The sequence below is a fragment of the Cornus florida genome, unplaced genomic scaffold, assembly GCF_030987335.1.
Source record: "Cornus florida cultivar Cherokee Brave unplaced genomic scaffold, ASM3098733v1 CherokeeBrave_3.0.0_Hap2_Chr09, whole genome shotgun sequence".
NCBI classification, from domain to species: domain Eukaryota; kingdom Viridiplantae; phylum Streptophyta; class Magnoliopsida; order Cornales; family Cornaceae; genus Cornus; species Cornus florida.
The window spans coordinates 34,961,735-35,033,823 of NW_026775579.1; the positions used below are offsets into that span (position 1 = coordinate 34,961,735).

General features: G+C 39.2%; 1 long non-coding RNA gene and 2 pseudogenes across 2 annotated transcripts; 1 reads left to right on the top strand and 2 right to left on the bottom strand.

Annotated features, from left to right (window-relative positions):
* Positions 1-5,959: 5,959 nt before the first annotated feature.
* Positions 5,960-33,707, bottom strand: LOC132272477 (L-type lectin-domain containing receptor kinase VIII.2-like; annotated as a pseudogene).
* Positions 33,708-34,931: 1,224 nt separating this feature from the next.
* On the bottom strand, positions 34,932-37,354 carry LOC132273663 (uncharacterized). 2 transcript variants are annotated; one of them, XR_009470213.1, is made up of 3 exons: positions 37,057-37,354; positions 35,443-35,540; positions 34,932-35,312 (listed from the first exon to the last, which is right to left on the bottom strand). It is a non-coding gene; the product is annotated as an uncharacterized LOC132273663 (long non-coding RNA). The 2 variants fall into 2 exon arrangements; XR_009470212.1 differs by having other exon boundaries at positions 35,443-35,524; positions 37,057-37,348.
* Positions 37,355-42,682: 5,328 nt separating this feature from the next.
* On the top strand, positions 42,683-51,052 carry LOC132272478 (uncharacterized; annotated as a pseudogene).
* Positions 51,053-72,089: the final 21,037 nt, after the last annotated feature.

Here is a 72,089-nt window from a genome sequence, read left to right on the forward strand (position 1 = left end):
AAGCGGTCCAAGGTCCTGCCCTTCGGACACCTCATCAAGCAGATCTTTCTTGACCAGCGCTACAGAGTGCCCCCAGATGAGGAGCCCCTTGCACAGTCCAACTTCTATAGGAGGAGCGACTGGAATAAGAGCTACAATGCTCTTATTCGAAGTCTTCAGGAGCCAGCTGTAGAGGCAGCAGCTGAACTAGAGGAGGAGGAGGCAGCCCAGGCACAGCCGGCACCTCCAGCAGCAACAGATATCGCAGCGGACGACGCACCAGTCGGTCCAGCTACCGATCGCATGGACATTGACCGGAGCGACCTACGGAGGAGTATGCCGATGCTGCAGATGATGCTGATGCCGATGATACCAGTGATTGAGCCGCTGCTCAGGAGCGAGTTCGGGAGTCTTCTTCAGAGGCATCTCTGCCTGAGTCTCCAGTTCCCACTCCCGGATTCGGAGCACGCTTGCAGACACTGGAGGAGGACGTAGCAGCCATGCGAGCCGACATCACTGCCCACCGAGCTTAGTTCACCTCTTTCAGGGCGGATGTCATGGCTTGCTTTGCCGATCTCTCCAGCCGACTCCCTGCACCCGCACCTGCACCTCCAGCCACTGCAGATCTTCACGATCAGGCCTCCTGAGACTCCACTTCTAGTTGTTCTATGCTTTCATTTCTTTTATTCTGGATCTGTATTATACTGTCACTGTTATTGTATTATACTTTGCGGCCGGTCTGTCGGCTTTATTATTTTATTGATGTACCTGCACTTTATATTCTCTCTATATTGCTTTTTGATTATGGATGTCTCTTAGTATCCCATATTTGTATGTTTGACTCCATCAGGTACACCACAGTGACTTCAGTGAGAGAGTGCTGCCCAATTTTTCAGGACCACTCTTACACCTCTCTCTCTATTCTCTATTTATCCCATTTTACACTTGCATGTCCACTGTGCACTGATTATCCTATCTTGTTATCTAATGAGTTTATTCGAGTGCAAACTTTTCAGGACCACAGTTTATCCCAAGTTTGGGGGGGCTATGCCACCCACTTTGGATACTTCTATCTCGATCATTCATGTCTAAAGCACTGGTATACTCGTTCCTTTGTTCTCTTCACACATTGAGGACAATGTACAGTTTAAGTTTGGGGGTATTGGTGTATATTTCAGTGTTACTTTAAAATTCAAATTTTGAGCATGTCTTGTGTATTTGAGGGATATTTCTATACTTGGTCCATTTCTAGCTATGATTTTGATCTTCTGAGGACTATATTGCTTAAAATTTAAAAATTGCTTGACTTGAGAGTCCAATACTCCTTGTATGCCTTGAGGATGCCATTTAGGAGTAAATTTTTCAAAAGATTGATATCTTGCTTGCATTTGTGGTCCACATCATCCTGAATATGTGATTGTTTTGAGATTCATTCTAGGATTCTACACTAGCACCGGTGCACACTAGCATTCATTTGTGGGGTACATGCTTTGTTGATTATTGAATTGGTTATATCCCAATTGGGCTAGTAATGCATTGAAAGCTTTCATTCTTGATAAAGGTGGATAACAACCCCTTTTCATTGAGTAGCCGGGATTCTTGCCTCATTAAGCAGTGAACTTCTCGCGCCGAAAGGTGGAGAGCCCAAACTCTAGGTTAATAATTGATTATTAAAAAAAAAAAAGAAGTTGCAAAGGCAATAAAAGTGAGGACTTCTCCCAAAAGGTGAGAAGTAGGAAATGATTAGATGGTTGTTGTCTTGTTTTGTAGCCTAGTTGATTTGAGTTTGTAAGTCCGTTGGGGTGTCTTAACACCTAATGCCCTAAAGCCATCTGGTTTGTGAGTCATTGACCTAAAGCTCGCTACATGAATCTTCTAGAAAGCTTAAGAGATCAACACATTGCACAATACTTCCATCTTTGATCCTCAATAAAAAAATAAAAAAAAGAAGAAAAAAATAGAGTGAAAAGAATAAGCGCACCTAGAAGAATAAAGCTTTAATAAAAGGTCCACTCTCTTATCTTGATGATCGGTACTAGATTTGTGTGCTAGTTTGAGGGTAAGGATGTGATTACTTCTCTAGTTGGCTAAGATAGCAACACACTTGATGCCGGACCTCTCACATGGATTCTAGACTTGTTTTGATTTTCATGATCATTTTCTTGATGTGTGGAGGACCATACTTGCTTGCTTGATATTGAAATTTTGGGAGATTGCTTAGAAACGGTTGAAAAATTGCATACTTGAGGTAGTTTTCTCCCAATGCTTGTTTGCAATATTGGTGCCTCTTTTGAAAGAATGAGCTTAATGTTTGTGGGTACCATTTCTGGAAACCCTCACGAGACTTTACTCGTCCACTAGGGGTAACCTAGGGGTTTAAAAGGCTTGTTGCATATGCTAAATGCAATCGTGTTCCCTGCGAAAATGGTGTTATCATTTTACTTGCTTTCCAGATTATACTTGTTTAGTTGTTCATTTCATTCCTTTACTTCTTAGTTCATTGCTAGGGACTAGCAATATTTAAGTTTGTGGGTGTGATGAGCACCGAAAAGTGCGCATTTAAACCCGTTAAGCTTAAGCATTCTAGTACCTTTATCTATCTTACTTTGCCATTTTAGACTTATTACGTGTTATTTATATTTTCAGGCACTAATCCCAAAATTGAGCTAACTCAGCCAAATAAGAGCTTAATTGAAGCAATCCTGAGATAAACCAAAGGAGAGAGCAAAGTGGAGAAAGAAAGGAGCAAAAAGGAATCAAGTTGTGCAGCTGAAAAGTTCGATCGATCCAACTTAGAGTTCGATCGATCGAACATCTATGATCGATCACAGTATTTCTCGATAGATCCAACCTTGGCCTTTGCTGAAATTCAAAGTTCGATCGATCCAACATCACCTTCGATCGATCGAACCCTATTTTGTCCTATTCAAATGATTGATCTTATCCACAGCTGTACGCCTACCAACCACTTTTGTCCTTTTCCCCATAAATATCTTCGAAATATCTCAGCCTTGTCCTTATCCGGAGGAGTCAGACCACTTCGATCGATCCAAGATGCAGTTCGATCGATCGAACCCATCTTCGATCGATCCAAGTTAAGGTTCGATCGATCGAACTTCCTCCAGCGAGAAAAAGTTAAAGTCCAGCTCATTTATTCCGTCCTTCACCCAATCATTGGAGAATATGCCTTGCACGACCACAGCTCATCATAGGGTGTATTTGACCTACCTATATAAGGAATATAATACACTTTTTGGAGAGGAGTCTAGAGTCTCTTGTCACACATTGAAAATCATTTTTGGAGGCTATTCTTGGAGAGGAAGAAGGGAGGAAGCTAGAGCAACCATTGGAGGAGATCTTCACCAACAAGGAGCAGCCATGGAGTTAGCCCTTGAGGGTTGGATCATCACTACCATGAGTGGCTAGACATCTTCTTGGGGCTAGAGTTAGCCCCAAGCATGCTTTCTACACTCTAATCTTGTGTATTATTGAGGGATTAGTGTTGTATGATGCATCTTGATATTCATGTATATATAAATCTTGATTATTTCATGGTTTGTATGGTTTAATGCTTCCAATTGACTATTCTATTCTACCCATATGTCTATGTATGCTAGAGTAGGATATTCATGTGCTTATCTCTAGATTTAGTATTTTTAATGCATGTCTATGTGTATTGATGCTATAGATCTAGAGATTATCAAGATGATATGCTTAATGAATGCTATTTTGGTTCATTTGATGGTTTATGCCTATTCTTGATGGTTTGTGCCTCTCCCCTAGTCTAGATAGCTTTATTTTCATGCTAGTAGTGTAGATTTAGTGTAGTGGTAGTATAATGTTAGATGGGAGGACAATCTACTCTTGATGTTTGATGTTCCATGCTTGTGAGTCCAAATGGCATATTCGTCTAATATTGTGTTGCATGTGGATTGTGAGCTTAATGACGGATTAATGACTTGTTTTGATCTATTGTGCTAACCCCATGTTGTCTAAACAATATATGCTCTATTGTTTAGATATATTGTGCTCTTCACATGATGTTTAGACAATACTTGCTTGATTTGTCATCCTTGCCAATTGAATCAACCTAATGCACACACACCTTTATCATATTGCAACACATCCATTACCCTCAATTGATCACTTGTTAGTAGTATAGAAAAGTATTGCTTGGTGGTGATCTCTACACCCCAAGACCTCTCTCTCTCTTGTTTACCTCATATTATTTTATTTAGTAGAATTCAATTTAGTATAATCAACCAATCAATCAACAATTGTGTGATCATTCGACCTACTAACCCTAATTACCATAGTTTCACAATTCGATACACCATCAAATCCCTTGGGACGATCCCTACTCGCCCTATCTATATTTTATATAGAGAAAGGTAGTAGTGGCTTTCTATAAATGTAAAACTTGGCCACCTCCTAAATTCACACACAACTCTTCAAGCTTGACTTGGTATCGCGACCCTTGTAAAAGAAGACCCGGTCAATTTGCCCCTATTTTGTTCGGATTTGTCTCCGCATCTCGCGGATCTGACCTTAATACCTTCAAATTGGTCCATAAACGGTTTAATCCAACCAAAATAAGCACAAAATCGACCAAATAAGAGCTCGATTGAAAAGTTCTAAATTTCATAAGAATTAACAAATTAGGCTGATATGTGAAATCTATACACAATATCTAAACAAAAGATCATATCTATATATATATAGATATATATATGTATTGCTCAAAAAATCTAAATTTCATAAGAAGAGGAGTTTACCTATCAGTGGTGGTGGTCTCAGTCGACATGCACTCCTGTATGTCATTTTTGAAAAAAATCTAGGGTTTGTTGTTTTTTTGTTTGTGTGTGTGTGTGTGTGTTTTTTAAAAAATAATTTAAAAATTTTAAAAATAAAAAAATAGTTAAAAAATAATAATTAATGGGTCTACGGGTCATAACGGGTTGACTATGTCCATTTTTAACCCGTCCATTTTTAATCCGTTCAACCCAACTCAAACCCAGTCCAACCAGTCCATTTGCTACCCTTAGTCAGCTATAATATCATGATTCAATTAGGATGTAATAAAAGTTTGAGTACTTCTGTAGCAATAAAGAATAGAAAATAAGTGCAATTTGGCGTGCTTTGAAGAATTATTGTGGTATCTTTCTTTTCAAATAATTGCAAGTGCAAGAATACAAAAATGTAGCCGCCATATTCATCTTTCTATAAAAGTTCTTTCTAATATAATTTCCTTTTCCTTTTTGCATTCAAAAGTAGTAGGCAATTCGTAAGCCAATAAAAAAAAAAGCATATTCGTATAGGATAGATAATGCATGTGGCTAACAGTATATTTCTATTTGAGGCACACCCAAAATTATTACATAATATATGAGAAGAATTTTAGAAAACAAGGTCCAATAGAGAGGGGGGCATCATGACTTGAAGTGAAGAAGAAAAGAGTTAAAATTGGGGATCACAAGCAGTAGGAGTCAACTAAGCTTGAAGAAAATCAAAGCAAAAGAAACCATCGATGATCACAGTTGCCGATTCAACTAAGAGATGCATGCTGCAATATAGTCCATTGTTTGTCAGACTGACCCAACAAACTAGCTAACTTTTTACAGGTTGAGCTTTCACTATATATATTTGTTGATATTCATCTGATAAAATGAAGATAAGAATGCATATGGTGTACGAATATGTTTGACAAATATTATTAGCTGGTGGTAACACTTCAATCAACTGGTTTATCACCACCACCAGTAACTACCAACTGGATCATGTAAGAAAAAAATAGAGTTACGTGATTAAATTAAAATCCAGTTAAATTAAATTAACTGGATCATGTCAATATACCAATAAATTAACATGTTCAACATACCTTAAATATACTCGGACTATCTAATAATTTCTGGAGACACCCTAGAACTGAGCACTCACTTTCAATAGGACCATGTCATGAATAGCATGGTACGTTTAAGTTTCACTTGAAGGGAACACAGGAATAGCCAATACAGAGACCACCGGTGCTGCTGTAGGGGAACAAAGAAATAGGTCAACTCGGGGGCAACTCAGGAACCGGACTTTCCAAATTTAGAAACCTCACCACTTCCTCCATACAAGGCTTCCCTTTGTTCTCATTCAGAATACAAAGCAACCCGATATCCACAACCCGAACCGCTTGCTCCGGGTTCACCACCGAGCCCATCCTCCGATCCACCACCTCCACTTTCTCGCCTCCCTCGTGCATAGTCCAAGCCCACTCCAATAAGTCTGGCTCACCCGGGTCGGATCTCTTCCTACCCGCCACGACCTCCAACACAAATACTCCGAAATCAAACACGTCCACTTTTTGATTCACTGCCGACTCAAACTGAGTTGACTTAGTTGAAGATAGCACGAACCCGTAATCACCTAGAGCCGCTCTGAAGCTAACATCAAGAAAAACTCTGCTGGTTTTCAAGTTCTTGTGAGCGAGTTGCTTTGAGTGGACATAACTCAGTGACTCGGCAACGTCTCTAACAACCTTGAATCGCCAAGTCCAAGGCAAAACACTCACTCTAAACAACCATTTGTCTAGACTCCCATTGGAAAAATAATTATACACAACAATTGTCTCTCTATTGTTGTAACACTATCCTCTAATCGAAACCAAATTCGGGTTACTTCAATCTCCTTGGCCACCCACCTCTTATCCGAACCCACCGAGTTTACAAACTGAGTTAAGAACCATTTCATCATAAATTGACACCCATTCAAGCTCATTCCTCTGTACGTAACACTTTGTGGGTGTCACTTATGGGAGGCTGACATAGCATATTGACAAGTCAAAGTGACCCTAACTAAATCCTCCGTAGTAATTTGAAAAGTCAAAAGTCTTGAAGGATCAACCTTCAAGCACTCTAAGTCCTGGTATCGCCCTAGGCCCATCAAGTCTCGAAAGATCAAACTTCGAGCACTCTAAGCCTTGACTTCGCTCTAGGCCCACCAAGTCTCAAAAGATCAAACTTTGAGCACCTTAAGCCTTGGCAACGCTCCAGGCCCATCAAGCCTCGAAAGATTAAACTTTGAGCACTTTAAGCCCTAGCATCGCCCCAGGCCCATCAAGCCTCGAATGATCAAGCTTTGAGCACTTTAAGTCCTGGCATCGTTCCAGGCCCACCAAGCCCCGAAAGATCAAACTTTGAGCACCTTAAGCCCTGGCATCGCCCCAGGCCTATTAAGCCTCGAAAGATCAAACTTCGAGCACTTTAAGCCCTAGCATCACTCCAGGCCCACCAAACCTTGAAAGATCAAACTTCGAGCACCTTAAGCCCGTGCTCTAGGCCTATCAAGCCTTGAGGAACCAATCCTCGAGTACCCTAAGCCCTGGCATGGCTCCAGGCCCACCAAACTTTAGGAACCAATCCTTGAGCATCCCAAGCCCTGGCGTTGCTCTAGGCCTATCGAGCTTCAAAGGATCAACTTTCGAACACCTTAAGCCCTAACATTATGCCAGGCAATATTACTTTGAAAGACTCGGGCCCTAGGGGGCTCGCCATTAAGGGATTGCATATAGCGCGAAATAAAGGTAGGCTCTTCGCGGCTATAGGGAATCTGTGTTTGGGAAACTTAGGGGGACCTTGGATTGGTGGATGAGTGATCGGTTGATCAACTATACATCAACCTTCGCAATAGCACGAATCATTGTAAAATAGGGCTATTGGTCGGGTAAGTCGAACCACTGGGACTGTGCTAATCTATGGCAACCTAAGTGTCTAGAGTCATTTTAGAGTGATAAGGTGTAATAAAGAGTTGTTGATTGGTTTGTCACTAAGCTAGAAATGTAAAGATGCATAAAATAATAAATGGAAGGAGATTAAAAGGAGTGAAACTTAGGTGGAGAGGACTAGGGAAATGAATCCACCACACACCTCATAAACATACTAGCTTGCAATTAACTTGGGGAGCTACTTATGTAAATGACCATGATATGTAGAGATGTATGATAACTACACTATCTTCAAGAAGTTCATACAATCAGGAGCTAAGTATAAACCATCTAAGTATAATCCCCTAGGAATGGCCTATCAAATCCCTTACTTTGTATGGTAAATGCACATGTAATCAAAGACTAAGTATAATCCATCCACGGTTGGTATGAACCATCTACTTAATTACATTAAACTAGGGGTGTAGTATGGTTCATCGTTCCTAGGAATGGACTATCAAAACCTTCACAAGACATGCCAAGAAAACCATTTCATAATCTCATCTCCATTCCCACTATGAAGATGCAAGCTATAAAATCATGAGAGAATATAACCTAAAACAAGATGATAAAACTCAACATAATCATTAATAGAAATTAAGATCCATTACAACATGTGTAGAGCTCTATATTATGAAAAATACCACATACATACTTCATTCCCCAAATTAAGAACAAAACTAGAGTATGCTTACAAGGGAGGTTTCATCACCTCCCTAGAAGAAGAGTTAGTTACCCATTGGAGCCTTAGAATGAAGAAGAAGCTTGAACTACATCTCCAATTTTCGAGCTCCCCTTTGTTAGCTTGAAGAACTCCTTTCTTTTCTCTCCTCTCTCTCCTCTTATCTTCTAAAAATGAATGATATGAAATGTGTGGCCTTTGGTTGCCTTTTGTACTCCAACAAAACCCTCTCTCTCCTCAAAAAAACATCCCCAACCACCTCATTAATAGGGAAATCCAAAGTTGGAAATTTTAGAGCACAAGTGGGCTGTCTCGTGGAGCAAACTGCCCAAATTTCGAGTGCTCGAAATAGGGCCTTGAGCACTCGAATTTAGTGTAAAAAGCTCCATGCTTCATTTGCTTCGCCCAGACCTACTTTGATGAAATGGCCATAACTTTGCGCTCCGAACTCCGAATGACAAACTGTTTAAAGATTTGGAGAGCTAATTCAGAGCTTTAAAAACTTCATGTTTTGATGAAGACCCAAATCTCAAGTATGGTTGGTCGAAAATGGGGAGAAAGGCAGTACTTCAGTGCTGCCAGGCAGTTCTGCGTACCTCTGGTAACAAGGCCATAACTCTCTGCTCCGAGCTCCGAATGATGAACCGTTTGAAGATTTAGAAAGCTAATTCAGAGCTCTAAATCTTTCATGTTATGATGGAAGTCCAGTTCTCGAGCTTTCTAGGTCAAAATGGCGAGCAAAGTCCTGACTCCACTGCTGATCTCGTGAAGCAATCTGCCCTAATTTCGAGCACTCGAAATAAGGCCTCAAGCACTCCAAAATTGGCCAGAATGCCTTATGCTTGGTTTGCTTCGCCCGGACCTACTTTGGTAAAACGGCCATAACTTTACGCTCTGAACTCCAAATGATGAACCGTTTGAAGATTTGGAAAACTAATTCAGAGTTCTAAAAACTTCATGTTTTGGTGGAGATCCAATTCTCAAGGATGGTTGGTCGAAATTGAAGATCAAGGAAGAAATTCATTGCTGCCAAGCAGTTCTGAGCACCTATGATAAGAAGATCATAACTCTCTGCTCCAAACTCCGAATGACAAACCGCTTGAAGATTTGGAAAGCTGATTCAGAGCTCTAAATATGTCGTGTTATGAGGGAAGTCCAGTTCTTTAGTTTTCAAGGTCAAAATGGTGAGCAAAGTCCAGATTCCACTGCTGCCAGAAATTCAGCATTGTGACCTTTGATGTTCAAAACTCCACAAAGCATCCTTCTTGTTTCTTTTTGGCCAATGAACCTGAAAATATGTAAAAACGTGCATATGAAGGTAATCTACATAATTAAACAAATAATGGACTTAAATAATGCAATTAAGGGCACTTGAATATGAAATATTCGGCGCTTATCAATGAGAAGTCAAGAAGTGCCTTCGCTTTTAGCAAGGCCCAATTAACAAGATAATGTGATTATGCACATTATGACAGCAAACCTTAAAATCACATTTAATGCTGTGTTAGGCTTGACTAACTGGCGGCCAAGCAACATTTAATGCCTTTGATTAAGGGAGAAATGACATGGCAACAAAGTGCAAGGCTCGATGAGGGGATTAGACCTTTCAGGCTCCTAAATCCTCAAGATTACCCGCGTAATCCTGACTAAGAGCAATGTATGCGAGAAACCATGCATAAAGGGGGATAATTGGATAATAGCCAATGTGATTCGAGCCTATAAATAGCACTATTCAATGAATATATAATCAACCAAGAAGAGGAAGTTGTCATAAAAATATTGCGTACTTGCCCTACCACCATCTCAATCTTGATAGTTGGTCTTCTTCTTCTCCTCATACACTAAGCATCTCCTCAGTTTCTTTCATATTTGTATCTTTGATATCACTATTGTATACTTATTTTATTGTTTGATTAAAAAGAACCCCTACATTGTGGCAACTCCGCTGGGGATATCAGTACAAGCAGATGGAATCACAGGAGCTTCTAACTCATCATTCAGAGCCCTCTATTGGGGGAGGTGGTGACGCTTCCCTCTAGTCCCAGGCGCCATCCCATGCCTCCAATGTTCGTGCACCACACATCACAATGCCAAAAACCTCAGCAGCCCCTTCTGTTTATGAAGAATTTTTACAGTCCAACCGTGACCTTAACGACCGACTTGATAGACTGGAGGCCCTGATTATGAAAAGTACAAGAGCTAGAACCGCTTCTCCTGTCAGGATAACCCTGCCTGAGCACGACCAACCAGGCAATTCGTCCACTCATGTGACGCCACTGTGGTATCCACCGACGCAGGCATAGGCAGCCCCAAAGCCCACCCCGGTTCAGGTTGTCCCTCAAGCAAATCCTTCCCCAGAGTATGTCACTAAATCTATGCTACGTGATTTCTTTATAAAGCATACCCCGTCCACCGCACACGCATTAGTACTACGTACGGAGCCTCCGTATCCAAAAAGTGTCACTCAGACTCCGTACCCAGAGGGGTACGTCATACCAAAGTTTCCCAAGTATGATGGCGTCAAAGGTGATGCTGATGAGCACTTGCAGAGATTCGTAGAGTCTCTAGGCCAACATAGCCACGATGAGGTCCTGCGCCTTCGGGAATTCTCCAAGTCCCTCACAGGGCTCGCATACAGATGGTTTCGAAGCCTCGAACTAGACTCAATCACCACTTGTCAACAACTCTCCCAAAAGTTTAATGACAAGTTTGGCCAAGCCATCGAGAGGGTCACTATCCTCTTACTCACCAAAGAAACACAGGAGCCTTATGAGAAACCCCTTAAGTTCATCTCTCGCTTCCAGGCCAGTGCGCGAGAATGCTTTGAGGTAGCAACGAGAGGGATCTAGTTGACATTTTCATACAGGGCATGAACAAGACTTATAGGATACACTTGGTCAACTTAGGGCTCAACAGCTTCATCGATCTCACCACAACTATACGAAATATTTGCAAGGACCTCGCACCTACCAAAGCAGAGGTCGCGGGACAGGTCACTAGCAAAGACACGCCGGTTGCTCCTCGAAACGACAGGGCTAAGAAGCGCCGAGAAACAGACACAAAGGCTAAGGGGCCGCGAGCTGAGCGAACTAACGATCTACCCTCGTTCCCAGTGTGTATGGAAGAAGTCACTAGCATCCTCAAACAATGGGTCAAGCATGTCGTGGTCATGCTACCTGTTCCTCACAAAGAGCCAACTGCACAGGAGCGTGTCAATCCAAATTTTTGCATCTTCCATCAAGCCACCAGGCATCCGACAAGCGCTTGCAGAACTTTGAGATGAATCTTTCAACAACGACTCAAGGGTGGTGATCTCGAGTTGACCACGCCAAAGGATGTGCAACGCAATCCTTATCCTCGTCATCGCGGCATGGCCGTGGTCACGTATTATGATGAGCTCGAAGAAACTAATCCCATGCAGTCAAAGACTCAGGTGCAACACAGTGAAAAAGAATGCTGCGCGGCAGCTTCGTCGAGTCAGCATACCTCCCAGCAAGCCCCTTTGACCATTTCTTTCTCTGAAACTGATAAAAGAGTGTCTATTCCTCATAATCGTCCTCTTTATGTCACTACGTAGGTCAACGGCAGAGAGTTCCAACGCGTTTTTCTAGACAATGGGTCCTCCATGAACATCATGCCATGGGCAACCTTCTAAAAAGCTGGTTTGCCCCAGGATCTCCTTGTCAAGGAGGCCATCGAAGTATATGGTTTCAGTAACGAATCCCATCAGACCCTCAGTTATGTAAATGTTGATCTAGTGGTTGGCAGGTTTCGCGCTCCCACCAAGTTCCATGTCATTAAGGTCGACACCTCCTACCATGTACTCCTCGGACGAGCATGGATGCACCGCTTCAGCATAGTGGCTTCAACTTATCACCAATGTTTCAAAGGCATTTTGGGCAACAAAGTCATCACGGTCCCATGCTCAAAAAAACCCTTTGCCAAGCACGAGGCCCATTTGATTTGGACGACAAAGATGAAGAGGGAGAGGCACATATCATTCATACTCTGTTGCCCAAATGGGAAAAGGTACAACAAGGCATTTTCTACCCTCCTTAGCCATACGTTCCCCGCCGCAACACAAAGGTCAGAACTCCTTGGGAGTGCAAACGGGTTCGGCTGCTAGATGGGCGATATGTCTACCGTTTATGACGGTATGCGGACTCAGCTTCGGCGAGCCTAGTTGTCGAACCTATATCCGTGGAAGAGGAGTCCCTGCTGTTAGGAAACATGCTAGTTTTAAAAATTTTTCAAGGGATTTTGATTCATAGATCTTGATTCATCACACAGAGACAAGTTTTATGCAAAAATAAAATATGATGTATTATTCAATTAACAGATTGAATACTTATATCAAAGGTCTGAATAAACCTTTAAAACTTTCCTCTAAAGTGAATGTTCTCACTTATTGTAGATCCCTTAGCAAGATGCCTTCTCTTTGGATCTCCATCTTCTTGGTAATTGTTTTACCTTTAGAAATCACTCATAAGCCTCCATGAATGACCTTGGAAAACTAGGCTTGTGGGAGCCTCCATTAGATGAGAACATAAACCCTAATTTTCTAGAGAAAGAAAATATATTCCTTTTTCCTTCTCACAAAAATCTCCCCTAAAATATACATAGACCATGTATATATATAGGCAACAAAAAGATAAGGAAAAGGAAACAATAAATCCTTCTCAATCTCTAATTTACATGTCTCAAATCTAATATGATTCCAATATCAAGTTAGGCTATGAGTGAGAATCCTTTGGGCTTATTATTTTTATTGGCTACAACGAATTAATAATTGGCCTGGTCCATGGATCCAATTCAATTAATTTATAAATTAATTTTTACTCCACTACAAATAAATTAATTGAACTCCAATTAAATAATAAATAACCTCTAAGTCAATGTTGTACTTTGACCCCTCTATGCATAATTAGTTATCGGATAAATAAAACCATCAATTCGACTACTTAATTAATATATTTATTTTGGTACCACTGATTTTTTTTTAGCTCGATCACAATAAAACATTTGTTTGACAAAAATAATAATTTAAATAAATAAATATATAATAAATCATTTTGTCTAAAAACATACGAACCCCTTCGAATTTACTTTGTGATCAACCATAATCAATATATAAAAAATACAAGTAGCAATGACGCAAATATTGAAAATATAACCCTCTAACTATTAATTACATAACTACCCAAAGTGTCGGTCTAAGAATCCCGAAGTATCCGCCGAACAAATCAAAGTAATTATTAATTAATAAAAGAGTTTATACTTTTCTCATGCTTAAGAGTCAAATGCCATGATAGTGATAGGGAGCAATTACATACGACGGCTCTCGCAATATATCTCAACCTAACGCGGATCCAGTTCAAGTCTTAATTAATTATGAGTCCATCCATAATTATCGACTATGAACAATTTATGATTACTATTTATATTCATGTATTGATCGCCATCACATATATATATAAATATCTCTTGTAATCAAGTGGACACTCTCAATTCTATAATGAATCGAAACATAATACATTAAATTCACCAATTGTATAAAGCATAAATATTTCAGAAACGTCAGGAACATATGTCACTATAATCCAAATAGGAATTTGTTATGCTAGGGCATATAAATCCTAACACTTGTAACTTCCAGATCTCGAAGAAATCAATCTTGCTTCTGCTGTGTAGGAGCCGCGGACTACTTTCATCTCCTTGCAGCTGGACCCATCATTACGTGACAATCTTATCTGCCTCTTGAAGGAATTTTCAGACATCTTCGCCTGGACTTACAGTGAGATGCCAGGGTTAGACCCCTAGCTCGTGACACACCATCTCAGTACCATGCGGGGTTCGAGCCTTGTTAAATAGGCACCTCGAGTCAATCGTCCAGACCTCGAGCTTCAGATCAAGGCAGAAGTCAAAAACTTGCTTCTCGCAGGTTTCATTAGACCAATCTTACATCCCACTTGGTTGGCAAACATTGTTCCCATGAAGAAGAAGAATGGGCAAATCCGCATCTGCGTTGATTTTCGTGATCGCAACAAGGCATGCCCAAAAGATGATTTCCCTCTTCTGATCATAGACATGCTGGTTGATGCAACGGCTAGGCATTCATTCTTTTCTTTCATAGATGGATACAGTGGCTACAATCAGATATGGATGTTCGAAGAGGATGCCCACAAAACTACATTTCGAACACCATTTGGAAATTTCCATTACACCGTCATGCCTTTCGGGTTCAAGAATGCCGGAGCTACATATCAAAGAGCTATGAATGCCATTTTTCACGATATATTGCATCGCACGGTGGAGGACTACGTCGATGATCCAAATAGTGAGAAGATCATCTTCAGGATTTACGTCAAGTATTCGAAAGGTGTTGCATGTACAATCTATGCATGAATCCCCTTAAGTGCACATTTGGGGTAGGTCGAGGTAACTTTTTGGGCTTCTCAGTGCATTATTAGGGGATCGACCTCGACCTCACCAAGGCTCGCATAATTATAAATATGCCCCACCCTTGCTCTTTCAAATAACTCAAGAGTTTTTTGGGCAAAGTTTTATATTTGCGTAGGTTCATACCAGCACTTGCAGAGGTCTCTCACCCTTTCAGCTCACTGATTAAAGGCAATACCAAATTCATTTGGATAGTAGCCCATCAAACAACCTTTGAGAAGATCAAGTCCATTCTTACCTCCTCGACCACAATGTACCCACCTATCAGGGAGCAGCCTTTACTTCTCTATCTTACCTCGACTGACAAGTCTATTGGCGCTCTTCTCGCACAAACAGTCAAGGGGCAAGAATGCCCAATCTATTATCTCAGTCGCCTTGTACAAGAGGCTGAAGTTCGCTACTCAGCCATCTAATTCCATTGCCTCGCGCTTGTATTTGCAGCATAGAAATTTAGACAATATTTCATGGCCCACCGCGTCCACTTGATCAGAAGGTGTAACCTGTACAGGCACCTTCTCTCCAAATCAATCATCTCGGGAAAGGTGTCGCGATGCCTTTTAGCCATTTCAGAGTTCGACATTACATGCTTTACACCACAAGGTATTAAGAACCAAGCTTTAGCAGATTTGCTCGCCCAGTTCCCTAAACAGAAGTACGAGCCCCTCGATGACGCATTACCCCTTGACGAGCTCCAGGTCGCCGCCATACAAGATAGTCACATCTCTATTAGCAAGGGGAGAGGGGCAGGCATCATCCTCACATCTCCACCTCAACAAGTCATAACGGCCTTCCAACTTGCCTTATGCTATTCTAACAACGAGGCCGAGTACGAAGCACTCATCCTTAGCCTCCTCGCAGCCCTTGAAAAAGGCATCTCGAGATTATGCATATGTGGGGACTCCAAACTAGTTGTTAAGCAAGTAACTGGCGAGTATGCCATACGCGAGCCTTCACTCGCATCTTATCGTACCATCATTTAAAGGCTCCTCGCTAGATTCTCCTCCGTTTAGTTTATGCATGTACCTCGCTCCAATAATAGGTACCCGAACGCATTTGCAACATTGGCCTCTAAACTAACAATTGTAGATGACATGACTTAGGTTCGCATCACCAAGCACATCGGTTCAGCTACCATCACTGAGTTTTTCCCAGCCCCAACTGTTCTGGACAATGACTGGCGAGCCTCAATCATTAGTCAACTCAAGCAAATAGCAGGACCATTGCCCTTCTTGCAATTGAAATCATTCTAACTCTTGCAGGGTTTACTGTACTTCTGCCTGCCATGTGGAATATTAGCTAGATGTTTGGGCCCTCGAGATGCCGAAGCAGCTCTAAAAGCGACTCATGAGCAGTACTGTGCCACACCCCTTGCATTGCATCGACGACTCTAGCGTCAGGGTTACTATTGGCCCGACATGGCAGTATAGGCCAACGCCCTTCAGTGCACCTGCCCTCAATGCCAAGCCATGATGGATGAGACAGTGTCTTGTGTTCTAGATGTCGCAGACTGGCTTCGCCTATTTATTGATTTCCTATCGCGTGGCACTCTCCTGGAAGACAAACACGCTACCGCGAGGATAAAAAGAAGGGTTGCACGATTTGAGCTCAGGGGCGATGAACTTTTTCGTCGCGCCCTCAATGGCACGAACTTGCAATGTTTGTCTAAAAGTAAAGCCATGGAAGTTCTCATGAAATCTCACCAGTTCGAGCATTAGGGCTCACGCAAGCTCTTCACGTATTTGTTGCGCATGGGAGTTTACTGGCCCACCATGGAGCGCGATGCTAAGTCTCAAGTACGGAAGTGCCAGGCTTGCTAACACCACCATCACTAGATTCATACTCCAGCCACACCCCTCCATCCCATCGAAGCCCCTTGGCCATTCCATACATGGGGACTGGATCTCATTGGACCAATACATCTACCAGTACGAGGTCACATGTGGATCCTCGTGGCAACAGAGTTCTTCACTAAGTGGATCGAGGCTATCCCTCTTAAGCATGCAACTGGCGGGGCTGTCACTGCTTTCATATAAGAAAATATCATCTGCCGTTTTGGGATTCCTTAGTGCCTTCTTACCGACAATGGTACTCCTTTCATTAATGGCAAAGTCAAAAGGCTACTCGTGCAATACAATGTCCAACATAAACACTCATCACCATACTATCTGCAAGGTAATGGTCAAGCTAAAGCCTCAAACAAAAACATTCTCTGAATCCTAAGTCGAACCCTCGAAGAAAGCCTTACCACATGGGTCGAGCAATTGCCTTTGGCGCTCTGGGCCTATCGCACCTCCAGCAAACGCTCTACTGGTCAGACCCCTTTCTCCCTTATCTATGGACTCGAGGCCATCCTACCAGTTGATATTGCCATCCCCGCGGCATAGCTTGCCTCGCGAAATGGGGTTCACATGCCTTAAGATAGCGAATTGGAAGCCCCTCGATGAAAGACGCGAGGCAGCCCTTCAGCATCTCCAGCAATATCAATGCAATATAGCGCGCACATACAATAAGAATGTCCAACCTTGACAGTTCAGACCAGGCAAGCTCGTACTTAAAGCCACCCCACACGTCATGCGAGGTCTCTCAGCTACCAAATTTTCACCTAATTGGGAGGGCCCTTACATTGTAAGAACATTTAGTGATAGTGGTTATTGTACACTCGAGGGATCTGATCACAGCCCAATTAACAATATATGGTTGAAGCCCTACTTTTGTTTAAAGTTTGTAACAAATTGTTCATCTCGCAAGAAAATCTCTTCCTCGCACACGTACGACGCTATCCCTTTAGCCTTTCTTTTCATTTTGAACCAAAAAAAAAAAAAAAACAGAGAAGGGAAGAGAGGAGGAAAGCATCAAAGGCAATAATACTTCTCCTTTTATTCAAAAAACTCTTTTTTCTTCAATTACATCTGTAAGTGCAACAATTATATTTGTAAATCTCACAACTTTTACATCCAAAAAGAGAGAAAACAAAACCTAGTCTATACAGGAAGATAACAGGGAGTAGTCATCATCAAGCTCTTGCGAGTGAATCATCATTACTCCTAAGTACTTTCGTTCTCGTGCGAGCACCCCTTCGATTTGTTTTATGCGAGCCTTCATTTCCTGAATACATGGTACGAGGAACCTTTGCCTTACACATTTTTCAGCCACTGTTAGCCTCCTACGCAATTGTGATACCCCCGGATTTTCGGATGCGGGTTGGCCAAGCCCACGCCCGATTACCTCCGGATATCAAACCAATTAGCAATAAACGAACACAGAATACAATTCAGATAAACAATAATAAATAAAATTGCTGAAAAGAAACTAAAATGATACTCCAGTAATTGAAACCTCAGAGTAACTTTTATAAATAAGAAACTATTCTGATACATTCAACTTCTCCATTTCTAATACAACTCGGAAATCCATATGGTGGACCCCTAATAGAACTCCAACATTGAAAACAACAACTGAAGAAAATCCAATGCTAAATCATGAAGAAAACTCCTACGTCGTCGGAAGAATGAGTAGTCGTCTTTGCTCAGCACGATCAAGCTCTAAGACCTGGAACCGTTTCTTACCTGAAAAATAATAGTGGGTCAGGCCCACGAACAATTTCTATCCTAACTACAATCCAAATAGAGACCCGATACGCAGATACATCCTAGATGTCTCAACATACCTATATAGTCCGTAAATATATATATATCCACACTACAGGACTCTCACTAAACTATGATGAGGGTCTCAACCTGAATAGAAGGCAACATGCAAAACGCACCTGAGTGGGCATGAATACCTAAGCCTAACAGGGTATACCTCAACCAACATAGCCAGCTACGTATCCAACTGCGTATATGCTCCCTAACCGTCGACTATGAGACTCAAGCTCATATCGCGGTACCATAATTATATATATAAATTCTATCCAAATACAATGTTGTGCCAGTCAACTATTCATCGCCAAAACACAATATGTAATTAGGATTTAATGTTTTAATTAAATCCTTATCCTTCCTAATACAGAAATATAAACAACCATCCAATATGTCGTTCAACTGTTTTAGTTGACAGGACATGAAACCATGTAAGATTTAACTGTTTTAGTTAATCCATTTTGTATGTATGAATGGATAGGAATTAGCATTTTGATCTAATCCGTCCCTCCATATGCCACCGTCCCATACCAGTACATATAATGCAAATGATCCGTAAATGATGCAACATCTCATATAGTACATCAAATGCAATCCACATAATCTATATAGTTGATAAAACAGAATTTAAATAGTTCATCAACCAAAATCCAAAATAACATCTCTGTATTTGCTAGAACATTATTTAATAGTTTAGCAATGAGAATCCAAAGCATTTAATCCACGTAATTGCAGAACAGAGTTTTAATATCTCAGCAATTAAAATTCCAAAACTGTAATCCAATTTAATTGCAGATTAAAGTTTAATATCTCAGCAAGTGTAATCCAAAGTAAGCATGAACCAAGTCCGATAATTAAATGACCCTATTATGCATCCAGAACATGATTTATAAATCATACTACAGTCTATTAAATTATTAAACAAAATTAAACAATTTAATCCTGTCTATTCGTTAACAGTGTGCAAGGTCGGTTAAACTTTCCTACTGTTAAATCCATGAGCATAAAGACACTAATTATGAAATGTGGGTTCTAATACAACATAATTTTATGTTTAGAGTCTATGCTACAATCCATTAAATTGCAAGACACAGTTTAAGCAATTACATCCTCTCTATCCATTACATCCGCGAACAGCATGCAATTTGTTTTAAACTTTCATAATGTTTAAAAATTATGTGCATATAAATAACATGTTGCATCCTAGGGCTTAAATACACCATGAATTAATATTTAGAACCCTTTTAATATCCTAACACAGTTCAGAATGCCAGATTTAACCTAAACAGTGCACAAAACACCCCTGATATGCTTCAAACCAACAGAGCCTACTCCCAAGATCATGGAGCAGGCTCCAACCACCTCAGAGCTGGCTCCCTAGACCTTGGAGCTGGCTCTGTGAAGAGGGGAGCTGGCTCCCAACCTCCTAGAGCTGGCTCTCTCTCCCTCTAAGAGTAGCGCCCTTCCTCGCTTCGTCTGCTTCGTTTGCTTCGTTTCTGGCTGTTCCCAACCATTCTTTTCTTCGTAAAAGTGATTATAACAGTCTGTATTTCATCCAGTATCCTTCCCATCATTTATTTAAAACAGTTTACATTAAATATGATAATGAAAACAATTACCGATTCATTAGTCTGTAAAATCAAACGATGAAACCCAAACTTGCAAGAACAAATTCCAGAGTAAATTAAACACATACAGACGAGCAGTTCAACATGTACCCAAACTTGCAAGAACAAATTCTAGAGTAAATTAAACACATACAGACGAGCAGTTCAACATGTATTAGGCATGCAAGATTCAATTAATATCCGATTAAGATCCTAGAGATCATCTAACTATACACAGAACATAGGCCAAAGGGAGATAGACATAATAGAACTTGCCTCTGTGGTTTTTGAATCCAAACCTCGTCGCCGTCTTCCTAAGTTTTTTCGGTGATCGTGACTGCCATCAAGGACTCCTCTGCTCTGGTTCTAACCCTCGAACAACCCTCAACCTTCCTCCTTGGTCCGGCCTACAATCCTTGGCCAAAACCCTAGCTTCTTCTTTCTCAGTTTCTCTCTATCTCTTTCTCTGTTCCTCTATATAACACTGTACGTGCATAGGGTTTTTTCCAACCCTTTTGAAGACGTGTAACAGTGTATTTATAGGCGCCAATAAAACCCTAGGTCCAACTCTAATCAGAGATGGAAAACCTAATTAACTCCTAGTCTAGTTGGCCAATACATGATCCATAAAAGACTAAAACCCTAATTTTATATTACAATTAAGCATACTAATAATTAAACCTAATTAACTCATTTAAATAAACAAATAAACCCTTTAAACAATTAAAACTAATTTTATTCAAGTATAGAAAATAAAAATATAATTAAACAACCAATTAAACAAACAATTCAATTGAATAACAATTAGTCAATTAAACAATCAATCCACATAAATAAAACAATTAATCAAAAAACATAAACATATATCCACATACGCACATAAAATATAATAACTAAATTCCAATTAAGTCCTTTTTAAAATTAGGGGTATTACATTCTTCTCCCCTAACAAAAGGAATTCCGTCTTTAGAATTCACGAAACTCTGAATTATTTGTTTTTAAAAATTCATTTTCGTTCTAGTGTGGACTCAACCGCTGTGCATAGGCTCCACCGAATTCCAATGTATCCAACCATAAATAAGGTTCTTACATTTAAGAAACCCCACCACTGTACAACTCCTAAGTCGTATCTAACAATGACTCAATTGTACCTAATATGTAGTTAAGGTCACGATCCCTTCTCCCCCAATTTCCATAGGATAATAGCACAAAATTCCTTTACTTCCAGTGCGAACAAATTTGGTAACGCTAATCTATATGCAATACCAAAAGTCAAAAAAAACAAATTTAACACATAAATTTTAATTATGCTTTAACAATTCAACTCTATCAGTACGAATATATTTATTCATATCTTGGCAACTTAACCATGCCTCTTTAAGTATATTTAATTATACTTTTGGTAAATCAACCATACCTCCTAAAGTATATTTAGTTATACTTTAGCAAATCAACCATGCCTACAATTCAGCCATGTCTGTGGTAAATCAACCATACCGCCTTAAGTATATTTAGTTATACCTTGGCAAATCAACCATGCCTTAATTCAACCATATTTCGATTTTAAACTTAACGATGAACTAAATCACACACAGTCATAGAATGCATAACTTACGCATAACATTAATTTAAAACCAACCTATTCATATAAACCAATTAAACATGTCCTACATCATCCGGTTCACTTGACCAGACATTCGATGTCTGAATGTACCTTATAATCGTCCGAATGCATTGAGAAGAAGTGCCGACTTTAAATCGCATTCTTTCTGACAAAACTAGCAGAAACTACTAATCCTCCGTTTGTACCTTAAGCTCTATCTGAGTAAGGTAACAACTCCACTAAGATCAGCCCCAATATTTGAAGTTGACCTCCTTAATTTCCTTGGTAACAACCAGTGCCATTATTATACAAGCTAAAACTCCAACTGCGAACTCAACAAAGAATCGAAAGATATGAATATCCTATTAATTGTTGAGAGCGTCCACTTCCTTATTCCCTTCCACCAAACCGAACTTAATGCAAAGTGTGAATCACCACTTTAATGCATCTAAGTCATCTTGTAATCCCCTTTATTTATATGAACTAATGTCCCACTAGTTTGAAATAAACTAGAATTGAGCTGATTTAATACAGAAAATAACCAACATACCAACCAAAATCCTGACCCTTTTAAAAAGTTAGCAACCCCTCAACTAAATCAGTGAAAAGGCTCTATCATTTCCACCTGAGTATAGAAATGTCTACAAGGATCTAGTAATCTCGAATGGTCTAGCTCGATCATATTAGAAATGGTGTCAAAATCACTACGTCCCTCTACTTGCCGATCCTCCAAACATCTGCTTCATGCCGTGAAGCATTTTGTTTTCACCAAGATGAATAAAGAACTAAGAGTTGTGAACCTTAATCCTTACATCCTCATTCCCATCTGTCTACAGAAAGTACGATTGGTCTGGTACCACTAGCTTCCATCTGCACCCATTGTTTAAATTGGAGCATCGTCAAAAGCTAACCCTGCAACTGAATCTATGCATCACCAATCAGTGATAAACTTACCGATAATGAAAATCAACCAATAACTCTATTCATCAAAAGTCAACTAGCTATGACTTTTCCACACACACCGTGTACTTATTCCTTATTATAGGTGATCAGTCTCACCATTCTGTCTTTGACACACCCTACTTCTTTAATATAAGTAAGTGTCAATTTGACTCCTTGTCTTGCTTCAAATGAATATGGAAAATTTTCTATCCTCCATACAGTCATCAATGTTGTAGCAATAGCTAATTGTTGCGAATTATGACCCTTAAAAAAAAAAAAATTCATATTTTACACAGTGTAGAAACTTTGGTTCCTCCTCCAATTGCAACACCGGCAATCCCTCTGAATGACACACCCATAAATAGTGTCCTAGTTAAGAATAGCCTGATAAAGATTTAGTTAGTCTATTATCCTCTCTCGGCGATATCCCAAAAAGTACCTAAACCAGCACGAAATCCTCTTTCTGTCTTGGTAGCCACTTCTGAAATTTCCAAGAAGATATTCTGCACCTCCGACACCTTTGATAAACTATAGCGGCATTACAGTGATCTTTATCTACCACAACCTTATGAATACCGCTATATTAACATCTACCATTATGAGGGTGTTGAAAAAATGAATTCGTATCTAGTGTAAAGCATATCAAACTAATCATTTTAGATTATTCGACTTGTATTGATAGTTTAACTATCCTATCCTAAATAGCATACCATATTGATACATGTCCAGGTCCAATAGATTGACTAGAAGTTTGTATTTCTACCAAATCTTATGACCATATGCTCACAATCCTAGCGCAATATAGCACTATTACTCCATGTTATTAAAATAATAGTTGGTTGATCACATACTTGTGTCCCCAACTAAACCATATTCCAAATCCTGAATAGCTAACAAAAATTAAACACGTATAACAAAACATAATAAAACACATTACAATTCTACTTAAACATCATCTTTTCCAGAAAAGAAATCCTCATTTGACAACAACTTGCAAAATTGTTTCACAAAGTCTTCTTTTATAGTTTCATAGATAATCATCCAACCTTGAAACCTATCCTTTAAATATAGCTCAATAGCAACATTCATTTGCCTAAGCAAAAACCAAAGGGCTTAACCCTCATCCTCCTTATACGCGGAATGCAAACCACCTAACGTGGCTTTATAAAGCAACTTTGAACGTCACAACATAATCCCCATACTTTCCTGAACATGATATAAAATTAGGTATTTCGTTTTGATAAGAACCCCATCCGATCCCCAAACTCCGGAAGAGTACTTCTTGTATTTCTCTTTTAAAGATAAATCGAAAGTTTAACTATATGCAGATTGATCCACTCCAACTCTCCTAGCATCATTCACTATACCACTAGCAAATAAGATCACCCTCGTACAATCCGTCAAGAGTTAGTATCCTCTTCTTTGGATACGCTGAAATCTCCTTTCTTAGGATCCTCTTCGGACTCCTACTCTTTGCTGGTCTCCTTTTCGAGAACAACTGAAGTTGTGTTGGCCCCGATATGCGGTGACCTAACACTTACACCCTAATCCCTTCTTGGCTTATGCTTTCTAAGTAATGCCAACCCCGGAACTACCTTCGATCCCAAGTTCTGCTTTTGGCAAAGGACTTGACAACGTACTCCTTTACTCCTTTGGGTCCGTATCGCTTTCGCCTTGAACCCCATCATTCTCCTAGTGTCAACCATTCCATAACTACGGAATATAATTGACATTAGCTCCTCCTAACGAACCGTAACTGGAGTACAACGAATCCTAATATGGCTTTAAGTTTTAAGAGACGCAACACGGAAGTCTTATAACGAAAAACACTCCTAAGGACACATGAACCTGGAGTGCTTAGATACCAACTGTGATACCCCCGAATTTCTGGATGCGGGTTGGCCAGGCCCACACCCGATTACCTGAGGATATCAAACCAATTAGTAATAAATGAACACAGAATACAATTAAGATAAACATAAATAAATAAAATTGCTGAAAAGAAACTAAAATGATAATCCAGTAACTGAAACCTCAGAATAACTTTTATAAATAAGAAACTATTCTGATACATTCAACTTCTCCATTTCTAATACAACTTGGGAATCCATCTAGTGGACCCCTAATAAAACTCCAACATTGAAAACAACAATTGAAGAAAATCCAATGCTAAACCATAAAGAAAACTCCTACGTCGTCAGAAGAATGAGTAGTCGTCTCTGCTCAACACGATCAAGCTCTAAGACCAGGAACCGTTCCTTACCAGAAAAATAATAGTAGGTTAGGCCCACGAATAAGTTTTATCCTAACTACAATCTAAACAGAGACCCGATACGCAGACACATCCTAGATGTCTCAACATATCTATATAGTCTGTAAATATATATATATATCCACACTACAGGACTCTCACTGAACTATGATGAGGGTCTCAACCTGAATAGAAGACAACATGCAAAATGCACTTGAGTGGGCATGACTACCTAAGCCTAATAGGGTATACCTCAACCAACATAGCCAGCTACACATCCAACTGCGTATATGCTCCCTAACCGTCGACTATGAGACTCAAGCTCATATCGCGGTACCATAATTATATATATAAATTCCATCCAAATGCAATGTTATGCCAGTCAACTGTTCGTCGCCAAAACACAACATGTAATTAGGATTTAATGTTTTAATTAAATCCCTATCCTTCCTAATACAGAAATATAAACAACCATTCAATATGTCGTTCAACTGTTTTAGTTGACAGGACATGAAACCATGTAAGATTTAACTGTTTTAGTTAATCCATTCTGTATATATGAATGGGTAGGAATTAGCGTTTTGATCTAATCCGTCCCTCCATATGCCACCGTCCCATACCAGTACATATAATGCAAATGATCCGTAAATGATGCAACATCTCATACAGTACATCAAATGCAATCCACATAATCTATATAGTTGATAAAACAGAATTTAAACAGTTCATCAACCAAAATCCAAAATAACATCTCTGTATTTGCTAGAACATTATTTAATAGTTTAGCAATGAGAATCCAAAGCATTTAATCCACGTAATTGCAGAACAGAGTTTTAATATCTCAGCAATTAAAATTCCAAAACCATAATCCATGTAATTGCAGATTAAAGTTTAATATCTCAGCAAGTGTAATCCAAAGTAAGCATGAACCAAGTCCGATAATTAAATGACCCTATTATGCATCCAGAACATGATTTATAAATTATACTACAGTCTATTAAATTGTTAAACAAAATTAAACAATTTAATCCTGTCTATTCGTTAACAGTGTGCAAGGTCGGTTAAACTTTCCTACTGTTAAATCCATGAGCACAAAGACACTAATAATGAAATGTGGGTTCTAATACAACATAATTTTATGTTTAGAGTCCATGCTACAGTCCATTAAATTGCTAGACACAGTTTAAGCAATTACATCCTCTCTATCCATTACATCCGCGAACAGCATGCAATTTGTTTTAAACTTTCATAATGTTTAAAAATTATGTGCATATAAATAACATGTTGCATCCTAGGGCTTAAATACACCATGAATTAATATTTAGAACCCTTTTAATATCCTAACACAGTTCAGAATGCCAGATTTAACCTAAACAGTGCACAAAACACCCCTGATATGCTTCAAACCAACAGAGCCTGCTCCCAAGATCATAGAGCAGGCTCCAACCACCTCAGAGCTGGCTCCTTAGACCTTGGAGCTGGCTTTGTGAAGAGGGGAGCCGGCTCCCAACCTCCTGGAGCCGGCTCTCTCTCCCTCTGAGAGTAGCACCCCGTCCTCGCTTCGTCTGTTTCGTTTCCGGCTGTTCCCAACCATTCTGTTCTTCGTAAAAGTGATTATAACAGTCTATATTTCATCTAGTATCCTTCCCATCATTTATTTAAAACAGTTTGCATTAAATATGATAATGAAAACAATTACCGATTCATTAGTCTGTAAAATCAAACGGTGAAGCCCAAACTTGCAAGAACAAATTCCAGAGTAAATTGAACACATACAGACGAGTAGTTTAACATGAATTAGGCATGCAAGATTCAATTAATATTCGATTAAGATCCTAGAGATCATCTAACTATGTACAGAACACAGGCCAAAAGGAAAGAGACAAAATAGAACTTGCCTCTGTGGTTTTTGAATCCCAACCTCGTTGCCGTTTTCCTAAGTTTTTCCGGCGATCGTGACTGCCGTCAAGGACTCCTCTGCTCTGGTTCTAACCCTTGAACAGCCCTCAACCTTCCTCCTTGGTCCGGCCTACAATCTTTGGCCAAAACCCTAGCTTCTTTTGTCTCAGTTTCTCTTTGTTTCTTTCTCTATTCCTCTATATAACACAGTACGTGCATAGGTTTTTTCCAACCCTTTTGAAGATGTATAACAATGTATTTATTGGCACTAATAAAACCCTAGGTCTAACTCTAATCAGAGATGGAAAACCTAATTAAGTCGTAGTCTAGTCGGCCAATACGTGATCCATAAAAGACTAAAACCCTAATTTTATATTACAATTAATCATACTAATAATTAAACCTAATTAACTCATTTAAATAAACAAATAAACCCTTTAAACAATTAAAAATAATTTAATTCAAGTAAAGAAAATAAAAATATAATTAGACAACCAATTAAACAAACAATTCAATTAAATGACAATTAGTTAATTAAACAACCAATCCACATAAATAAAACAATTAATCAATAAACATAAACACATATCCACATACGCACATAAAATATAATAACTAAATTCCAATTAAGTCCTTTTTAAAATTAGGGGTATTACAACAACCACAAAACGGGTACCTCGAGCCTGAGAACGTCTTCCAAAGGAAGTGCATCCTCCTTCATGAGATCTTCATTAGTCGAGCCTTGTTCGATCTCAATGAATATTTCCAAAATCTTTCCAAGGCACAGATACATGGATTGCTGCACAAGTGCGTGGCGTGAGTACAAGAAATGCGGTACCTCAGGGGGATGAGTAAGAGCTGCCTCGAGTAAGCTCACATAGGCTCGAGGGAATGACGGCATACCCATCCACTCTACTTCTTCACAAGCAACTCCTCGCTCTGTACCGTATCCCCCTTGAGCCCCAACCTCAGCAGTAGCAACTCGCTCTTCTTCTTCGCTCTCCAGTAGTTGTGTTTCTTAAGAGTTCTGCGCATCACTAGAAGAAGTGTGCCCTGTCTGCTCATTGATCTCGCCCCTCACATCTACAGAGGAATTGGGCGAGACTTGTAAATCTCCTTGAGGCAAGGATTATCTAATTTCCTCATTAATATTGACCTCTAGGGTAGGAGAGCTTTGCCCTACTCCTTGCATCTCTACATCCTGTGCTTTTTCCGGATGTAAAGATTCCGTCTCCTTACGAGGGATGGAATGCTCCTCTTCTGGCTATTCCGTTTGATCACCCATATCATAAGGAGACGCCAAGACATACTCGCCCATGTTTGCCCCAGCCAAGTCCTCATCTAAATCTCCTATAGTCTCGAGAATTGGGGACTCAGAGATCTTGACCTCATCAGACAACTGGGCGTTGTCTCACGCAACGTTGGATCCCTCCCTTGCAGGCCCTGTGCCTCCCTCAGTATTCACACCATCATGAGGTAGCTCGGTTGTACCAACATACCCTCGCATCATCTCCGCTACCTCAGTAGCGTGAGTGCGCACAGGCATGTCTCGCATAGTAATGAGATGCGAGACATTCACCGCCAGGGCTTCCATCTCTTCCTCTCTTGCACTTGTTAATGTCTTTTCCTGACCACAACAATGTAGAGCAGACTCGCCTAAGGCTCGTGTAAAGTCAAAAATAGGTAAGTAAGGAAATTCACTGTCAGAAGCCAATACCTCGCCCGAGCTTATGTCATGGACTGTGCTCTCAACTCCACCATCTCGTACACGGTGGAGCCTACGCACCTCACCTCGGCTTGGCCCAAATGCAGCGGCCATCGAGCCATGCTCACCGGTCAGAGGCTGTTTTACATTGTCTTCAGAGGACGTGTCAGTGTCTACACTCTCTGACGGTTCATCCACAAGGGGTATCCTGCTCGAGGGTACATTAGGTCGGGCTGTGCTTGGCATCGAGGGCCTCGCGCTCCTTTCCCTGCTGTAGCAGTCACTGGATAAGCAGCACTCACCGCTGCTCGCTTTCGGGGGAACCCAACATTTACGCGTGAAGTGGCTCTAGTCTTGCGCCTACAGAAGGGCGCTGGGGCCACCTCAGCTTCAGGAATAACCTTCGCGACGGTAGGTTGAGAAGACTCCCCTTTTTGCATGGCAGCCGGTGCGAGATCAGGTGTAAAGCTACAACGAGCACCCCTGTCAAACTCCATAGGGGGCCTCAATGAGTAATCCCCTATGTAGATCACTAGTGCTTTCGCACGTTGGGCGGGACTTGAATAAAAATCCTTCCAGCTCGTTAGCTTTATGGCCCAGAGTGAGCGAGCTGCGTCAGTGCTCCTAGGGACCCTACCCCTCCTTGGTAGAAAGAGAGCGCCAACCCCTATGAGAAGCAGCCCAATATGGTCCGTAATGAACCTCGCAGAGCTGCCCTCATAGGAGTCCTCGCCCCCGGCAAAGATGTATTGCGCGGGCACCTCTCTATCGTAACCAAATTACAGAGGTACGCGACGAGGGTTATATGTCATTACAATTTGACCACCCTCCCATATAACAGGCAAATACCTAGGGGTGGTGACCAACAGAAATACCAACACCTCGCTCGTGTTGAGCCGATGCGCGCTCGCTGGAATATGCTCGTTATCGTCAAAATACATAGGCATCGTCAATACCCGGGGTAGGATCGTAGCATAGGGGCGAGCAATAAATTGGAAGCTCTGGTCTAAGGCATAGCCCAACCATCCTCGCGAAAAGTGTCCCTGCCACCTCATGCCTCACACCACCAACTCTTCCAGGGCCAGGTCCGCGGGGATGGGAGCATACGATTGGAACCTCTCATACAAAAACATCTACAGGAAGAGGGTTGATGCGTAAGAGCAATGGACATAGCGCCCCACAGACCGTACCATGTCTTTGCCATATCGAGACGATGATACAATGATCCTAAGAAAAGCGGCGCAAGGTCCACTTTCACACCGCTCGCTAGCTTCACCACGAGATTTACAAGTTGCGGTAGTGGAGCATCCTAAGGGGTGCCCTCAAATATGTATCTCGATAGCCAGCATAGTAGGTAGGTTCCGAGACTGGAGGGGTGGTCAATCCAGGGACCTGGAATTCCTTTTGTTCCCTCTTCTGAGAGATTTTTCCTCGCCATGGGAAAATCTCTAAAGTAGTACCCCACTAAAGCCCCTAGAGTGGCTTTGCGCATACCCGTTCCTCGCTCAGCATGGCGAACACACTGTGCGCCCCACAATGATCTGAAGTCCTTAGTTTTCTCCAAGGCCGCCTTAAAGTTTTGCATTAGAGTCTCTTCAACTGGCGAGAATTCCCAAGAGCAAGGATTCTCCACCCCGTGAAAAGGTAGACCCAATAGTTGGCACACATCCTTAATAGTGGGTGTAAACTCCCCCCACGTAGTAACAAAGGTGTGCAAACTCGAGCTCCACTGTGAGGTCAACTCCCATAAACCAGTAGTGTTGCGAGGAATGTGTAATTGGCGAAAGAGCTTAATGCAGGGTGTCAAGCTTGTTACGTCAAGAATTGCCTCGTATGCAGGATTGGCAAGGATGGCATCAGTCCATTTTTCCCAACTATGGGCAGGACTAATGTTATTGTTGAAATTCACATAAGACCATGGGTATTGCCCTTGCTCGACCCCAAATCACAAGATGGTGTCAGCAGGAATGCGATGAGCTAGGTTAATTTCAACCTCCTCTTCCATCAACTCAACCACTTCAAGTGGTTCACCGGCAACCACTACCTCGCTGGCCCGATGCCAAAACAGATCATTTTTTCCAAAAAATGGTGCTCGTTGCCATTCTGAATCCATTGGCACTTTTAGGGGGGGGGGGGGGGGAGGGGCGCAATCCTTCTTACACAACTCTTGTTTCTTGCTAACCATGGTGGCAGTCCCTCAAACCGAGAAAAAATACGAACAAAAAGCTTCAAATTTCAATAAGTTCTTCGTCGGCAATAATGGAAACAAAGGTAAGGATAGTAATTTTTCTTTCTCTCTTTTGATAGAAAATTTTTTCACCCTATCGTTGTCCCTGTTTAAACAACTCTCTCACCTCAGGAACCCCCAAAATCAAAGCGGTAATCGACGGCGCATTAATGACTAAAAATGACCTTTCAAGCTCGCGTCTCTTCAATCCCCTCGAATAAATAAATGACCTAGCCGCCTAGCCTTGCACTCGCAACAATTTATTATGAATCGTCGCACGTGCAGGGGGACAAAATGTGGGTGTCATTTATGGGAGGCTGACATGGCATATTGACAAGTCAAAGTGACCCTAACTAAATCCTCCGTGGCAATTTGAAAAGTCAAAAGTCTCGAAGGATCAACCTGCGAGCACTCTAAGTCCTGGCATCGCCCCAGGCCCATCAAGTCTCGAAAGATCAAACTTCGAGCACCTTAGGCCCTGGCAGCGCTTCAAGCCTATCAAGCCTCGAAAGATCAAACTTCGAGCACCTTAAGCCCTAGCATCGCCCTAGGCCTACCAAGCCTCGAAAGATCAAACTTCGAGCACCTTAGGCCCTGGCAGCGCTTCAAGTCCATCAAGCCTCGAAAGATCAAACTTCGAGTACCTTAAGCCCTGGCATCGCCCTAGGCCTATCAAGCCTCAAAAGATCAAGCTTCGAACACTCTAAGCCCTGGCATCGCTCTAGGCCCACCAAGCCTCGAAAGATCAAACTTTGAGCACCTTAATACCTAGCATTGCCCTAGGCCCATCAAGCCTCGAAAGATTAAACTTTGAGCACTGTAAGCCTTGGCATCGCTCCAGGCCCACCAAGCCTCGAAAGATCAAACTTTGAGCACCTTAAGCCCTGGTAGTGCTCTAGGCCCATCAAGCCTCGAGGAACCAATCCACGAGCACCCTAAGCCCTGGCATCGCTCTAGGCCCACCAAGCCTCGGGAACTAATCCTTGAGCACCCCAAGTCGTGGCGTCGCTCCAGGCCTATCGATCTTCGAGGGATCAACTTTCAAACACCTTAAGCCCTGATATTTTGCCAGGCAATATTACTTTGAAAGACTCAGTCCCTAGGGGGCTCGCCATTAAGGAATTGCATATAGCGCGAAATAAAGGTAGGGTTTTCGCGGCTATAGGGAACTGTGTTTGGAAAACTTAGGAGGACCTTGGATTGTGGATGAAAAGTCAAGAAGTGCCTTCGCTTTCAGCAAGGCCCAATTAACAAGATGATGGGATTATGCACATTATGACAACAAACCTTAAGATCACATTTAATGCTGTGTCAGGCTTGACCAACCAGCGGCCAAGTAACATTTAATGCCTTTGATTAAGGGAGAAATGACATGGCAACAAAGTGAAAGGCTCGATGAGGGGATTATACCTTTCAAGCTCCTAAATCCTCAAGATTACCCGCGTAATCCTGACTAGGAGCAATGCATGCGAGAAACCATGCATAAAGGGGGACCATTGGATAATATCCAATGTGATTCGAGCCTATAAATAGCACTATTCAATGAAGAAATAATCAACCAAGAAGAGGAAGTTGTCATAAAAATATTGCATACTTGCCCTACCACCTTCTCAATCTTGATAGTTGGTCTTCTTCTCCTCCTCCTCCACTAAGCATCTCCTCTATTTCCTTCATATTTGTATCTTTGATATCACCATTGTATACTCATTTTATTGTTTGATTAAAAAGAACCCCTACACACTTCTACTGTCACAACCTAATTTCTGCAACTCACTAAAACACCATGTGGCGGTGGAGATCTCGGCAATGGTGAAGCGGCGGGGCTTGTTCGGTTGGCTTGGCCGGAGCTTCTTCTCTGGCAATATTACTGGAACATCGTTTGATTTTGAATTTTTTGGCTTTCTGCTGTAGTATAGATTGAGGAGTACAAAAATGAGAAGAACAACAGCAGCTAAGAAGATCATAAAGCTAGTACTCAGCGATTTGTTGTGAGTGTTTTTGTCATTTTCGAGACCCTGAACGATGATCTTACTCTCACAAGTCTCCGGCGAAGGTACTTGGAGAAAAGCCTGACTCGTCGACGTAAAATTCCACGACAACACATTATGAATCTGCCTGAAATTTTCGGTGGAAGCAGAGAATCCGACGAACATGTATTCCTTCAGAAAGGACGAGAGGTCTAAAGAACCAGAGAAGACTGGTTTGGAGGGATAGTCTTCCCCGTCGTGTCCAGGACGGACCTCCATATACTGTCTCCGTCCATCATACTCAATCTACGCGCGGTGGATGGAGCCGACGTTGAGCTGAACCCCGACATCGGAGACAATGATGGTTGTGGTGGAGACAATGTTACCCAAATTGATGCCCACATGGTTGTCATTAGGGTCTTCGAATTCCGGTGAGTGTCGAACTCTTCGGCAACAACTTTGTATTCATCGTCGCAGACGTCGTTCAGCATGCCCAGCTACGGACCTGGTCTTCCAACAGTGAACTCGTCCGGGACTATAATGAAAGTGATCCCACTGCCACCACTACCAACACCGCCGCTGGTGGCGCCACCAATTGTATTGAGTTCGGAATTGGTAGAATTGAGGATTGAATTGAATTGGAAAGAAAATGTTGTGTGGAAAGAAGCTGGAGTTTCAGAAATGGGAATGAAGAGGCGGATTAGGGAGGAGTAAAGGGCTCGGCCGACGAGGTGTCTGAGATCAAGAACTCTTTAGGAGATGAAGTCAGGTATTTGAATACAGCCCTTTTGGTTAGAGAAGATGGCACTGCCTAGAAGCTTGAGATCATGGTTGATTCTAGGGTTGTTGGAGCTGAAATTAGGGAAGGAGATGAGCTTGGTCACGTTGATTACAGGTCCATTATTGAGTTTACTTTTTTCAGTTGATTCAACTGGAATTGGGTGTTTTAATAGCAACACGATCAAAATGAAAGAGCAAATGAGATGATACAAGTTCATGATACAAACTTTAGGGGAAGAAAATGAAGAAGAAGAGTAAAGATAGTTGTTGTGGTGGTGGTGGTGGTGGTGGTGTAAGTACTTAACAAGATTGCAGCTGCTTATATTATAGTAATTTTTGGTGGGAGTCTAATGACTGGTCATTCAGGCCCCATCCTACGTCAGGACAAGCATTTCTTGTTTTATGATTGACCATTTGTTGGTAAATCCAAATTTTAATTGTTAGGATGAGGAAAGTGTTGGGTGAGGATTTGCCCATGCCTACTCTTTTTTGATTTTTTTTTTTTTTTGAAACCTGGGGGTGCACCATTCGCACCCATAGGATACACCAGGTAAACAGGAGGTGAAAAGGCTCGAACACTCACTTGAGAGCTAGTGCCAACGCCCTACCAACTCATCCAACCCCTTGGGGGCTTGCCCATGCCTACTTGTTAAAAGAAAAACACCATACATCCTTCGAATTCATGTGAATAGCATTGGTGAAGCTCACACTTGAGCTCATATTTCTCATTTAGGCGTTCTCCGCATTCAGAAGATGTATCTGTAACATGACTTAGGTTCAAGAAACATTACTAGAATGAGCAATTTTACAATGAAGGTGTTTACCATCAAAACATTCAGTTTGGTTTGATTTGATTTCATAAGCTTTACTTTCGATTTAAGTTCAAGTTATACGAAACCATTAAGACTGATAGTTCAAGTTATACGAAACCATTAAGATGGATTTGAACGGAACGGGATAGATTGGATTCGAACGGATGAGGATGAAATGTCGTCATCTAACGTTTTCTTGCCAGAAATATCAAGGGCGGTCAGCCAAATTGCCACCAGGATGTGTTGTGAAACCCCAAAGATAGTCAAGCCAAAAAAGTAGGCAATGAGAAAGGACAAGTAAACATATTTAATTGACCACATTGCTTTCCCATGATAAGTACAATAGGTAGGAATGTTTTTCCTTCGAAAACATTTTTTAGCAAGATTACAAGAAGATATTTATTAGGCTGGTGAGCTATCAATGCAAATGATTTCGAAGTTCTAGACCTAACTAATACTACAAAGTTCATCCAAGAGGACAAGACCAAATCCAAACCCAAATAGATGTATTCTAGAACCTTCCAACACATCTCATGTAACTTGTACAATTTAGAAGCTTCTAATAGGGGAATGACAATTGCATTATGCACATAGAATCTCAATCAATAAATTAGGCTGACTTTAGCCAATTAGCATCTACCAGAAAATTTAATTAAGCTTTCTGTGTCACTGAGACGATCATAACACATATCAAGTATTTAAGCTCCATTTAATCAAAACATAAATAACGGGAACGATGAAATGGTATTTAACCAATCACGTCTATTTAAAACGGAGCTAGACGGCACAAAACTGTAAATTCAAACAAATGTGATATATAAAATACGTTCAAAAAGACTTCGGTGATAAAAAGAGGATAATAATCAGCCAATGTCACCAGAATAGAGAGGACCGATAAAACTCCAAATACCCACTAGCTAACTATCACTCTTCCACAGCTACTGCTCCCTTCTCGCTCACATAGATACCATCAAGGAACTTCCGGATATCTTTGTTCTTCCCATGACATTTCTGTTACAACAAATATAGATATAAATCTCAGCACGTGGAGCTAATGCAGAGAAAGGCAGAGCAATTGAAGAGCTAACGAATAAGAGAGAGTGAGGGTAGGAGTGAAAATGTGTGTCAAGGAGAGATGTACCTGGTTTATCAGCGCACAAGAACGAGAAACAAGTTCGATATTATTCCCATCCAATACAAGTTCATCTTTAACCTTCTCAGACCTGGTAATTGAAACCCCTTCAAGCATTGATTCAATCAATAGGAAACAATAAGACCACGAACGAGAAGGTCAACATGGTTTCTTATGAATTATTATACCACCTTTGAGCATTGCAACAAATAGTAAATAAAATGCAATTTCCATCAGCCACCTTAGTAATAAAAATAAATTAAAATATTTTCCAGAGGATATCTAAAATTGAGGGCATAAAAGTAGATCTAGAATCTTCTACCATCAATTTACAACAAAGTAAAGGAATTCAAATACACACACACACTGAGGTTATGTGTGCGCACCTGTGAATATACAAATAAATAGGTGCAAGAAGAAATGAAAGAAATCCAAACAAAGTAGCACTTTCAAATATCATTGAAAACATCCCATCAAGTTTTTCATCAGGCATTCAAGTGAGGGAGGTATTCAAGCTTTAGATTAGAACAGAGGGCAGTCTAATGATCCCATATGCAAGTGAAGGATGTTTCAATTATCATTGAAACAACTGAAAACCCCTTCATTTTCTAAAAAGTAGTGATCATATTCAAGTGAAGTGATGTAGGACAGATTTTAGTATTTTTTTAATTAGGTTTATTTGTTTATTTTTATTTTATATTTTTAGAGAGTTTTTAGTTTTAAGTACTTTCTTTATATTTTTAATTTTGTTTCCTTGTATTTTTATTTTCCTTCATGAATTAGTTTCCTTATAGGATTAGATTTTAGTTTCCTTCTAATGTTAAGTTTTCTCTATTATAAAAATATGTACTGCCAAGTGCAGAATTAATCTTTTATTCATTCAATTATTAAATAATATATCAGATTTCTCTGACTTATCTTTTTTGTTTTGTAGATTCAAAACACCCACCTCATGGATTCAAGGTATCCTGTTCCTCTCGCTTCCGTTTATGTCAGTTGGTATCAGAGCCTTATATTTTCCTAGTCTGATGGTAGGTGATCGTTTTCGTGGCAACCTCGTTGCCGACGAAGATTGACAGAGAGTGGCTCCTTTTAGAGCCTAATTTCAAGGCTATCAATGTAAAACTCAGTGAACGCTGCAAGATATTCAAGTAATGATTGCTAGGTTTGAGTTGGAGCAACATCGCGAGATCAATAGGGTGCGTAACGTTGACGAAGATCGCATTCATCCTGTTTGGAATCGCAACCCCATCCCGTCGCGTAGGCAACTAGCCTACGAGGATGAATTCAGTGATGATGATGATGATAAAGATTACACTGAAGACATGTTTGGGGGTCTTAAAGACACACGAATATATTCTTATTATCCTAGGAATTTTCCTCCTAGTTTTGATGGTTTATTTCATGTTGAAAATATCCTGGATTGGTTAGAAGATTTTGAGAGGTTATTTGATTTCATGAAAATTAAAGAGGAGAATAAGGTGGCATTCATGGCATGTAAATTGGAAGGAATAACTTTTAATTGGTGGAAACAGTTGCGAATTTCTCATGCACAACAAAGAAAAGTACAGATAGAATCTTGGTCGGAGATGAAACAACTTTTGAAAGTCAAATTTCTTTTACCTTACAAAGAGCAGAATCCATGTCACGTCAATGATGATGCTGTACAACATGTAGTAGTAGTTAGTGATGCTGTGGATGTTGTTGGCAATCTGAAATCAAGGTATTGGAATTTTTTCAAAAGCATATGTTTGACTCAAATTTCTTTACAACTGCTCTCATTCTCCAACACTAAGGTGGAGTGCTCATGTAATAATCTTAACGGGTTATTGGTCAATGAACCTTTGTTTGAGAAAGTGACTTTTGAAGTTCATAATATGGTGGATCTTTTAAGCAATTCTATAACTACAAATTTGTTTGGCCTTGTATTGCTAGTACGTGATAGGGCAGGTAACATTTTGGGGCTGAGATTTAGCATTGGTTATATGCAAGTGAGACTGAGGCATCACCTACAATCGGTTACTTTTTATCGGGCCAATTTGCAACAAGTTTGACACGTGTAAGAAAAAAATCTTATTCATTCTTGTATGATTAAACTCAAGGACGAGTTTTTTTTTGGAGTGGAAGAGATTGATGTAGGACAGGTTTTAGTAGTTTTTTAATTAGGTTTATTTGTTTATTTTTATTTTATATTTTTAGAGATTTTTTAGTTTTAAGTAATTTCTTTATATTTTTAATTTTGTTTCCTTGTATTTTTATTTTCTTTTAGGAATTAGCTTCCGTATAGGATTAGATTTTAGTTTCCTTCTACTGTTAATCTTTATTATAACGTGGATCGATATATAATAAACAGTTGATAATATAAACAGTTGGTAATAACAGTTAATTATATTTGAAACACTTACAGAAAACTTTCTTCTTTATTGCACTTCCAAACTTAATACAGAGAAATATTACAAGAGGAAGAAAGGAAAATTGAAAGATACATTGAAGGGAAATTTTGCCCTCTATTTATACATAAAATGGACTTGAAATTAACATTTTGAAGTCCGCATAGTGCATGGGAACGTGTGCTTGAATAATGCAGTCGGTCGGCCCACCACTAAGTTCTGTCTCCTTATCTGATGGAAAGTAGACATCTGATGAAGGAAATACTGTAGAATCAAAGACTTTTGAGAAAAGTCCTTTGTCTTCTTCTGTCGGCAGGATAAGAGGAATCTTTATTTTTTGGGTGGATTCATCTTTTCCTTCAAGTGGCTGGTGAGAGAGTCCCAATAATCAGCGACTGTGGGTTCATCTTCAGAAATAAGATCTTCATTGGGATCTTGTGCATAACCAGCTAGACAGGAAAACTGATTACCATCTTGACTGGTCTGGCTAGAAACTGATATCATGGATGCATCATCTTTTACTGTTGATGTGGAGGAATCAAAAGTTGTAACAAATTTATTCCTCATAAAATCCATGCATTTAACCATTAAATCTGCTTCGGTAATTAATGGTTGTTGCTTTCTGATCATATCTTTAACAAGTTCAAATGGGTTAAAGATTTCTGGTTCTGGAATAGTTAACTTTGGAACCTTATCCATGTATTCCATTGTTTTCTTTCTGATATGATGGAGGAGGGCTTGGATAGGGTCTTGAGTCATGCCTGACCACCATCGGTAATAAAAGATCCTCTGAAGGACTGGTAACTTATCAGTGGTATAACCACGTTGGAAATCCCATTTCCAAATCCAAGGGATTCCAAATTCAGTAAAGAACAATAGGGTGGATTTCCCTACAGGAATATTATCCTGTCCCCTTAATTGAGGATGAAATTGTTGCCATGGCAAGTATAACTGCCTAATAGATTCGGGCAAAATATCCAGATCAGGGCCAAATATAGCCCACCAGGGTATAACCCAGTTTGGAAAATCAGCCTTAACTGATTGAGGGCATATCTTGAAAAACCAAAAATGCTTATGCTTCGGATTTTGATAAAAGAACGAATATGTCCAAGCTGAGATATAATCCCAATAATTGTAACTGTGACCATAGGATATTTTCCTTAGCAAATTAGGATTTAATCCCCAGTCACTAGGCCGTATAAGCCTCTTAAAGATAGCTTTACTATAAGTAAGAGGACTATCTTTGGAATTCGGAAATTGCTTCGTGTGGTTGATTTCCACAGAGGAAGTTTCAGTAAGAATGGCTTCATAGATATATCTATGGCGACCATCCGGTGCAGCATATTGTTGAGTTTGGAAATATCTGGATTTTAGTTCCCAAGGGTCTGGCATCCATTGTTCATCTTGAGAATCCAGTACCAATACTGTCTGAATATACCTTTGATTAGGTATCCATGGAGTTTCTTGCTCAAGAACCTCTTTCATGGTTGGTTTCTGTTGTTTCTGTTGTGAACTGCTGCTGCCTTTAGGAGGTGTGCTGAGCGGATCTGCAACATGATCCAGATATGGAAATTGATCATCATTTAGTGGTATAACCACTTTGGCCTTAGCCTTGTTTTTGCCACGAGCCTTTGGAGTATTACCCCGGCCCTGCCCATGAGGGGGCTGATTCATGAACCCTGCAAAAATTCACGAGTTAGAAAATCAGGTAAAGAATTAGAACTGCCTTTAATATATTCAATAGAAAAATCAAAAGCAGATAAATCAGCTTGCCAACCAGCAAATATCTGTTTGGAAACTAAATTCTTTACATCTTTTTTCAGTTCTTGTTTAGCAGCACTACAATCAATGCGTAACAAGAATTTCTGATTGATTAAATCATCTTAGAATTTATAAATGCATTTAACCAAAGAAAGAATTTCTTTTTTGATGGTTGAGTAATTCAGTTGTGCATTTTTCCAAGTTCCTGAAGTGAAGCGAACAAGCTCCTCGGTTCCTGTATTTGGATTCTTCTGTTTAAGAATACCACCATAGCCAATATTGGATGCTTCTGTTTCCACAATTTTGAACCATGAAGAATTGGCTAGAGCTAAGCAAGGAATTTGTTTTGCTCTGAGTTTAATCTTCTGGACGGCCTTGGTGTGTTCCAAAGTCCATGGGGAAGGAGATTTCCTTAACCTGGTGTACAAAATTGCTGTATCCTGTGCAAGATCTCTGTAGTGATTTCGAATATAATTCAAACTACCAAGAAATCTCTGGAGTTGAGTTTTATCCTTTATTTCATCTGGAAATTTAGAAGCAAACTCAATACTGCGATCAATAGGTCTAATTTTTCCATCACAAATTTCATGACCAAGAAATCTGACCTTAGTTAAACACAGTTTTAGTTTAGAAGCAGAAACTACTAAACCACTTCGGTAAATAACATTTTTGAAAATGTTCAAGTGTTTATAATGCTGATTGATTGATTTTGAAAATATGAGAATATCATCAATATAAACAATAGAAAATTCAGTATAAGGATTAAATATGTCATTCAAAATATATTGAAATTCTGAAGGGGCATTTTTTAATCCAAATGGCATTACTGTCCATTCATACTGTCCAAAAGGTATGCAAAAAGCTGTTTTGTACCTGTCCTCTTCTGCAATCTGTACCTGGTAATATCCAGATTTAAGATCAAATTTAGAAAAGATTACAGCAGATTATAACCTATCTAAAAGATCTTTGATGTTGGGAATTGGGTATCGGATCCAACTCAAAGCTAGATTGAGTGGTGGATAATCAATAACCAATCGAGGAATTCCTCGTTCTTTTTCAGCATTTTTATTGACATAAAAAGCTCTGCAACTCCAATGGGAGTGGCTGTCAGTGACAAGCTTTCTTGCCATTAAAGAGCTAATTTCAATTTTGCATAATTCCAAGTAGTCAGCCTTCATGTGGCTTGGACTAGCTTTAGAAGGAATCATGAGATCGGTAAATCCCTTTTCATAGGGTAAAGAAACAATATGCTTCTTTCTGTCCCAAAAAGCATTAGGAATCTCACTACAGATTTCCTTTAGAAAGTTTTGTCGTATTGACACAATTTTCTGTTGTTCAGTGGGTTGTACCAATTTTTGATTAATTGCTAAGGAGGATACCTCCTTTTGCAAATAATTCAGTTGCTTTTCCTTAAAGATAATGTTATCTTTAAGGGCATTGATATGCTTATTTACTGGTGGGGTCAAGAACTGGAAAGTAATTGACTGGCCATGTAAATTAGAGCATATTCCATGAGAATCAATTTTCTCAATTGGCATGATCAAAGCTAAAAAGGGGGTGCCCAAAATAACTTGTTGTGCCATATTTCTGATGAGTAAGAAAGTAGATGTTAAACAAATACCTTCTTTACAGATGAAAACGTGATTAAGTTTATACTTAATCTGCATCTTATCACCACTTGCACTGGTAAGACCTTGAGTGGTTTTCTCAAAATATTGAGTAGGAACCAATCCTTCCTGTATACAGTTCATATCTGCACCACTATCAACTAAGGCAATAGCATTAGTGATGGTGTACTCTTGATTAATTACCAAATTGATAGATATATACCATTTTTGATAAGTAACTTGATTCAAGAGTTGAAGATAATTCTTGCTTTCGGATTGAAGGACTTCAATCTGGGATGATGAAGTTTCAGTTACAGATGTTGCTTTCAAAAGAGTAATTTCCAGTTCCATCTTAGTCTGACGAGACTTTAACTGACGAATTTCTTCTTTTAAAAGATTAATTTTCATTCTGAGATCAGGGAGATTAGCAGGACGTGAATTCTGTCCTTGGTGTTCTAATCTGCTTAGAACTTCTTTCATGCTGTAATGATTTTCTGCTCTCAGAAAATCTGGATTATCAGTATCCTCATTAGTTCGTGCTAAAGCAGAACCTATTTCAAAGACTTTCATCTTGAGTTGAGGATCTTGAATGTGATCTATAAGATCCAATAAGGATTGTTGAGTCGAAGTCAAAACATTTAAGCTTAACCCATTCATTTCAACAATTGCCTTATAGTAATCATCATGAGAGGGATTACAGGAGCATTTTGGATTTCCAACTTCTGCTTCAGAGGAAGAAGAAGACTGTAATTCCATAACAACATCCCCATAATCAACTGATGATTCTGATTCAGAAGAACTAGTATTAAGTAACAATTTACTTAATTGAAGTCTTAGTTCATCTTCTATGTCAAGACTACTAAGTTTTGCCTTAGTTTTGCACTTGTTTGCATAGTGGCCTATGCGTCCACATTTGAAACATTTAGCCTCAGCTTTGGGCTTTCCTTTACCCTTTGCTTTAGGAATATATTTCCTTTTAGGCTTAGTATACTGTCGAGAATTATCCTTTTCCTTTGAATAATTCTTTCTTTTGGAATACTTCCTTTTATAAGGTTTTTCAACCTTATTTCTTTTCCTAGGTTTAGGATAAGATAAGGGAGTCTGGTAGGCAAATTGATCACAAAATTCACCTACTTCCTTTCTACCAGTTAATCTTTGTGCTTTTAACTGGGACTGTAATTTCAGATCATTACAGAGAGCTAAACCTTCTTGGATTACAATATTAACTAATCCACCATAGGTATAGTTTCTGTAATGGATAGAGATACCATTATGCATATCTCTAAGCTTTTTCCTGATTCTTTCAGCAAAAAAGGTTGGTAAACCATCCACAAATTTTGCTTTCCAATGTTCATGATTTGCATCATTGAGTTGGAGAACCTTTGCTAAGAATACATCTTTATACCACCGGAAATGAGTTAAAGATGGACATCTTAGATTCTGTAGAAGTTCACGACTCCTTTCACTATTAGCACCTTCTGGGCCAACAAAATGTTGGATAATAGTGGTGATGAGGGTGTAAACCGCATCGGGAGCAGGACCTGGTTGTTGGGTAGCTTCATCTTTCACTATCTTGGTAGCAGAAAAGATTTCAGCTTTCTGAATGTCAGTGAGAACATTATCCCACCATCTTTTAAGGATTCCTGTAAAACCAGCAACGACAAATTTAGCAATGGTTGGGTCAGTATTGTTATTAATTTTACAGACTTGGCTATATATCAACATTTGATGAATAACCTCGTAAATCTGATAATCAGATTTGTCATTTATATTCCATTCTTAAATGGTCTTGCCATGAAAAGATTTCTGTGTATGAAAATAATCTTCTTCATACAAGATATTTTGAGGTGTAGGTCTTGGATAATAATATCTACTCGGAGCATGGGCTGTATTGGACTGGATATTCTTATCATAGACAATTCTGTTTAACTCAGGTAGCTGAGTGAAATCAGTTTGGAAAACCTCAATATGAGGTAACACATCATCAGAATCAGAACCTATGTCAGATTCATCATGGGATAAAGTCTGAATTTTAAGTCATTGAATTTTCTAAGTAAGAAGAGTAAGAAATTCTTCATTTTTCTTAGGATGTGTAAGATTGAAGCCTTTAACTTCAATTGCAGGTTTGACCAATGCTTTGGATAAGGAAGCTTCTGGAGGAGAAGTCTTATCAGTAATACACTTAGTATTAATTGTATTTAATACCGTGTCTATTCCTGTTTCAATTCTCCCAAGCTGGGACCCTACCGTTTGCAGACAGACATTAGTATAATTGTTTTGCCTGTAAATATGAGAAATGTCTTTTTTAGTAGCATTACAAGATGGATTAATTATTTTAGGTTGGCTATAAGCCTTGGTTTCCACTTTTGCACCATTGTCAGGGTCAATTCTTTTCAGAATTAAATGTTCAGTGGGAGGATGGATAGAGTGATAAACCTTATCTTCAGTTGTAGTCCATGGTTTGAGAAAATCATCCAATATGTTTATGTTAACTAAAGAATGATTTGTCATAAAGAACCAAGAAACAAAAGGTATAACCATTTTGCGTTCTTATATAAAGTCATAAAATTGATTTTTAAAAAGCTGTAATTGATTTTGGTCAAAAGCTTTAAAATACCAATTTCTGAATTCTTTATATTGATCCTGTTGAAATTCAGTATTAATGGCAATTCTATCTGGGACAAAATCCATTAAAAACTAATATTCATGAGGGTCATTTATGTCTGTAGGATCATCAAATTGATCCTTAACAGATTCATTTCCGATTCCCATTTCGGATGGAGTTAGGCTGAATTCAATTCCAAATTGGCGATGAGACATACCTATTGGTGCTTTCTCGTAGACTCCTCTTGGAATTTGATTCTGAGATTGCTGTATTCCTTTCAGCTTGAGGTGATTGGAACCAACTACTGCAGGAGGGAGATCTTCCTTTCTGTAATCCGACGAGATCGAATGGCGAGAAGGAGGACAAGAAACATGGTAAGGAAGATGACTTCCTTTAGATGATGTAGATTTGGGTAGATCTAATGATTTTCTGAAATTCAGAAAAACATCACCATCCTGGTCCTGAATAACACAGTCCAAGCTATGATTAGCAATTGGCTTTGCCAGAACTGCATTAGAAATTGTCCAATGTTCAGGAAATGTTATTTCACTCCAAGGAATCATCCTTTTTGTGGCAACATTTGATGTGAACATATTGGTATCCCATAACGCTGTTACTCCTTGAGAGTCTTTGCGTATGGCATTTGGACACATAGTATCAACTACTTTGTAATAGATGCGATAAATAACACTTATCACTTCCGATCTAGGTAAATAATCATACCCATAGGTCTGAACACGAAGACTAACTGCCTCAAGGATGTTTTTATCTATTAAAGATAAGTTCAGACTAGGATAGACATTAAAATAAACCGGTCCATGACATAGACTGGTTTCCAATGCACCCATCAAAGAAGGGTGAAATTTCAGACATCGAGCATCCCTAAGGGTTGCTTGAATACAAGCATCCATACCTAGCAAGGTTAAAGGTTTAAAAGCAATTTGAATTAAACCTATATGGATGTACTTATATTTGTGCATGTGCCTTTGAAGGTCACGGGAAGACAACAATCTAATTATTGTGTCTTGGGTGTTTAATTGCATAGTCTGTTCCATGGTCTTGACAGTCCATAGATCAGTCAGATTAAGCATTCCGATTTTGTAAATGTTCTTAGCACTTGCTGGAGGGATAGTCCATCTGTTCAATTTATTTTGAACATTGGTCCATTCCACTAATTCAGTATTTTTTACCAATTCTGAATCCTGGTTTTCCTGTACTCCTGAAGAGGAGGAAGAAGATGGTTTTAGCATGTCTGTTAATTATTGTTAACGCTTTAAGGTCTGTAGAGCATAAATATTATAATATTATATAATGAACAGTAAGTTACTATTCTGTCGTCGTTCTGCTTAAGAGAGATTCTATTACTTGTCTGTCAACGATTTACTGGAAACAATACCCTGTGCAGCAATTTAATGCAAAAGGCGGGCTAAACATTCCAACGCGACTTTTGGACGATGCATAATTGAATCAGGAATAAACATAAGTTAGACAGAATAGTAATCGTATTGTTCATTACATAATTACGATAATAATCATGCTACCAGTACCTAAGAAGCATTAACAATAAAAAGTTAAGCCAGCATGGCTCTGAAAAAATATGTACTGTCAAGTTCTTTGACTAGTCTTTTTGGTTTTGTGGATTCAAAACACCCACCTTGTGGATTCAAGTATCCTTTTTCTCGCGAACAAATTTATCCCTTCCGCTTACGTCATGAAGTCAAGAGAACAGAAGAATTGCAATGCAAATAAATCACAAATCAAATCAACTAAGTTGTGAATTGGTTTATGCGCAAAGGTAATCAAAACATCCGCATAGGTAGCACAAGAAATAATCAAAAGATCCCATTGGGCACGATTCATGAGAAGTATCATTTAAGGATCTAAGATCTTTCAAGACCATCTAATGATGGAGAGACCATACTAAGATAATGCTGCCAAAAATCTAGAACTACAACAAGTTTATGAACTTCCTTTAGATGCCTCCAAGCATGTGCACTGGCCTCAAATGACAGAACCCTAGCTCTCCAGCAGGCACTAAGGCAATCAACCAAAGTTTGAAGTTGATCGTCACAAATTATATACAATAGTTTTGTAAACACTACAAATTTCAATCAGAACACACAAGTTTCTATTATACATACATAATTAAGGCTATGAATGGAAACGACGGCAATTAAGTACATCTTATAATTTTGATCACATTCTACAGAAGCTTTATTGACTTAACATGCATGAATGGCTACCGACCAAAACTCTTGTAGGGAAAATATAAGCTTCAATCTGAATAGTCCATAATATATATAAATACATTCGCATATATATATATATATAGATAGATAGATAGATATAGAAACATGTATGAAGGATATGATTGTCGGCCACAACAGTCAACACAGAAAATCTAATCATTTCTATCACATAATATAAGAATATTAACCTAGACATGAGTAAATCAGCAAATAAATTAAACCCTACAATTTAGAAAAAAACAGTTTTCATTCAAAAAAAATAAAAAAAGTTAAAACAAAGTAAAGAAACCAAGAGCAACTCAATTGATCTGCCATGACACATTGCAACAAAATCAGTCTACCCTAATTTGTGTACTCAAGCTAACCCCTAATCTCATTTTTGTTTAAGCCGGTTAAACACTATACCCAAATGTACAACTAGCAAGCATCTTTTACGTTTGTATTGGCTATCCCTTTAGTAAAACTGTAACCCATTATCACATTCTACAACAAGTTTAACTGAGATACTAGTCATTCAGCATTAAATTAAAAAAAATTGAAAAGCTAGCTTTTCAATTCATAAATATATATATGTGTATATATATATATATATATATAAGAAATAATATAAATAAAAAAAAACCAACTGTAACCCATTGGATCCACCACAATATATTGCAATAAAACAAATCATTTACAGATCATAAAGCTAAAGAATCTCACATACAAAACAACACAAGAAATAAGGGGAATGAGGAACTTTTCACATCCTTCAAGAAGTTCATTAACTGAGACACCCGTAAATAAACGTCCAAATATTCGCAAAAAAAAAATTCACAATTAAGTATAGGAACAAAAAAAAAAATCACAATTAAAAAAATGTTAAAAGGCTTAATGTCTATTCAGTGTGCTCCTCCTAGCTCGAACTGGGTAATTAATTACCTTTTAAATTCGTGTGTACTAAGAGAATGCAAAAAGTGTTACCCTCCTCGGCTCGATTAATGGGGACACATTGGGTAGATGACCCCTTAAATTCATGTGTACTAAGGGAAATCGACCTGATAAATGTTCATTCAGATTCTTGATTTTCTCACGGCCACATTTTTTATGCTCAAACAATTTGTATTCAAATACTGGATCAGCTTGTGAATATATATTGGTTGAGCAGAGATGTTCAATATATTAAATTCGTTTTTGGCATTCTATGTATTCTGCAGGGTGCCTTTGTCCTCTGCCGCCTTTTTAAGAACATGATGAGAAGCAAGATGACGTCATTGAAGGTTCAAACTGTGGTGAAGTTGAAGATAATTTTCCTTCTCCTGGGGTGTGTGAGTATCAACTAGGAAAAAAAGATGTTCCTTCTCCTGCCACAGTTAAATCATATGCTGAAGATACACAATTGGAGGCAGTAAACCCTATGATGACAGCAGAAGTTGAAAATCAAACTTCTTGTAATTCTGAAAGCATGCTCTTTGACACTCCATTACCTTCTGAGTGTGACAGCAATATCCATATTTATGATGATGCTGAAGATCAAGTGGTAGATGTGCAGGTGAAAAGAGGAAGATTTTCTTAATATTATCAAATCTCATTTTTTGTGGAGACTGAAAAATCTAATTATCTGAATCTTTATTTCTTGATTTGGAAAGCATTTTGTGACCCAGTGCTGGGGCCACCAGATGATAAAATCTTTTCTCCATTGCATTTGCAGTCGCAGATGGAGCTTGGATCTTCTTACTCGAATTTCCCGGCCACTAATAACACAAGCAATGACCACAATGGGGTTCAGTTTCAATATGGATCAAATGAACTGGATTTTACTGAATTCCTGGATTCAGTTCTTGTTAACTTAGGAGAGCACACCTTTGAGGACACAAACAGTCACAATTTGGATATTGAAAGTGAGATCCTGAACTATAATACTCCCACAAAGCGGTATGCTGCTATATCATCAGTGGCCCAAGGACAGGTAAATTGAAGATCCCAAGATCCTTCATTTTTAAGGTTTTGCAGGTCCATGACCATACTTGAGAATTTTGTCAATCTACATTTTTTACACATGCCATGAATTGCAATGTCTTTAGTGTAGTATTATTTTTTCATTCAGCATCGTGATTTCGGATTAGTTCTTAGAAACTTAGCCTTTTTGTGGCTCTCCTGTATTCCAGTTTGATCCAGTGATGGAAGGTTCTGAATGGTTTGGTCTAAACTTCAGCAGAACGACTCCTACACATATGGAAACGTCTCCAGGAACTTGGGGAACTCCTCAAATTTGTGCTATTTCGCATTGTAGTGCTTCTGGTTTCCTGCAAGGTGATTCTGTTGGATTGGGTGCTTTAGCTGCTGATTCTACTGGTGAGTGTAATGCTTTGTCTATTGAATCAAGCTCTTGTGGCAGTGCGGTTGGTGGTGTTGGGATTGTTGAAACTGGAATAAAAAGAAAAAGAAGAACTAGAACTCGTCAACTGCAAAATCAACCGAGCGCCCAAAAATCTGCTGCATATGGAACTGCACCAAGAAGAATCCGTTTGCAGAAGAAAATTCAAGTGGGACCAGTTTCCTGTATCAACTTGTTGAGCAACAGTGAAGAAAACCTTGATGCCAAACCAACAGTGACTTTGGTGAGTATCCATTGCCGAAGTGTTTGTGAAGAATTTCATAATGCATATCAGAAGATTTTTAACTTTCTTTAATTGCCCCGTGCAGACTGAAAATGTTACGGAACAGTGTGCTTCTGCTTCTGCTTCTGCAGCAGCTACCATTGATGAAATCCAAGAAGTATCCCTTTTAGAATCCATTAATGACAGAAAATTTACTCAAAAGCTCAATATGGGTAAGAGGTTAAAAGGCACTACTGTGATGGGCAATGCTGAGAAGGTTGTCTCTGCTTCCTCAGAGGCTTCTCCAGTATTACTCTCAATTAAAACTCTCTAGTCTTTGTGTCCCTCCTCCTCCTCCTCCTCCTTCTTCTGCTTCTGCATCATCATCATCGTCATCGTTCTTGCCTTAATCTCACATGAATTCTCTTTCTCCAATCCTTCCCATTACATGCCGTTTTGCCTTTTATATTTAGCTTTTTAAAATCAATTAATAACTTCATCAGATGTTATTTTTGGTTGTCGTCTGTCTCTCACCTTCTATTAAAACTATTATCGTTGCTTGCCAGTGATGATGGTGTCCAAACTATCTTAAGCATGCTCTCTAATTTTCTCATTAATGGGAGCCACCCCTAATTTATCTCTCGTACTCTCATTAGTGCCCTTAACCCTCCTAGTCACTTCTCTCATCCATCTTTCCGTTCTCATTTCCGATACATGAAAGCTTACTCTGATTTTTTAGGGTCCACCACTCCGCTCCATACAACATAGTTGGTATAATGGCGGTCCTGTAGAATTTTCCTTATATCCCACTTGGTCCAATCTGCTCCAATTCTACAGTCATATTACTCTCTCTCCAGACTTGGTGGGACAAACATGGTACTGATCTGGATATTTTGCCAGAACAACTCAGGCGATTATACTTGCCATGGCAACAATTTCTTCCTCAATTACGGGGGAAAAAGAATACTATAGGCAAATCTGTCCTATTAGTTTTCACATAATTCAAATCCCATGGATATGGAAATGGGATTTACAGAAATTTACCACTTCTCCAGCGAATATATTCATATAGATGGTGGGCTGGCTATCCAATTAAGGATGTATTGAAAGAAATTCTTTCAAAAACTCAAGCATATAGAGATGCTCTTACAAAAGAAAAATTAATTTCTTCATCTGGAAGTAAACAAGATTTTAATCCGTTTGAAATAATCAAACAGATTAGTCAACAACAGCCAGGACTTACTCAACCAGAGTTGATGGTTAAATGCATGGACTTTATGAAAAATCAATTCATAAATTTCTTTGCACCAGTATCATCTTTTCAAGATGATTACTTTTACTATTCTGGTAAAAGTTACTTTCATTTTTTGTATATATATATACACGATGTTTTGTAATCCACAAGACATCTAAAGTTTCTTATATTCTCTCTCCCTCCTTGTAAATCTCTCTCAGTTTTTCATTTTCTGCTTTGTTTTGTAATTGGTATCGGAGCCTTGCCGACGAGCTTGGACTATTATTGTAAGTGTTTGTATAAAGTTTTTTAATATTACTATTTCTACTTCAGTTATCTTGTTTCATGTATTTTATTTCTAGCTATAAATCTCGCACACTTAATTTTTGTTCAAAACCCATATCTTGTATTGCCATAGTCTCTGTGACGTTTAGGCTTCGAAGGAATCTTTGGTCTTAGGCACCAGAACAGTATTAAGAGGTTTTAAGAACCTTCAACAGTCTATAAATGGCACATAAGCGAGATAACTCAGTAGATTGTGTTTGTAATATTATAGGAAAAAACTTCCCAAACGATACACATAGGGTTCATTTTGAAACTTCAGAAACGCTTAATCTAGAACAGATTGTCGCTGGTATAAACTTCTTAGTTGATGTAGTCAACGATTGGGATAACAAATTCCAGAACAATCTAAACACATCAAAAACTCATATAGAGTCTCCTCTTTTGAGTGTATACAAGAAGCTATTGAACTCATAAATGAGAAGATAAAAACTCTTACTCAGCTCATAGATCTGGCAGACAGGACGTAGAACAAAATAGACCAGATGATTATTGATTTAGAGAAATTAAAAAAATCAAAATTATCTTATTTATATCCACCCCAGCCACTAGATCCACCTAATTCTAAAGTAGATAAACCATCTACTTCCACTCCTAATAAATAAATAAATAAAAACCCTTTATTATGGAACTGAAGACATTTTTGTACTTCATGATACTCAATCAGGAAGTTATAATAAAGAAGAGTACGATAACATCGCCAAACTTCTTGATTGTTTAAGACAGATGTATGTTGTACAAAACTCATCTATTGATGAAAGATATCCTTCAGAATCATCTGAACCAGTTGATAAAGAAATTCAATCTGAACCACAGCATTCAACTAGGCAGAAAAAGAAGAGCAGACACTGAACTTGATGAATCTTTTTATGGAGATTTTCCAGAAACATAAACTGTTCTCCCTGCTACGAAAGTTGAGGATACGGATCAACCTAGTCCATCATTTACTAGAAAAGATGATTTAAACAAAAATCCAATTGCCCAAAATAGCACTTATCTATATCTTTCAAATATACCATTTAAAGATCAATTAAAAATTATTGATGAATGGGTACGATCATTTGCCATTCTTATCACTAGTTATAAGGTCACTTAGACTAAAGAACGCTTTCTTGACTATGTAGCGGCAACCCTCCAAGGTGACACTTTAGGATGGTTAAGACAGTGGGATCAATCTTCGAAAGGGAAAGAGCAAAAAGCAGCCCTCTTAACCAATTTTAATGACCTTGAAGGAATACTTCGAGAGTTTGTTAAAATTCTTAAAGAACTTTGTGGTCATTGATGCAAATTTCGCATTATCAAAAATTGAATTATGCGATATTTGTCATTTTGGTGAGTATGTGAAGTTAATAAAAAAATACTTCTTTCTCCTACCATTTTCTAGTACAGAACATTGGTTAGGACAATTTTTTGTTAAACTTTCAAGTCCTTGGGATGAAATAGCCATAAAAGGTTACCTAGATTTTCTTGTCAGAATAAACAAAACTGACAATCTTAGTTTTTGGATTAACTATGTTCTTAGGCTCATAAGCGATAAATGTTTAGAAGCCAAAGCTAAGAAACAGGTTAAGAATCAAATCAGCAATAGTACCCATGGTAAAAAATGTTGTGATAGGATTCTTAAAGAAAATTGGAAAATAGGTTACGGAACAGACTGACCTTATCAAAGAAAATCATTTCATAAAAAACGATTCAAATGGAAGAAATGGAAGCCTGGTAAAAAACCAGTTCAAAAGAAGAAGTATGTTAAAAGAAATGCTTCTAAATCAAAAACTCCTTCAAAAAAGAAAAGTTGCAAATGTTATATTTGTAACGAAGAGGGTCATATAACACCTAATTGCCCAAAAAAAGGTAAAGGAACAACCAAGATGATAAAAATGATCGAAGAACAAGATCTTTGTGTCATCTATGGTGATGAGCTATCTGACAGTAACACTATTCTATATAAAATAGATAGTGAAGAAAAATCCTGTAACGACCCAACTAAATACCAAAAGAATAATAATAAAATAGATAAAATTTTGGTATGACCTCCGCAGAAAAAGTCCCTCTACAACCTGTTGAAATACCTAAAAAAAATACAATGGCCTCACTGGGCCTTAAAAATAACATATCACGTCCTAACGCACAATACAAGTATTATATCACATTCCCAAAATGATTACATACATATCAAAAAATCCCCTTCCTCCATCTCATCCAAACAAGGAACACACCTTAGTTATTTCAAGTTACAGTCCATAAATGTAGCTAGAATTTAAAAGTTTATAGCTTCCAACATTATACCAATTAAACTAAAGTTTCACAAAATAGTTAAGATTACATTTACAAAATATTAAAGTTCTAATACAAAAGAGAGCAAAAAATAAAATGGGTCTCCAAGCTCGTCTAAACCTATGGTGGATTGTCGTCCGCCACCTCTTTTCCGTATCCTGAAAAATGTTAAAAATAATGGGGTGGGCATCAGCTCACTAGGAAGTGTCTAAAACAAACTTCTTATGACCGCGTGAATCCATATAAGGAAGAGGTAAAAAAGAATGGGATCATACCATAGGGAAACACATATTCTCAATCACAACAACAAGTTTATTGCAAATGTCAACCGATCACAGATTTACTACAATGCCATAAATTACAATGTTATGCAAATGCCACTCCCCATTTTCGAAACAATTCTGTTTCAACAACCAAACCGTTAGTGTAATCCGACCCAAGGCACCTCCAAGGTGTAACGACCCAAATCCTCATGGATCCAGATCATTAAACGGGTCCTTACCCGACCCAAAATCATCTGAGGGTAAAACGGTCTTTTTACATTAAATTTAAATAACAAGGTCCAAAAGGGTAAAATGGGAATTTACCACAATTCAATAATTTGAGACTCAAAGGGTATAACATTCATTTGTTGCATCACATAATAATTAAAATAAGGTTTGGGGCAATACAGTCCTTTCGGTAGTTAAAATATAATTATTTCACTTATTTGGGTCATAAAAGTAATTACGTGTAACCTCACTTGGGTGCCAAAGTGTAATTTTAGGAAACTAAACACATATTACTTAAGTAACATAAACCGGTCGACGTCTCCACACCATACGTCGACTGGTGTGGGTTATAAACAGTGGGAAAACCCACTGCCAAGATACCGGTCGACGTCTGGAATTTTTACGTCGACTGGTTTGGGACATGCAAGATGAACAACTTCTAGGAGGATACCGGTCGACGTATGGGAAGCCACACGTCCATTGGTTTGGAACGTATACAAGATTACCATACTGTAAGATACCGTTCGACATATAGGGAGCCATATGTTGACTGGTTTGGGTCATTCACGTTCAAAATGCTTACTGTCAGGATACCGGTCGACGTATGGGGTGCCACACGTCGACTGGTTTGGGTTATCCAGACTTGGTTACCACTGTCCAAAGAAAAACCAAACACTGGATGATCAACCACCCACACCATTCCACTTACGTACATAAATTAAGATATGCTTCAATATCAAATTATAATAACAACCACCACGTTAATAACATAATTTACAACACGTTACACCAAATACGGGAATTAGTGTAACAAGAATTTAATTACATTTCCCAAATGGCTTTACACAAAATGGATCTAAATACATCACATGATGCTAATTAATACATTTTGAATCAACCCTTTTTCAAAATTAGGCCCAATACAAAAGTAGCAAAAATGAAACATTTTTCTACTCCAAGCTAAGGCAAGGGTGGATTGTCTTCCGCTATTTCTTTGCCATGACCTGAAAAAATGTAGAATATGATGGGGTGAGCAATATGCTCAGTAGGTGACACTTAAGACACGTCTCTTGTGTCCCCGTGAATCCAACCAAAGAATAGGGCAATAGGAATGAGGATCATATAATATCGGGATAACACAACATAACAACAAGTCTCATTATAAACAATAGCATGCTATGGGATACAATAGCATGCTATGGGATCCAATGCATGCCGATGTCGCTCCCCATTTTCTTTTCTCAAAACATCACTTTCAAATTGTTAATATAACCCGCCTTTTGGTGACCCCGTAGCGACACGAGAGGAGGATTGGCTAGTGTCCCTGACCCTTGGTACCCCTGCGGCGTCATTATGGGGCCCAGCTAGCTCAACCACGCTAGAATGACTCCCTAGTCCCCTCTAGGCTATATTAACACTCCGGCCCTTTGGTACCCCCGCGGCGACCGGGTTTTCACAAAACAATTCGTCAACATATTTTCCCAAAACTCCCCTTTTTTTCGTTTCAAAATCAATTTTCTTCCCATTTCTTGCCCAATGTAAATGCATAGATGCATTTATGTCATGCCAATATTCATCATTTCACAATTAGTTCAAATTTGTCTACAAAGCATAGCTCACAAGAATATACCACATGCTCACATACATTAATAATCTAGCATTTTGAGCATACATACATCAACACATAAGCATGTTCATCACATGGATCATCTAATACACATAGTCCCACAATTAACAAAATACATAACAATTAGACAATTGTCTAGGAACTACCCAAATTAAGCATGTTAATTAACCATTTAAGAGGAGCTAACTCACTAAACCACAAGAACATCATGGATTAAGAGCCCCTACCTCAAGTTGATGCAAAACCCTTAAAATGGGTCCCTAATTTCGAATTCCTTAGGGAGGCTCAAAGCTGAAATCGTTGGTACTCACGCGTAGAGCTCTTCGTGCTCTCCGTTTAGCTGCAAACGGCACTTAAAAACTCCAAAATTTGAGAGAATAATCATGATACAAAGCTTAATGTAAAAGGGAAAGAAAATGAAGAGGAAATGGAGCAAGAAGGGAAACCATCGGGGAGAGAGAAGATAGAGACCAAAAATGTGGTCTCAAGGCTTTAAAGTTGGTGGTGGTGGGTCCCATGAATTTCCTTTTCTTTTCCATTTTTCATTAGTCTCAATTTGCACCACATATTACAATACATGCACCACTAGATAAACACCACATAAACATATAAATTTAAAACGCACAAAAGCAATTGGACCCAACCACAATCCCGTACACAAAACATGAAATGACGAAAATGCCCTTACGGCGACACAACTTCCAAAAAAAATGAAAAATACCGAAAATTGGAGACGTCACACAAGGCGTCACGAAAGGAAGGTTGGTTAACTAACTATGACCACAAGGCACCTCCAAGGCATCGCATCCGGCCTAGTTAACTCAACTACATTCCCTTCTAGACTACACCAACATCACGGACCACTAGGAGCCTCTTAGGCGTCCGGTTTTCGCAACATTTTTAGAAAATATTTTCCCCAAAACAGTTCGTTTGTTCTAACAAATATTTTTCCCCCTTTCTCTTTCCCAATGGATGCATGAATGTTTCATGCTTCAAATCATCAATTTAACTATATGATTTCACACATTCTATTTACATCATCATCATAATTTAATAGGAATTGCTAAACATTCATTTTTTTTCTTTTTTTTTTCTTTTATTATTATTATTTTTTTCATAACCATAGCATTAATTTTTCAAAGCAATAAAAAAAAATCATAGAATATACAACATATTGGTCGTCATCCTACCATAAGCTTAAGAGTGTGAAATTTAAGTCGAGGGCCAAGAGTTTTACATTTATAGAAGCCACTACTATCTTCACTAAAAATATAGCTAGGGCGAGTAGGGATCGTCCCAAGGGATTGTGAGGATCGAACAAGTTTGTGGAATTGCTAGTAGGGCTAGTAGGTCGAGTGATCAAACAATTGGTTGGTTGGTTGATTAGAAAGCAACTAAATTAAACTAAGTGATAACAAAAGAATGCAACTAAGAGTAAGTAAGAGAGAGAAGAGTCTTGGGGTTTAGAGATCACCACCAAGCAATGCATTTCTATACCGTTGACAAGTGACTAATGAGGGCAAATGGTGTGTTGTAATATTGGTGTGTGTGTGTGTTTGGTTGATTCAACAAGCAAGGATGACTAGTTAAGCATGTATTGTCTAAACATCATATGAAAGGCATAATATATCTAAACAATGAAGCATATATTGTCTAAACAACATGTGAAAGGCACAATAGATCAAAACAAGTCATTAATCCTTTCATTAAGCTCACAATCCAAATATAACACAAGGTTAGAGACATATGCTACTTGCATTCAAAAGCTTGGATCATCAAACAACCAGCATGGATTGTCCTCCCATTTAACACTGCACTATAACTACACTACATCTACACTACTAGCATGAAAATAAACTAGGGGAGAGGCACAATCCGTCAAGGAATAAGTATGAACCATCAAGAGAATCATAAGAGCATTCCTTTAAGCACTATGTTTTGACAATCTCCAAATCTATAGCATCAATACACATAGACATGCATCAATAACACAAAATCTAGAGACAAGCACATGAACATATATTTTAGCATACATAGACATATGAATAGAATGAAATGATCAATTGGAAGCATTAAACCACATAAATCATTAAATAAACAAGATATATATATATATCAAAGTGTCAAAACATGAATTACAACACTAATCCCTCAATAATACACAAGATTAAGATATAGAAAGCATGCTTAGGGCTAACTCTAGCCCCAAGAGGATGTCTAGCCACTCATGTTGATATTGCTCCAACCCTCAAGGGCTAAATAAACCACATGATAAACATATAACCACTCAAGATCACTTTTTTACCTCTCTCATCTCTTCATCTGTTTATCCCATTCACACTTTGTGATACCCCTCGGATCCGAGACACGGGTTGATCAGGCCCAGGCCCAAACCCGAGGAATTATCAAACAATTAAAGTATTTTAAAGCGAACACAGATGACAAAATAAAACAAAAGTGATGGAATAAAACTGAAAGAAACATTAATTATAAAATCCTCCATGGACAACTGAAAAATGAAACTCCAATCCTCTAAAACTTCAAGGTTGCAACTTGGGAATCCAGTGATGGACCCCTAACCAAAAGTTCAACTGAAACTGAAAACTGAAAATAGATAATGCTAGAAATATCGAGAGAAGTCCTACGTAATCAGATGAAGGTGAGACTGTCCTCGACAAGCACGATCAAGCTCTAAAGCTAGAACCGTCCTGTACCTGAAAAGAATAATAAAGGAGTGGGTCAGACCCACGAGCAAGTTCTAATCTAACTGCAATCCATACAGTGACCCGATACGCAGATACACCGTAGACACCTCACAATATCTATCTAGTCCATACATATAAATATATCCACACTAAGGGACATTCACTAGTCTATAATAGGGGTCTCAACCTGAATAGAAGGCAACATGCGAATACGCACCCAAAGGTGGGCATGAGTACCTAGACCTAACAGGGTACACCTCAACCTATTATAACCAGCTACGTATCCATCCACTGCCTATACGCACCCTAACCAACGAGTCTGAGACTCAAGCTCAACTCGTGGTACCATAAACATATATATAAAGTCCGTCCAAATCCAGGGTAAGTAGTTCAACTATTTATTAAACTGACCTACAATAAACCAACTAGTTAGTCACTCCACTTATTCAGTTGATATGACTTAACTACTATCCGTTAATCCAGGAAGTCATCCAACTTGGTTACAGCTGATCTGACTTAGCCACAATTAGGATTCGATATCTTTCAATCCATTCCATTAATCCATTAGGTTAGGTTTATGCGTTTTGAGCTAAACCGTCCCTAGTATGTCACCGTCCCATACCGGTACATACCATCCTCCATATCCATGTAAATTACAACATATATAACAGTTCAATAATTTACAGACCAAAAACTACCATCCAAACAATTGCAGAAAACTATTTAAAGCTTCAGTAATTTAAATCCAAGCATTTAACCATATAGTTGCAGGAGACGATTTTAACAAATCAACAACTAACATCCAGAGCATGCATAGACCAAATTTAATATGTCAGGGACTCCATCATGCATGTGAATAGGTTAAATAATCATATTATTAACCAATAAATTGCTAAAACAATTCAGAAGATTGTTTAAATATTTCAGCAGTTTAAATCCAAGCATTAGCCATATAGTTGCAGTAAACAATTTAATAATTCCGCAACTAGCCTCCTAAGCATGCATAGAACAAAATTAATAATTAAATGACCCTATCATGCACTTGAATGCATTCTAAAACAAGTTTGTAAACACATTATGTTCCATCAAATTGCTGAATTTTAATTCAACAATTAATTCAATTCCATTTGTTAAGTGCCTCAATTTTTACACTGTTTGTCCCGACAACTTAGAATTAAACTTTACTCAATTTAGGGTCTTACTAACACTCAAAATTCATTCCTTGATCCCTCTGTAAAGTTCCAAATTCATTCAAACAGTCTCCATGCTCCAACAGTGAACATAGTATGTAGAAAATTAAAAAAAAACGTAAAATAAATCAAAAATACCAAGGGAGCCTGCTCCAGAATTTGGAGCAGGCTCTTTTCCAGCCTAGAGCCGGCTCTAGGACTCCCTAGAGCCCGCTCCACTTTGTTGTGGGAGCCGGGTCCCACTTCCATGGAGCCGGCTCTCACTTCCTCTGAGAGCCTTCGTCCCCGGTGCGTCGTTTCAGCTCTTGTGCTCCTTCTCCGGCTTATTCCTAACCCTCTGTTAGTCTCTGAACTAATCTTAGGACTCGTAATTTAGTCTAGAAGCATTCCCCAAGATTGTTTACAATAGTTTTGAAAGCAATTACAGAGTTTAATCAGGCCATTTAAACCAGCGTTGTTGAAGAACGGCACTGAAACTAAATTGCAAGATCAGTTTTATCCCAACCCCTCTGTTCTTTCTCCAATTTAAATTTGAAGTCTTAATTTACGTCTAGTATCCAGTCAGACCTTGATTGATTTCAGTAAGATTCAAAATAAAAATTAGAACAGTGGGACGTTATGCCAAAACAGAGTCAAGAAAACATACGCGCTATAATTATTTTGTAAATAAATTTTACACAGATAAAACGATCAAGCAAATCATATATCAAACATGCATGGTTCAGTTTAAGGCCAATTAATCTCCTAGAGACTATCTAGGTGCACAGAACACAAGCCAAAGGGAAGGAGAAAGAGAAGAACTTGCCTGTACAGTTTTATAAACAGAACCTTGACGCCGTTGTTCTAAGCTTTCCGACAACCACTGACTACCTTCTAGCCTTCTCTGGTTCTGATCTAATCCACCAAACACCTCCCTTGGTCCTCTCTATTATTCTCCTTGACAGACCGTTACGACACTCTGTTCTCTCAACTTCTCTCTTTACTGTATACGGGAATATGGTGAATAGGGTTTTAGAAACCCTCGGCAGACGTATACCCATATATTTATAGAGTTATACCAAAACCCTACATTAATTAGAGCCCTAACTAAATCCTAACCGGCCCATAGAACTTAATTAAATCCTGTGTCGGCTAAGGAAACTAAACCCTCAATTTTGAAAAATCGTTAATTAAAATACTTCCTAAAATACTTCCTAAATTAAAACCTTTAATAATCAATTAAATAAATAGAATGCAATTTATACAAATAAATAGATATCAATTAAATACACGAATAATCAATTAAATAAATAGAATGCAATTGAAACAAAGAAATAGATACCAATTAAATACACGTCACACAGGTAAACAATTAAATAAAAGAATTAAACCAAATAATCATGCAAAAATACAATAAAAATAATAAATAAATGCTGAGACTATCCTTTTAAAATTAGGGGTATTACATTCTTCCCCCCTAACAAAAGGAATTCCGTCCTCGGAATTCGCCCTTCCCTTTTTCCAATATTTCAGGAAACTGCGAGCGAATGACATCCTCCCGTTCCCAAGTGGACTCGGCCTCATTGTGATGGCTCCACTGCACACGAACCAAATGGATAACCTTATTGCGAAGGATTTGATCCCGACGGTCAACAATACGACATGGTGGCTCCAAATAAGTTGCATCCGGCTGTAACTCAATCTTCCCAACATCGATATGTTGATACCGATCCTCATCTCGCAGAAATTTCCGCAACATGGACACATGGAATACATTGTGAACGCGATCCAAGTTATTCGGAAGTGCCAACCGATAAGCCACAGCTCCCACTCAATCCGTAATCATGAAAGGACCGACAAACCGCGGAGACAACTTCCCTTTCTTCCCAAAGCGCATAACACCCTTCATAGGAGATACTTTGAGAAGAACCTGATCCCCAACCCAAAACTCCAAAGCACGTGTGCGACGATCAGCATAGCTCTTCTGCCTAATTTGGGCAGTACGCATGCGATCTCGAATAAGAGCAATCCTTTCAGAGGTATCCTTGATGAACTCAGGACCTAAGAATCGATTCTCTCCAACCTCCATCCAACAAACAGGTAATCGACACGGACGACCGTATAACGCCTCTAAAGGTGCCATTCCAATAGTCTTCTGGAAACTATTGTTATAAGCAAACTCCACAAGTGGCAAATATTCCTCCCAGTGGCCCTTAAAATCCAGGACACACGACCGAAGCATATCGTCCATAATCTGATTCACCCTCTCAGTCTGTCCGTCAGTCTGAGGATGATAAGCAGTACTAAGGTGTAACTCCGTACCTAAAGCCTGCTGAAAAATCTTCCAAAATCCAGATACAAAGCTTGAATCCCTGTCCGATATAATAGACAATGGAATGCCATGTAGCTTCACAATCTCTGAAATGTAAAGCCTCGCCAACTGCTCCGAAGTGTAGTCAGTGCAAATAGGCAAGAAATGAGCTGACTTGGTCAACCTATCCACAATGACCCATAAGGAATTATGCCCCTTGAAAGAATTTGGCAACCCTTCCACAAAATCCATAGATATGCTCTCCCATTTCCACTCCGGAATTGGTAGTGACTGTAGAGCTCCTGGCGACCTCTGATGATCAATCTTAACCATCTGACAAGTACTGCACTGAGAAACAAAAAGAGCAATGTCCCTCTTCATACCTGCCCACCAAAACTGCCGTTTCATATCCTGATACATCTTATCGCCTCCTGGATGAACAGAGAACTCAGAGTGGTGAGTCTCAGTCATCACATCCTTCCTCAAATTATCAGCAGAAGGTACCACTAACCGTCCCTTGTACCTTAAACCACCATCAGTCCCAACATAGTAGAATGGAACCTCTCCGAAAGCTATCTCTGCGACCTTGTCGACACACTGCTGATCGGTGAGTTGTGCTTATAAAACCTTGCGAATGATGGAAGGTGTAACCCCCATGCAAGCCATAAAAGCGTCTGACAACTCATCTACATTCTTCAAAGCATTCCACTCAATAGCGAATAGAGCAGAAAGACTACCAACAGGTCAGCGACTGAGTGCATCCGCCACCACATTCGCTTTCCCCGGATGGTACTTTATAGAAAAATGATAGTCTTTTACAAACTCCAACCACCTGCGCTGTCTTATATTCAGCTCCTGCTGAGTGAACAAGTACTGCAGACTCTTGTGATCACTGAATAATCTGAAGGACTCACCCAACAGATAATGCCTCCAAATACGTAAGGCAAAAACCACTGTTGCCAACTCCAAATCATGTGTTGGATAATTAAGCTCATGAGGCTTAAGTTTCCGAGATCCATAAGAAATCGGTCGCTCCTCCTGCATCAATACACATCCAAGACCCTGCAATGAAGCATCCGTGTAAACAAGATACTCTATCCCGCTCTGCGGAGTAGCCAGAACCGGTGCAGAAGTCAGCTTCCTTTTCAGCTCATCAAAAGCTCGCTGACAGTGTTCATCCCACATGAACTGTACACCCTTCTTGGTCAGATGAGTGAGTGGTCCTGCTATCTTGGAGAACCCCTGGATGAATCTCCTGTAATATCCGGCCAGACCGAGAAAACTCCGAATCTCAGTAGGTGATGTAGGCTGTCCCCACTCAACCACCGCTGAAACCTTGGCCGGATCCAATGCTATCCCCTTTTCTGACACCACGTGACCCAGAAATTTCACCTTCCGCTGCCAAAACTCACACTTCTCGAACTTGGCATATAACTGGTGTTCACGAAGCGTCTGCAAGACTATGCAAAGATGTCTAGCATGATCGTCCTCCGACCGAGAATATATCAAGATGTCATCAATAAAGACAATAACAAACTGATCCAAATAAGCCCGGAAGACTCTATTCATTAAGCCCATGAACACTGCAGGTGCATTAGTCGTCCCAAACGGCATAACACGAAACTCAAAAGAACCATATCTCGTGAGAAACGCTGTCTTAGGAACATCCTGCTCCCTAACCCTCAGCTGATGATACCCAGAACGCAGATCAATCTTGGAGAAGTATGTGGCTCCCCTTAACTGATCAAACAAGTCATCAATCCTGGGCAAAGGATACTTGTTACGAATCGTAACCTTGTTCAACTCCCTGTAATCTATACACAGACGAAGCGAACCATCCTTCTTCTTCACAAACAGAACCGGTGCTCCCCAAGGTGATGTACTCCTACGAATAAGACCCTGGCTGAGTAACTGCTGAATCTGATCCCTCAGCTCTCTCATCTCTACCGGTGCCATCCTATAGGGTGCCCTAGCAATAGGCGCAGTGCCTGGAGCTAAGTCTATCACAAAATCAATCTCGCGACTAGGTGGCAACCCTGGAATATCCTGAAATACATCCGGGAAATCCTGTACAATTGGTATATTATCCAATGACACAGTAATCCCCTCATCCTTTTCCTCCTCCACATGGAACAAATAGATGCTACCGCCTCCTTTAGAACGTGGCATAGCTACTACATACATATCCTGACCAGGTATGGTAAAAGTAGTAGATCTATCAAAATAATCAACTTGGGCATGGTAGTGAGACAACCAATCCATCCCAAGTATCACATCATAAGTGTGCATGTCCAGGACCAGTAGATTGGCTAGAAACCTGAGTCTGCCAATATCTAGTGTCACAGGCCCATCACTCTCATGTATAATAGCTGTATCACCCAATGGTGTAGAAATACCCTGAGGTCTAGTGCATACCCTCGTCCGCATCCCAGATAAAGCAACAAAAGTCCTAGCTACAAATGAGTGTGTAGCACCCGTATCAAATAAAACACGTCCATGTAACCCATGAATAGGAAACTTACCCTCAATAGTCTGAGGTGCCTGAATATCCTGTGGCTTGGGGTTTTACACCCTGCATAGTGCAACTGCTGTGGTGCCTGTCCCTGAGTCTGCGGCGGTGCCGGTAAAGCCAGATGTGTCTATCCCTGAATCCGTGGAACCTGTGGAGCTGGTAGAGGCACTGGCGCCCTCTGTCCCTGCTGCACATACTGTCCCTGTCCCTGTCCTGCTTTAGGACACTGCCTGGTGGTATGACCATACTCTCCACAAGTGTAACAACTACCCTGGAAAGTACCAAATGGCCTCCTCTGTCGGTTAGCCTGTGGCTGACCCTGTCCTGCCTGTGGTCCTCCATTCTGTTGCCTCTGAATAGGTGCCCCATTCCGATGAGCATCTGAACCCCCCTTGTGCTTCTTCCAAGGCTGTTGCCCTTGGAACTTGCCTTTGTCATTCTGCCGGTGACCATTGCCATTCCCCTTTTCAGCTGACTGATTAGCAGAGTCTTTATCACCCTGCTTCTCACCACGAGCCTGTCTGATGTCCACAGTCAACTGATACTGTTGTAGAGAGGCGTCTACCACCTGAGCATAGGTAGTATAGGCTGGACTACCTGTAATAGCTCTCTTGATAGACCACATCAGTCCCTTGACGAAACTGTTACGCTTTTTCTCCTCTGTATCCACCTCCTCCGGTGCAAAGAGAGACAAGCGTGTGAACTGCTGCTCATACTTCGCCACTGTCATGTTTCCCTGCTGCAGACTTAGAAACTCGGTCTTCATAGCTGCCCTGACTGCATAGGGAAAATATTTCTCGTCAAAGCGAATACTGAACTCATCATAAGACAATGTCATCCTCTCCTCTGGGGTGGTAACTGACTCCCACCACTGTAGTGCATCCCCAACTAGCTTGAAAGAAGCAAGCATCTGCTTTTGAACCTCCGTGCACTAAACCAAACGAAGATGACGCTCAATGTCTTATTTCCACTGGTGAGCTGCTCTCGCATTGGTGGTGCCTGAGAACACAGGTGGACTCCCCTTTGTGAAAGAGCTCCTTGCCTTTCCCCAAGAATCCGTCTGAACCACTGGTGCTGGTACAGGTGCCTGCTGAACCTGTGGCAGGTTCCGGAGTGCAGCTGTTACCCCAGCCTCTATAGCCCGAGCAACAAGGTCATTGAGGTGTGGAGGAATCTCTGAATCTCTGTCCCGACCCTGAGTCTGTTGAACTTCCTCCTGCTCCTCCTGAAACCCTGGCATTTGCTGCTCTTCTTCCATTTGTCGACGTTGTAGACATTCCTGCTGTCTACGTGCTGCTCTCCTCTGTCGACTGTTCATGTTCTGTCCTCTTCCAGTGTTAACTATGCTGTTAACATAGAATGACAGACATCAGTACGAGTTTAAACGAACCGTAAAAGAATTCAACGAATCCTAAACATAAGCTCTATAAAAAAAAAAATGCTACGCGGAAGTCTTAATACGAAACGTCCTAGAGACACTTGAACCTGGAGTGCTCTGATACCAACTGTGATACCCCTCGGATCCGAGACACGGGTTGATCAGGCCCAGGCCTAAACCCGAGGAATTATCAAACAATTAAAGTATTTTAAAGCGAACACAGATGACAAAATAAAACAAAAGTGATGGAATAAAACTGAAATAAAACATTAATTATAAAATCCTCCATGGACAACTGAAAAATGAAACTCCAATCCTCCAAAACTTCAAGGTTACAACTTGGGAATCCACTGATGGACCCCTAACCAAAAGTTCAACTGAAACTGAAAACTGAAAATAGATAATGCTAGAAATATCGAGAGAAGTCCTACGTAATCAGATGAAGGTGAGACTGTCCTCGACAATCACGATCAAGCTCTAAAGCTGGAACCGTCCTGTACCTGAAAAGAATAATAAAGGAGTGGGTCAGACCCACGAGCAAGTTCTAATCTAACTGCAATCCATATAGTGACCCGATACGCAGATACACCGTAGACACCTCACAATATCTATCTAGTCCATACATATAAATATATCCACACTAAGGGACATTCACTAGTCTATAATAGGGGTCTCAACCTGAATAGAAGGCAACATGCGAATACGCACCCAAAGGTGGGCATGAGTACCTAGACCTAACAGGGTACACCTCAACCTATTATAACCAGCTACGCATCCATCCACTGCATATACGCACCCTAACCAACGAGTCTCAGACTCAAGCTCAACTCGTGGTACCATAAACATATATATAAAGTCCATCCAAATCCAGGGTAAGCAGTTCAACTATTTATTAAACTGACCTACAATAAACCAGCTAGTTAGTCACTCCACTTATTCAGTTGATATGACTTAACTACCATCCGTTAATCCAGGAAGTCATCCAACTTGGTTACAGCTGATCTGACTTAGCCACAATTAGGATTCGATATCTTTCAATCCATTCCATTAATCCATTAGGTTAGGTTTATGCGTTTTGAGCTAAACCGTCCCTAGTATGTCACCGTCCCATACCGGTACATACCATCCTCCATATCCATGTAAATTACAACATATATAACAGTTCAATAATTTACAGACCAAAAACTACCATCCAAACAATTGCAGAAAACTATTTAAAGCTTCAGTAATTTAAATCCAAGCATTTAACCATATAGTTACAGGAGACGATTTTAACAAATCAACAACTAACATCCAGAGCATGCATAGACCAAATTTAATATGTCAGGGACTCCATCATGCATGTGAATAGGTTAAATAATCATATTATTAACCAATAAATTGCTAAAACAATTCAGAAGATTATTTAAATATTTCAGCAGTTTAAATCCAAGCATTAGCCATATAGTTGCAGTAAACAATTTAATAATTCCGCAACTAGCCTCCTAAGCATGCATAGAACAAAATTAATAATTAAATGACCCTATCATGCACTTGAATGCATTCTAAAACAAGTTTGTAAACACATTATGTTCCATCAAATTGCTGAATTTTAATTCAACAATTAATTCAATTCCATTTGTTAAGTGCCTTAATTTTTACACTGTTTGTCCCGACAACTTAGAATTAAACTTTACTCAATTTAGGGTCTTACTAACACTCAAAATTCATTCCTTGATCCCTCTGTAAAGTTCCAAATTCATTCAAACAGTCTCCATGCTCCAACAGTGAACATAGTATGTAGAAAATTAAAAAAAAAACGTAAAATAAATCAAAAATACCAAGGGAGCCTGCTCCAGAATTTGGAGCAGGCTCTTTTCCAGCCTAGAGCCGGCTCTAGGACTCCCTAGAGCCCGCTCCACTTTGTTGTGGGAGCCGGCTCCCACTTCCATGGAGCCAGCTCTCACTTCCTCTAAGAGCCTTCGTCCCCGGTGCGTCGTTTCAGCTCTTGTGCTCATTCTCCGGCTTATTCCTAACCCTCTGTTAGTCTCTGAACTAATCTTAGGACTCATAATTTAGTCTAGAAGCATTCCCCAGGATTGTTTACAATAGTTTTGAAAGCAATTACAGAGTTTAATCAGGCCATTTAAACCAGAGTTGTTGAAGAACGACACTGAAACTAAATTGCAAGATCAGTTTTATCCCAACCCCTCTGTTCTTTCTCCAATTTAAATTTGAAGTCTTAATTTACGTCTAGTATCCAGTCAGACCTTGATTGATTTCAGTAAGATTCAAAATAAAAATTAGAACAGTGGGACGTTATGCCAAAACAGAGTCAAGAAAACATACGCGCTATAATTATTTTGTAAATAAATTTTGCACAAATAAAACGATCAAGCAAATCATATATCAAACATGCATGGTTTAGTTTAAGGCCAATTAATCTCCTAGAGACTGTCTAGGTGCACAGAACACAAGCCAAAGGGAAGGAGAAAGAGAAGAACTTGCCTGTACAGTTTTACAAACAGAACCTTGACGCCGTTGTTCTAAGCTTTCCGGCAACCACTGACTACCTTCTAGCCTCCTCTGGTTCTGATTTAATCCACCAAACACCTCCCTTGGTCCTCTCTGTTATTCTCCTTGACAGACCGTTACGACGCTCTGTTCTCTCAACTTCTCTCTTTACTGTATACGGGAATATGGTGAATAGGGTTTTAGAAACCCTCGGCAGACGTATACCCATATATTTATAGAGTTATACCAAAACACTACATTAATTAGAGCCCTAACTAAATCCTAACCGGCCCATAGAACTTAATTAAATCCTGTGTCGGCTAAAGAAGCTAAAACCTTAATTTTGAAAAATCGTTAATTAAAATACTTCCTAAATTACTTCCTAAATTAAAACCTTTAATAATCAATTAAATAAATAGAATGCAATTTAAACAAATAAATAGATATCAATTAAATACACGAATAATCAATTAAATAAATAGAATGCAATTGAAACAAAGAAATAGATACCAATTAAATACACGTCACACAGGTAAACAATTAAATAAACGAATTAAACTAAATAATCATGCAAAAATACAATAAAAATAATAAATAAATGCCGAGACTATCCTTTTAAAATTAGGGGTATTACACACTTGCATGTTCACTGTACACTAATTATCCCATTTTGTTATCTGATGAGTTTATCCAAGTGCCAATTTTCAGGACCACAGTTCATCCCAAGTTTGGGGGGGCCATGCCATCCACTTTGGATACTTCAGTCTAGATCATTCTATGCCTTAGTTGCACTGGTATACTCTTTCCCTTGTTCTCTTGCACAATGAGGACATTGTGCCATTTAAGTTTGGGGGGAATGGTGCTTTACAGTGATAGTTTTAAATTCAAAATTTTAAGTATGACTTGTGTATTTGAGGGATATTTCTATGATTGGTCCATATCTAGCTATGATTTTGATCTTTTAAGGACTATATTGCTTAAAATTTAAAAATTGCTTGACTTGAGAGTCCAATACTCCTTGTATGCCTTAGGAATGCCATTTAGGAGTAAATCTTTCGAAAGATTGATATCTTGCTTGCACTTGTGGTCCACATCATATTGATTTAGTGATTGTTTTGAGATTCATTCTATGATTCTACACTAGCACCGGCGCACACTAACATTCATCTATGGGGTACATGCTTTTTTAATCATTGAATTAGTTATATCCCAATTGGACTAGTAGTGCATTGAAAGTTTTCATTCTTGATAAAGGTGGATAACAACCCCTTTTCACTAAGTAGCTGGGATTCTAGCCTCATCAAGCACTGAACTTCTCGCGCCGAAAGGTGGAGGGCCCAAACTCTAGGTTAATAATTGAACTTGATTAAAAAAAAAAAAAAAAGTTGCAAAAGTAATAAAAAGTGAGGACTTCTCCCAAAAGGTGAGAAGTAGGAAATGATTAGATGGAGGTTGTCTTGATTTGTAGACTAGTTGATTTGAGCTTGTAAGTCCGTAGGGGTATTTGAATTCCTAATGCCCTAAAGCTGTCTGATTTGGGAGTCATTGACTTAACGCTCGACCTCATGAATCGCTAGAAAGCTTAATAGATCAACACATTGCACCATGCTTCGATCTTTGATCCTAAAAAAAAAAAAAAAAGGGAGTGAAAAGAATAAGCGCACCTAGATAAATGAAGTTTTAATAAAAGGTCCACTTTTTGTGTTGATGATCGGTACTAGATTTGTGTGCTACTTTGAGGGTAAGGATGTGATTAATTCTTTAGTTGGCTAAATAGTAACACATTTGATGCCGGTCCACTCAAAAGAATTCTAGAGTTGTTTTGATTTACATGATCATTTTCTTGATGTGTGGAGGACCATATTTGCTTGCTTGATGTTAAGATTTTGGGAGATTGCTTGTAATGGGTTGAAAAATTGCATACTTGAGGAAGTTTTCTCCCAATGCTTGTTTGCAATATTGGTGTCTCTTTTGAAAGAATAAGCTTAATGTTTGTGGGTATCATTTCTGGAAACCCTCACGAGACTTCACTCGTCCACTAGGGGTAACCTAGGGGTTTAAAAGGCTCGTTGCATGTGCTAAGTGCAATCGGGTTTCTTGCGAAAGTGGCATTATCCATTTATTATTTTCTAGATTCATACTTGTATAGTTGTTCATTTCATTCCTTTACTTTCTAGTTCATTGCTAGGGACTAGCAGTATTTAAGTTTGGGGGTGTGATGAGCGCTGAAAAGTGTGTATTTAAACCCCTTAAGTTTAGGCATTCTAGTACCTTTATCTATCTTACTTTACCGTTTTAGATTGATTTCGTATTATTTCCATTTTCAGGCACTTATCCCGAAAATAAGCTAACTCAGCCAAATAAGAGCTTAATTGAAGCAATTCTGGGATAAAACAAAGAAAGGAAAAAAGTGGAGAAAGAAGGAGGCAAATGAAGCCAAAGGTGGGAAGCAGCAAAGTTCGATCGATCCAACTTCAAGGTTCGATCGATCGAACACTGATCGATCTCAGCACTTCAAGATGGATCCAAGCCTTGACCTAAAACAAAAAGTCCAAAGTTCGATCGATCCACCACCACCCTTCGATCGATCGAACACTTTTGTCCTTATTCAAATGATTGATCTTATCCACAGCTGTACCACCCACTAACCACTTTTGTCATTTTCCCAAAAATATCTCCCAAAATATCTCGGATTTGTCTTTTCCCAAAAAGCTTAACCAGTTGGATCAATCCAGCCTTAGTTTGATGGATCTGAGCAAGTTCGATCGATCCAAATCCAACGTTCGATCGATCGAACTCCCTCCAGTGCGAAAAAGTTAAATTTCCAGCTTATTCAATCCATCCTCTATCCAATCAATAGAGAATATTCTTTGCATGACCCCAGCTCATTTTGTGTGTCACTTGACCTACCTATAAAAGGAATAGATGCACTTTTTGAGACATATACAATTCTAGGGTTTATTCTATTAGAGAGCAAGTTTAGAGGAGGAGGAGGCTAGAGACACCATTGGAGACTCTTCATCAACCAATGAGCAAATCTCTTCCATGGAGTTAGCCCTTGAGGGTTGGAGTAACATCACCATGAGTGGCTAGACATCCTCTTGGGGCTAGAGTTAGCCCCAAGCATGCTTTCTATATCTTAATTTTGTGTATTATTGAGGGATTAGTGTTGTAATACATGTTTTGACACTTTTATAGATATAGATCTTGTTTGTTCAATGATTTATGTGGTTTAATGATTCCAAATGATCATTTGATTCTATCCATATGTCTATGTATGCTAGAATAGATGTTCATGTGTTTGCCTCTATTACTTATGTTATTGATGCATGTCTATGTGTATTAATGCTATAGATTTAGAGATTATCAAAACATTGTGCTTAAAAGAATGCTCTTGTGATTTTCTAGATAGTTCAAGCTCATTTCTTGTTGGATTATGACTCTCCCTTAACTTAATTAGTTTAATTTCATGTCATTAGCTTAATTGTAGTATAGTGGTAGCATAGTTGTTAGATGAGAGGACAATCCATGCTAGTTGTTTGATGTTCCATACTTTTGAATGCAAGTAGCATATGTCTCTAACCTTGTGGGGTATTTGACTTGTGAGCTTAATGAAAGGATTAATGACTTGCTAGATATGTTGTGCTTTTCAAATGCTATTTAGACAATATATACTTAATTGCTAGATATATTGTGCTTTTCACATATTGATTAGATAATGTATGCTTAATTGGTCACCCTTGCTAATTGAATCAACCAAACACACACACACACCAATATTACAACACATATTGCCCTCATTAGTCACTATTTAGAGGGGTAGAAAAACATTGCTTGGTGGTGACCTCTAAACCCTAAGATCTCTCTCCTTTTACTTACTCTTTATTGCATTCAATTATTTAGTTTAATTAACCAACCAACCATTTGTTTCATCACTCGACCTACTAACCCTAATTGCGATTCCACAACCAAGTACGACTCCAATCCCTTGGGACGATCCCTACTCACCCTTACTATATTTTTAGTGAAGGTAGTAGTGGCTTTTATAAATGTAAAACTCTTGGCCCTCGCCTTAAATTTCACACTCTTAAGCTTATGGTAGGACGACGACCATAGTTTTGGGCACCGTTACCAGGGAAAAGACAAATCCGAGATATTTTAGGAGATATTTTTGGGAAAAGGACAAAAGTGGTTAGTGGGTGGTACAGCTGTGAATGGGATCAATCATTTGAATAAGGATAAAAGTGTTCAATCGATCGAAGGGTGGTGTTGGATAGATCGAACTTTAGACTTTTTGCTTTTAGGCCAAGGCTTGGATCTATCTTGAAGTGTTGAGATCGATCAGTGTTCGATCGATCGAACCTTGAAGTTAGATCGATCGAACTTTGCTGCTTCCCACCTTTGGCTTCATTTGCTTTCTTCTTTCTCCACTTTGCTCCTTTCTTTGTTTAATCCCAGAATTGCTCCAACTAAGCTCTTATTTGGCTGAGTTAGCTTATTTTCGGGATAAGTGCCTGAAAATGAAAATAATACGAAATCAATCTAAAACGGTAAAGTAAGATAGATAAAGGTGCTAGAATGTCTAACCTTAAGGGGTTTAAATACGTACTTTTCAGCGCTCATCACACAAAAACTATGGTCGTTGTCATACCATAAGCTTAAGAGTGTGAAATTTAAGGCGAGGGCCAAGAGTTTTATATTTATAAAAGCCACTACTACCTTCACTAAAAATATAGCAAGGGTGAGTAGGGATCGTCCCAAGGGATTGGAGTTGTACTTGGTTGTGGAATCGCAATTTGGGTTAATAGGTCGAGTGATCAAACAAATGGTTAGTTGGTTGATTAAACTAGAGAGCAAATTAAACTAAATAATTGAATGCAATAAAGAGTAAGTAAGAAAGAGAGAGATCTTGGGGTTTAAAGGTCACAA